The sequence below is a fragment of the Nicotiana tomentosiformis genome, chromosome 9, assembly GCF_000390325.3.
Source record: "Nicotiana tomentosiformis chromosome 9, ASM39032v3, whole genome shotgun sequence".
Taxonomy (NCBI): domain Eukaryota; kingdom Viridiplantae; phylum Streptophyta; class Magnoliopsida; order Solanales; family Solanaceae; genus Nicotiana; species Nicotiana tomentosiformis.
This window is the reverse complement of record NC_090820.1, coordinates 25,430,211-25,502,299: the sequence shown is the minus strand read 5'-3', so window position 1 is coordinate 25,502,299 and position 72,089 is coordinate 25,430,211. Positions and strand designations below refer to the sequence as shown.

The following is a 72,089-nucleotide window of genomic DNA, read 5'->3' as shown; positions in this document are numbered from 1 at the left end:
TATCTCTCTTTTGAAATCCTCAATCAAATGCTCAAAATGAAGATAAATTCATGATATAAAATCAAATATAAGTAGAGAACACTTACCCTAGTCCACACGGTGAAAATTGCTTCAAGAATCGCCTCAGTCCGAGCTCCACAACTTCAAAAATGTAAAAATGGCTGAAACCCTCGAAATAAAGTACTTTATAATATGCCGAGGCATCCCTCTTATGAGAACGCGAGAAAACCATCGTGTTCGTAATGACCAAAAAATATAATGCCACCAAAATACTCTATGCCTTCATGGCACAAGCCTCGCGAACATGATACACACAGGAGATAGAGCTATGCGAACGCGATGACGAAAGGCCTCCAGCTACAACTCCCACCTCATTTCACGATCGCGATGAAGAAATGCGACACTAGACGCCAGAACACACCAGCAATGAAAACATGAAGAAAAATTGCCCGAAATCAATCTGAAAGACGTCGAGCCCCTCGGGACCACGTACGAACATCCCAACAAGTTCCATAACATAATACGAACCTACTCGAGGCCTCAAAACACACATAATAATATCGTAACAATGAATCGCACCTCCGTGAAGGTGTTATGGAGATACAAGAATGTGGAAGAGTTGATGTGGGAAGCAGAGGAAGAAATGAAGTCTAAATACCCCCCACTTATTACAAACTGAAGATATGGCTCGATGTGGGATACCTCAGCACAGCTCTATTCAGGCCGGTAGGTCATCAGGTAAGCTCTTATCTTTGAATTTCAGAATTTATAATAGACAGCTATGTGAGGCCAAGTGTGGAATGTATAGCATGTTTTCTGGCTGCGTGCCGGGTGGTTTTAGTCTAGTGTACGGTGGAGACTCTAGCAAAAAATTTCCCAAATAATCTAAGAGTAGACATTAGAGGACGAATGTTTGTAAGGGGGGAAGAATGTTTGATCTCACGTTTTTCGTACGTTAAAGTTTCGTCTTCAGTTAATTGACATAGACTCGAGGATGAGATTAGCATATTAATGCTATTTATAACAAGCGATAATTAAGTGCCATGAATGATAAAGGGTACACGAATTAAAGAAAATGAGTTTCGTTGAAGGTTGTCGATATGAGATAAAATTCCGAGCTATAATACCCGATATTTATGGACTAGTACCATACAAGGTACCATATGACCCTGATAGTATGATGTACGAGGTATATTAAATGAGTAGGATTTTAAGTAATTTGAGACAATTCTTAATTATACGGATAATTGGTTAATTACCGGGTAACGGGACATTACCTAATTAACTAATAAGTTGGATAAATATCATAACCCATCCCCACCCCTCATGTGGAAGCAAGACACTACCCAAAGCAAATGACTCATTACTCAAGTTGGGTAGGTGGCAATAAATTAAATGGAAAGCCTTCAACATTTGAGAGAAGTAAACATATCTCTGAAATAGATCTTTTAACATTAGGAGGCTAGATATCTTTTAATAATTAGAAGGTGTATATCTTCAACATTGAGAGAATATAAAAGGCCCATCTGAAGGCAACGAAAAAGGCATCTGAAGCTAATGTTGAAGGCCATCTGAAGCTAAGGATCTTTAATAATTCAAACAGAGATTTCGTAGTATCGTAAGTAACGTGAGATTTTTGCAATTTTAAGGGACTACGGTGTAAACCTTCTCAAGAATATCACACGAATATTTTCCTACTCCAGGTATGTTTAGGCTAAGCTCTTCCTTCATTTTGGCATGATCCCGTAATACCAAAAATCTTGGAAATTATGCCGAATTGTAATAATGCAGAAATTGTTTATGCAGTGGAAAATAATGAGGGAACAATAATATGTGGATTATTATGTAAGGATTTCCTAATTGAAGGTGTTGAGATACCTTTATTACTAACACACTGATACTTTTACGATTTCGGCATAAGTTATACCAAAGTGTAAAATAATCCTGGTTAGTTAACGAGCATAAGCTTACAAACACCATACATCGTTACTTAAAAAAATGAATGATTAAATGATAAGGAAATCCATTACAAGAGTTCATGACGCTACATTTCATGCATGCAGGTTCAGACAGACAGACGGGTAGACGTCCTCAGTAAGTGTTGCCCGAATTCAGCTTTATCGGTAAGCTCCACATCTCGGAGTTGCCGGGTCTAGAAGTTTTGTCTACATCTTGTGTATATAAGTATATAGGCTATGGGAAGGTCGGGGCACTGTTCCGATCATAGTACATCCATCAGTAGAGGCTTGTAGACATATCCGGTCAGTTAGTGCAGTATGTTGGGCTTGTAGGCCCTATATGTATATTTTGTTGGCTTACTAGCTGTAGTAGTTATGATGGCCTTGCCAGCCCACATTTATTTTGATATTTAGTCAGTGGTAGTTTCTATTCAGTTTTATATTTTTCTTCACAAATTGTCTTGCAATGTAGCCCCTGGCCAAAGTATGACATTATACGTCTAGCGTCCCTTAGTCTCAAGTTGGTACGCAAGGATAGATGAGGCACTGGGTGCCGGTCTCGCCCCAGGCTCGGGGCTTGAAAGAGAGCCGTTTTGTGAGTGATATTGGGGATTGGGTTGCACGACGCAGCAGGCCATATTGGCTTTATATCTATTATTTATATTATGGATCGGTCTACATGTCGCAGCAGACCTCATTGCATTATTTATTATTATTGGATTGGGTTTCACCACAAGCAGGCCATATTGGCTTTATATTATCTCTTGGGTAGGATTTGCCCCTGTAGAATGTGACATACCAGAAGTGAGCGTAGGTAACGTACAGTGATGAGTGATTATGTATGTTTAGTAGAAGTTCGAGATAGACAGATTGAGCACTCTTAGAGTGTAAGTTCCTGTGATTATCACTGTGATGCATTGCGTTTGACTTGCATATTTGACATGTAGGCATAGAGATGTTACATTTCTCATAATAGTTGTACTTGGCATACGTTATCAGTGCAGAGCTTATATTGTTGAACTTGAAAGCATGCCTAAATTTCTGTACTATGTACAAGTTGAATATGGAACTTCTCTGAGTTATTACTGTCATTATCTTGTTATATTTGTGTTATCGTCATTTTGATTCGGACTTGTCACGACTCGGAATTCCCACCGTCGGGACCGTGATGGTGCCTAACATTTCACTTGCTAGGCAAGCCAATGTTAGAGAATCATTAAACCAATCCTTATTCCATTCAGTAAATAACAGCAAATAAGCTAAGATGAAATATAGCCATTGCGGAATAATATAAAAACTGCATTAATTTCTACCACCTGGATCTGGCGTCACAATTCACGAGCATTCTAGAATTCACTACAAGTAATAGTTTGAGAGAAATAAACTGTTTGAATGAAAGAAACAGTAAAACAGAAAAGATAGATGGGGACTTCAAGGTCTGCGAACGCCGACAGATCTACCTTGAATCTCCGGATAGCTGGTCCAACAGCTAAATCTCGATCAACCCGAGCCGGTTCAAAAATCTGCACAGAAAGTGCAAAGTGCAGTATTAGTACAATCGACCCTGTGTACTGGTAAGTGTCGAGCCTAACCTCGACGAAGTAGTGATGAGGCTAAGATAAGACACCTACAAATCAAGCTGTACAATTTAACAGTGTACATGCAAATAACATCAATGAAGAGCTAATGAAATGAACACTCATAATACGGCACGACATCATCCTTCGTGCATTAACACTCTTCCTTACCATAATGAAATGAACAGATAACAACAGGGAGATAGAATAATAAGTATACGCCTTACTTCAACATTTGGTTCCACAGTATCAACCTCAACTTCAGAATCAATACTCAATTATCACTAGAAGATCCGTAAACATAATAAGAATGACCAATTTCACAAGACTAGTCTAAACACTAAGCAATTAGGCATGGAAAGGAGACAATATGAGAAAAATTGGAAAAACATGGAAAACAGGTAAATTGGCGGCGTATAAGTACTCGTCACCTCACATATACGCCGCTCACATGAATTTCATGTTGCAAATAGTCCAAGGGTTCCTAATTCTCTCAAGTAAAGGTTAACCACGACACTTACCTCGCTCTGAATGCCACTCAATAATCAATCACACCTTTTCTTCTAGAATCCACCTCCAAACCACCCGTATCTATTCAAAAACGAATTAATAATATCAAATATTGGTAAAGGAATCAATTACATTGCATAAATTTAGATTTCCCAAATTTCCCCCAAAACATCAAATATCGACCCCGAGCCCGCTTGGTCAAAACCCGAGGTTCGGACAAAAATTTATTTATCCATTCACCCCGAGCCCGGATATAAAATTGGTTTGGTAATCCGACCTCAATTTGAGGTCTAAATTACCATTTTTTTCCAAATCCCTAGTTTCCACCGAAAACCCCCCCAATTCTACCATCAAAACTCTAGATTTTAGGTTGAAAATTCATAAAATGTAATGGGTAATTGAATGAAAGTGGTATAGAATCACTTACCAACACTTTAGGGAAGCAAAATGTCTCTTGAAAATCGCCTCTAGACCGTCTAGCTTTTGAAAATTTGAAGGATTGGCTTAAGTCCCGTAATGGGACTGTTTAATATCTGGGCGACAGTGTTCATCCCGTTCACGAGGACACTGTCGCGTTCGCGAAGTGTAGAGCTTGTCAAGTTTACACGTTCGCGAGTCCCACTTCGCGTTCGCGAAGGTTACTCCCCCTGGCATTCGTGTTCGCGAGCGCTTGCTCGCGTTCACGATGAAGGAAAGACCGACCCCTCCCCCACGCGAAGGGTAAAGCCTCCATTGCTCCACGTTCGTGGCACTGCCTTCGCGTTCGCAAAGAAGAAAACTCAGCCATCCCAGTTTCTACTTTGTGCTCACGAGAGGGCCTTCGGAAACGCGAAGAAGGAAAGCAGAAGGCACCTGAACCTGTAGAAAAACAAGATTTTCCTAATTTCAAATCATCCTGTAGCCCATCCGAAACTCACCCGAGCCGTCGGGGCTCCAAACCAAACATGCACGCATGTCCCAAAACATCATACGAACATACTCGCATGATCAAATCACCAAATTAACACCTAGAACTATGAATTGAACGGCAAATCAAATGAATTTTTCATGGAAACTTTAAAACTTCTATTTTCACAACCGAACGTCTGAATCACGTCAAATCAACTCCGTTTCTCACCAAATTTCACAGACAAGTCTTAAATGTATAGTGGACCTGTACCAGGCCCCCGAACCAAAATACGGACCCGGTATCAACAAGACCAAACATCAGTCAATTATAAAACTCATTAAACTTCCAAACTTTTTATTTTTCATCAAAATTCCATATCTCGATCTAGGGACCTCAGAAATCATTTTCGGGCATACGCCAGGTCTCAAATTACGATATGGACCTACCGGGACAATCAAAACATGGATCCGGGTCCGTTTGCAAAAATGTTGCCCGAAGTCAACTTAAATTTATATTTAAGGCAACAATTCTCTTTTTATCAGTTTTTAACATATAAGCCTTCCAGAAGAACGCTCGGACTGGCACACAAATCGAGGAAGGCTAAGATGAGGTTTTTGAGACCTCGAAATGCAGAATTAGGTTCTAAAATATAAGATGACCTATCGGGTCATCACATTCTCCACCTCTAAAACAACCGTTCGTCCTCGAACGGACATAGAAAAGTACCTGGGCTGCTGAAAAGATGTGGATATCTATTCCGCATGTCCAACTCTGACTCCCAAGTAGCTGCCTCGACAGGCTAACCTCTCCACTGCACTCGAACTGAAGGATAACTCTTTGATCTCAACTGGCGAACCTGACGGGCTAGAATAGCCACTAGCTCCTCCTCGTAAGTCAAATCCTTGTCCAATTGGACAGAGTAACACATGGGATGGATCGCCATGATACATTCGATGCATGGACATCGGGAACACCGGATGAACTAATGATAACCTCGGTGGTAACGCAAGCGTGTAAGACACCTCTCCTACTCTCTCCAGAATTTCAAAAGGTCTGATATACCTAGGGCTCAACTTGCCCTTCTTTCTGAACCTCATTACATCCTTCATGGGTGATACCCGAAGCAACACTGTCTCCCCGACCATGAATGCAACATCTCGAACTCTATGGTCGGCATAACTTTTCTGCCTAGACTGAGCTGTGCGAAGTCTATCCTGAATAATCTTGACCTTGTTCGAGGCATCCTGTACCAAGTCTACCCCCAATAACCGAGCCTCCCCCGGCTCAAACCATCCGATCAGCGATCGACACTGTCTACTGTATAGTGCCTTGGAGAGAGCCATTTAAATGCTAGACTGGTATCTGTCTTTGTAGTAGAACTCTGCAAAGGGAAAGAACTGATCCCATGATCCTCCGAAATCTATAACACATGAGAGGGGCATATCCTCCAAGATCTGGATAGTTCTTTCGTACTGCCCCTCCGTCTGAGGATGAAACAATGTGCTCAGCTCAACCCGCGTGCCCAACTCACACGGTACTGCCCTCCAAAAGTGCAAGGTGAACTGTGTACCTCGATCAGAAATGATAGACACGGGCACACTGTAAAGACGGACGATCTCGTGGATGTAAATCTCTTCCAACCGCTCCGAAGAATAGGTAGCTGCCATATGAATGAAATGCATTGAGTTAGTCAGTCTGTCCACAATGACCCAAATGGCATCGAACTTCCTATGAATCCGTGGTAGTCCAACAATAAAATCCATAGTGATACGCTCTCACTTCCACTCAGGAATATCTATCTTCTGAAGAAAACCACAAGGTCTTTGATGCTCGTACTTTACTTGCTGACAATTTAGACACCGAGCTACATAAGCAACTATATCCTTCTTCATTCTCCTCCACCAATAATGTTGCTGCAAGTCTTGATACGTCTTGGCGGTGCCAGGATGGATAGAATACCGAGAAATATGGGCCTCCTCAAGAATCAACTCACGAAGTCCATATGCATTAGGCACACAAATACGACCCTGCATCCTAAAAACTGCATCATCTCCAATAGTAACTTTCTTGGCACCACCGTGCCGCACTGTGTCTCTAAGGACAAGCAAATAAGGACAGTCATACTGCCGATCTATGATGTGCTCAAACAAAGAAGACCGAGCAATTGTACAAGCTATAACACGGTTGGGCTCAAAAACATCCAACCTCACGAACTGATCGGCGAAGGCCCGAACATCCAATGCAAGCGGTCTCTCCCCAATTGGAATATATGCAAGGCTACCCATACTAGCTGACTTTCTACTCAAAGCGTTGGCACCACATTGGCCTTCCCGGGATGAAAAAATAAGGTGATATCACTGTCTTTCAATAGCTCCAACCACCTCCTATACCTCCAATTGAGCTCCTTCTGCTTGAACAAATACTGCAAGCTCCGATGATCCGTGAATACCTCACATGGCACGCCGTAAAGATAGTGCCTCCAAATCTTCAGTATGTGAACATTGGCTGCCAATTCTAGATCATGAACAAGGTAATTCTTCTCGTGAACCTTCAGTTGTGGGAAGCATATGCAATAACCTTGCCCCCCCTGCATCAATACCGCACCATACCAATACGAGATGTGTTACAATATACTGTATAAGATCCTTAACCTGAGGGTAACACCAATTCTGGTGTCGTAGTCAATGTTGTCTTGAGCTTCTGGAAGCTCGCCTCACACTCATCTGACCACCTAAATGGGGCACCCTTCTGGGTCAACCTGGTCAACGGGGTTGCTATAGATGAGAACCCCTCCATAAACCAACGGTAATAACCCGCCAATCCCAAGAAACTACAGATCTCTGTAGCTGATGTGGGTCTAGGCTAGTTCTGAACAGCCTTAATCTTCCTATAATCCACCTGAATACCCCCTTCTAATACAATGTGACCCAAGAAAGCAACTGAAGTCAAACAAAACTCGCATTTTGAAAACTTAGCATATAACTGGCTATTTCTCAGAGTCTGAAGAATGATTCGAAGATGCTACGCATGCTCCTCTCGGTTGCGAGGGTAGATCAAGATATCATCAATAAACACAATCACAAAGGAATCCAATCAGGTCTTGATCACCCGGTTCATCACTTCCATAAATACTGATGGGGCATTTGTCAGCCCAAATAACATCACCAGAAACTCATAATGCCCGTACCGAGTCCGAAAAGATTTCTTAGGGACATCGGATGCCCTAATCCTCAACTGATGGTAGCTGGATCTCAAATCCATCTTCGAAAACACCTTGGCACCCTGAAGCTGATCAAATAAATCATCAATCCTCGTCAATGGATACATGTTCTTGATGGTGACTTTGTTCAACTGCCGATAATCTATACACATCCTCATCGATCCATCTATCTTCTTCACAAACAAAACAGTTGCACCCCGAGGCGAGACTCTATGTCTAATGAAGCCCTTATCAAGGAAATCTTACAACTGCTCCTTCAATTCTTTCAACTCTCTCGGGGCCATGCGGTATGGCAGGATGGAAATGGGCTGAGTGCCCGAAGCCAAATCAATGCAGAAATCAATATCCATGTCGAGTGACACTCCCGACAAGTCTGCAGGAAACACATCTAGAAACTCACAAACAACCGGCACTGAATCCATGGAAGGAACCTCTGCACTAGAATCACGGACATAAGCCAGATAAGTTAGAAACCCCTTCTCGACCATATGCTGAGCCTTCACATAAGAGATAACCCTGCTGGTAGAATGGCCGGGAGTCCCTCTCCACTCTAATCAAGGCATCCCCTACAAGTCTAAGGTCACCGTCTTTGCGTGACAATCTAATATAGCATGATAAGGTGATAGCCAATCCATACCCAGAATGATATCAAAATCAATCATATCAAGAAGTAGGAGATCTACATGAGTCTCAAGGTTCCCAATGGTGACCACACACGACCAATAAATACGATCTACAAGAATAGCATCTCCCACTGGTGTGGACACATACACAGGAGCACTCAAAGAATCATGAGGCACGACTAAATATGAAGCAAAATAGGATGACACATAGGCGTAAGTAGATCCCGGATCAAATAGAACTGAAGCATCTCTACTGCAAACTGAAACAGTACCTGTGATAACAACATCAGATGACTCAGCCTCAGGCCTGGCTGGGAAAGCATAACACCGAGGCTGGGCCCCATCACTCTAAACTACGTCCCTGGGACAACCACTACCTGGCTGGTCTCTACCTCTAATGACTTGACCTCCACCTCTAACAATCTGGCCTCTACCTCTGGCTGCCTGACCCTACGTGTGGCTGGCTGAGTAGATGGTGTAGCAACTGGTGCCAGAACCATAGCACGAGAACTCTGATGTTGTGAGCTTCCCGATGCCCGAGGGAAAAACCTAGCAATATGCCTCGGATCACCACAAGTATAACATGACGTCGGCTCTTGTGACTTGTGACCGTGAAACTGACCCTGTTGACCTGAGTAACCACCCTGATAACTCTGGAGTGGATGTGAACTAATATGATATGGTGGTCTACTGTAGGATAGCTGGTCAGAATAAGGCATATGAGGACCACGACCACCTGTGGCACCGTGGGATGTCTGGAGTGCGAAATGAAATGGCCTGGGAGGATGGCCTCTACCAATAGTACCCCTACCACTAGATGAGGCACTATTGAACTCACCGGAATGACGAGGTCTCTTGTCAGATCCTTGACCACCCTGAGCAAGAACCATCTCGACTCATCTGGCGACATTGGCAGCCGCCTAAAAAGAAATATCACTCCCAGTCTCCTTTGCCATCTGCAATCTAATAGGCTGAGCAAGTCCATCAATAAACCAGCTCACCCTCTCTCTCTCGGTGGGAAGCAGAAGAATAGCATGATGGGCCAAATCTACAAAACATGTCTCATACTAAGTAACAGTCATACTGCCTGTTGGAGACGCTCAAACTGACGGCGATGGTCCTCTCTCAATGTGATAGGCAGAAACTACTCTAGAAAGAGCTGAGAGGACTAGTCCCAAGTAAGAGCAGGCGACCCAGCTGGTCTGGTCAACAAAAGATCTCTCCACCATTTCTTGGCGGAACCAGACATCTGAAATACAGCAAAGTCGACCCCATTGATCTCTAATATACCTATGTTTCGTAGCACCTCATGATAGATGTCAAGATATTACTGGGGATCCTCTGAAGTAGCACCACTGAAGTGAACAGGGAAGAGCTTGGTAAACATGTCCAATCTCCACAAAGCCTCGGAAGACATAGCTGACCCATCTTCGGCCTGAGCCGCAATAACCGGCTGAACTGCTCTGACTGGCTGAGCTGCTGGAGCCTGATACTGGGAAGCTATCTTCTCCAGAGCGGGAGTAGTGGGAGTATGGGCTCCTCCTATAGCTTGAGAGATAGCTGGTGCCATGGGAAATGCACCAGTCTGGGCCACACTCTCGATGAGGCCCCCCAAATGGACCTAAGCGTCCTGAAGCACTGGGGTGGCAATGAACCCCTCTGGAACCTGAGCTAGCCTGGCAGGAACATTCTGGGCTGGAACCTCCTCGTCAAGCTTTACTTGAGGCTCCACTGCTGGCGCTGCTACTCGGGCTTTGGGCTGAGCCCTACACCTACCTCGGCCTCGACCTCTGCCACGCGCAGGAGCTGCCACTGGGGCCTCTAGCTGCTGCTCAACTGAAGAAGCGGTACATGTTCTCACCATCTGCGAGCGAATAAGTGTAGAAACATTCAATCAGTATTGAGAAAACAAAATCGCATGACAGAGAAGAACAAAAGTGAAATTTGTTTCTAAACTTCATAGCCTCTGGAAGATAAGCACAGACATCTCCATACCAATCCTCCAGATTCTACTAAGCTCGCTCGTGAATCGTGAGACCTAGGCAACCTAGTGCTTTAGTACCAACTATCACGACCCGAAATTTCCACCGTCAGGACCATGATGGCACCTAATATTTCACATTCTAGGCAAGCCAATATTAGAGAATCATTAAACCAATCCTTATTCCATTCAGTAAATAACAACAAATAAGCTAAGATGAAATATAGCGAGTGCGGAATAATATAAAAACTACATTAATTACTACCACATGGATCTGGAGTCACAATTCACGAGCATTCTCGAATTCACTACAAATAATAGTCTGAGAGAAATACAATTGTTTGAATGAAAGAAATAGTAAAACAGAAAAGATAGACGGGGACTTCAAGGTCTGTGAATGCCGACAGATCTACCTTGAGTCTCGGGATAGATGGTCCAACAGCTAAATCTCGATTAACCCGAGCCGGTACCAAAATTTGCAAAGAAAGTGCAAAGTGCAGTATCAGTAAAACCAACCCCATGCACTGGTAAGTGTCGAGCCTAACCTCGACGAAGTAGTGACGAGGCTAAGACAGGATACCTACAAATCAACCGGTACAATTTAACAGTGTATATACCAATAACAACAATGAAGATCTAGACAGGAAATATCGGGAGGGGGAAACATGCTGAGGGAAATACGAGATAAAGAACTACAACAAAATGATGACTAGAAAAACCAATATACTATGAACCAACAGGAGCAGTGAATACAGTAAAGGAAATATGCACGACATCACCCTTCGTGCTTTTACACTTAACCTCACCATAAAATCAATAGAAACAGCATGGCATCACCCTTCATGCATTAGCTCTCATATCATGGAACGGCATCACTCTTCGTGCATTAACACTCACAATATGTCACAGCATCACCCTTCATGCATTAACACTCACAATACGGCACGGCATCACCCTTCATGCATTATCACTCACAATACGGCATGACATCACCCTTCGTGCATTAATACTTTCCCTTACCATAATGAAATGAACAAATAACAACAGGGAGATAGAATAACAAGTACAAGCCTTACTTCAACATTTGGTTCCACAATATCAACCTCAACTTCGAAATCAATACTCAATTATCACCAGAAGATCCGTAAACATAATAAGAATGATCAATTTAACAACACCAGTCTGAACACGTAGAAATTAGGCATGGAAGGAGACAATATGAGAAAAATGGGAGAAACATGGAAAACAGGTAAATTGGTGGCGCATAAGTACTCGTCACCTCACATATACACCGCTCACATGAACTTCACATAGCAAATAGTCCGAGGGTTCCTAATTCCCTCAAGTCAAGGTTAACCACGACACATACCTCACTCCGAAGGCCACTCAATACTCAATCACAAAGTTTCCTCGAGAATCCACCTCCAAACCACTAGTATCTATTCAAAAACGACTTAATAATATCAAATATTGCTAAAGGAATCAATTACATTGCAAAAATTTAGATTTCCCAAACTTTTCCCCAAAAAGTCAAAAATCGACCCCGGGCCTGCTTGGTCAAAACACGATGTTCAGACAAAAATCCATTTACCCATTCACCCCTGAGCCCGGATATATAATTGGTTTTCGAATCCGACCTCAATTTGAGGTGTAAATTTCCATTTTTTTCCAAATTCCTAGTTTCTACCCAAAACCCTCAATTCTACCATCAAAACTATAGGTTTTAGGTTGAACATTCATGAAATGTAATGGGTAATTGAAAGAAAGTGGTTTAGAATTACTTACCAACACTTTAGGGAAGAAAATGTCTTCTGAAAATCGCCTCTAGACCGTCTAAATTTTAAAAATTTGAAGGAATGGCCTAAGTCCTGTAATGGGACTGTTTAATAGCTGGGCGAGAGTGTTCATCGCATTCGCGAGGACACTGTCGCATTCGCGAGGACACTGTTGCGTTCGCGAAGAGCAGAGCTTGTGAAGCTTATGCAATCACGAGTCCCACTTTGCGTTTGCGAAGCATAATCCCCCTGGACTTCGCGTTCGCGAGCCCTTGCTCGCGTTCGCGATGAAGGAAAGACCGACCCCTACGCTAGGTCCCTAACACTATGCGTTCGCGTTGAGCTGGTCGCGTTCGCGAAGGGTAAAGCCTCCATCTCTCCGCGTTCGCGACACAGCCTTTGCGTTCGCGAAGAAGAAAACTCAGCCATCCCAGTTTCTACTTTGCGTCTGTGAGAGTGCCTTCGCGAAGGCGAAGAATGAAACCAGAAGGCACCTGAAACTGCAGATAAACCAGATTTTCCTAAGTTCAAATCTTCACGTAGCCTATCCAAAACTCACCCGAGCCCTCGGGGCACCAAAACAAACATGCACGCAAGTTCCAAAACATCATACGAACTCGCTCGCGCAATTAAATTGCCAAAATAACTCCTAGAGATATGAATGGAATGCCAAATCAAATGAAATTTTCATGAAAACTTTAAAACTTTTATTTTCACAACCGGATGTTCGAATCACATCAAATCAACTCTATTTCTCATTAAATTTTACAGACAAGTCTTAAATATTATAGTGGACCTGTACCGGGCTCTGGAACTAAAATACGGACCTGATATCAATAATACCAAACATCAATCAATTCCAAAAATTATTAAACTTTCAAACTTTTAAGTTTTTATCAAAATTCCATATCTCGAGCAATGGACCTCAAAATTCGATTACGGGCATATGCCCAAGTCCCAAATTACGATACGGACCTACCAGGACCATCAAAATATGGATCTGGGTCTGTTTGCTAAAAATATTGTTCGAAGTCAACTTAAATTGATTTTTAAGGAAAAAATTCTCTTTTTATCAATTTTTAACATATAAGCTTTCAGGAAGAACACTCGGACTGCGCATGCAAATCGAGGAAGGCTAAGATGAGGTTTTTGAGACCTCGAAACGCAGAATTAGGTTCTAAAATATAAGATGACCTATCGAGTCATCACAAGACTGTATCTTTCTGAGCTCGTCACTGCTTTCAGCCCAAAGTTAGTCCTATTACTTATTGAGTATATTAGATCGGTTATACTCATACTACACTCTAAACTTCGTGTGTAGATCCAAGTACATATGGATGCGGTGATTGCTTGAGTGGTGATAGTACCTGTTCGTAGACCTCGAGGTAGCTGTGATGAAGTCCGCAAACCTTGACTCTCCTTTCTTTAATTTCATATCAGTACAATTCTATCTTCTCAGACAATTATACTAGTTTTTTTAGACTATGTTGACATTAGTAGCTCATGTGCTCGGTGACACTAGGATTTTGGGATTTTGTAGTTGAGTTGCAGTTATTTGTATCAGTTATTTATGAGACTTTCCACTATTGGACCTATTAAATCATGTTTTTAATTTAAAATGTGTAGTTATTATGTTATTTTCGGCTTACCTAGTAATGGGATAGGCGCCATCACGACATGTTGAGATTTGGGTCGTGAGATAAACTTTTATTTTCCCTTCCCTAGAGATGTTACTGATAGAACTAATAATATATATCTTCTTTCTTAGGTCCCATCATTAATAATATGCCTCTATATGGGGTATTATAACTTGTCGGATACTTTATTGGGTCCCGTCATTATATAACTTTGAATAAGATATTATTTTTGTTTTATTCATTATTTTAATTAGTATTTATTATCTTATCGTTTGACCGACATTATCATCTTACAGTCTCTTCCTTAATTTTATCTTATCCCGCTTTTACTATATTCGCTTTTTATGTCCCTTCATTTTTATTTCGTGTGTTTTTATTATGTAGAGACGTTAGGTCGAAGCTAATTCTAGAGTCATTACCGTATGTATGAAACAAAATATAAGAAGGGGTAATAAACAAGACAAAGCTTTGAACAAAATAAAAATACACACAATACAATTAGATGGATCCAATATAAGACATAGCAAATATTATTTGCACTTTATTCATTAGTGGAAATAACTGTCCTTATTCATGCAGTAAACAACTGGCTAAGAAAGTTAACTAGCTGATGCATAGTAGTAATACTAATTAAGCACTAGCAGGCTAGCTCGTTCACTATAAAATGAGGTTAAAATTAAGTATAAAACTAGTAGGACCTAAAACGACATTAATAAGACCGCCGACACCGCCAATACCGATATTTACAAGGTTCAAGGATGACGCCAAAAGCCCAACAGATAGTAAGCTCGCGTTACATATTGAGAGTGGAGTTGCAACTACTAAACGACAGTTGGACAATAGCAATGGCAAAGTATTTACACGAGGATCCATCACCAAGGAAAATACTCCCGATCCATTTGTATTTGATACCACATTTCTTGTTCCACACCGCAATTGCACTTATGCATCTGAAAAGTTAAATGATATTAATATTATTTATGCAATTAGATCAACTTTTTATTTTAGCTGACATGTTAAAAATAAAATTAATTATGTAAATAAAAAGATATTATCTCACACTTTTTAGACTTTTAAATAAAATGATCATACAGTTCAACATGTTGAAACTTCTTATGATCGGGCCATATGCATTTTATGACTGTGAGTGTGAGTGTAGGATTCATTCGCCTCAAGTTACTCTATATTTATACCATCCGTACCCATTGTTATGAAACGAATGATAGATGTAGTGTTATTTCTCATAGACTTCAAATCATTAAATCTGCCTAAATATTAAGAACGTTTACTTGTAGTTATCTCTTAGATCATCTGACAGTGTATATATACTCATATATCATAGGTTAATAATGCCACTTACGACATCTATCATAGGATTTAGTATATATATAGAGCTAACTTATTATTCGATTGGGGAGAGTTCCCTTTTGGTATATATATATATATATATATATATATATATATATATATATATATAAAATAGGTCTACGTACAAAATAAAAAACTTACTAGAAACAACTTGGGGGGTGAGTCCGTTGATGACGTCTAAATTGTCGTTAACCCCATTTATATGTATTGAAACAAGCTGGTCTAACAACAATGGGGGTTGCGATTAATGAAGCCAAAAAAATAAAAATAAAAATTTTGCTGAAGCCGTGGCAGTTATATTGATATGTGATAGTTATTGCTGTAAGAAATTATGTTGCTCAATTAAGGTGTGTGCATGACTAATTTATAGTAAATATCATCGGCTGAAATTTCAAAACCCCTAATCCACATGTTGTGAAAGTGTATTGTAATGCTATTACGTATATATTTGAAAGAACTAATTGAAATTTCAAAAGCCCTAATCCACTTGTTCATTACTTCTATAAGTTACTTACTTTGAAAGTATTTTATCAACATATATAGTATTTCATAAGTAGTTTTGGAGAAAAATAATTTATATTTGGCAAATTATTTTGAAAGTATATGTTAAACTAATTGTGTTTGGACATGTATTAAACTGATAACTTAAGAGTGAACTTTAAAGTTATTTTGTTAGTTATAATTTATTTCATTTTCATAGGTATTAATATGCATGTACATATATTATTTTAATTGGAATTATTATTTACATAGGTATGAAGTACCTAGAACTAATACATGGTTGATGGTCCAATTAATGATGCCTAGTCAAATGATAATTTAATAATTACTATATAATAATAGAGTGAGCCAAGCCCAGTAGGCTAGTTACATGCAAGACCTTGAAGGGAGAAAACTAAAGTGACAAATACTCAGTGAATAATTAAATTTAGATAACCAAGAGAAATTCACTACAATGTATAGGGCTTTTCGGCAGTGGTAGGGATTCTCTTGAACCGTTGATGGAATGAACTTAGAGAGCTAGAAAGAGTGAAATATTCTTTGAAGTTACAACTCAACCGTGATAGCAAGGTATAAATTTTATTTTATCACTATAGCTGTATTTTTTTAAATAATCTAGGAGAGATAATATTAGTTCTTTTTGTTAGTGACAAAGATCGAGTTGGGAATAAAGTGGTCATGACAAACAATTTGTAAGGCCTCGAAAATATAAGTATAATTTAGTAATGAAAACCTTACTATTTAGTAAGGTGTGTACATGAACCGGGTTGGTTCGGTTTCTATTAAAATCAAACTATTTATATCGGTTTGGATTGGTTCGGCTTTGTCTGGTTTTCAGTATTTTTTTGTTATATAAATTTTATTTCATCTTATTTTGTTAAATTTTTGATATGTAAATATATATCTAGTAACAATTAAAAAAATTAAAAAACATATGATCTTTAAAATAATTTTATGGGAGAATTTTCTCAGTAACATATAATAGTTATTTTTTTAACGTCTCACAATAAATTTTTCTTAATGTACAATTTTAAGGTTAACCATATTTAATAATTAAACATAAAAATTAATATGATACCTAAATTATTTTCTATTTAATTTTAAATTATCGAAATGCCACTTCAAATTTGAAAAACATATACGAATTAAATAGATCTTGACATATTGTGACGACCCAAATCCTAACCTGTCGTGATGGCGCCTATCGTAATGCTAGGCAAGCCGAAATTTCCAAAATTTAACAGAAGATGAATAAAAGGAGTTTTTAAATGACAATTCTCATAAACGGGGTAAAAACCCAAAACACAAATGCGAAAAACAACTCCCAAATCGGGGTGTCACTAAGGTCATGAGCATCTATACATCACCAGTCTAGAGAAGAAATGTCAATGAAAGTCTGGATCAAATACAATAAAAGAAAAGATAAGGAAGGAGAAACAAGGATTGCGAACGCCAGGCAGCTACCTCGAAGTCTCCAACGATCAGCTGTGGGAATTATCAACACGTACCGTGTCCAGAAATACCTTGATCAGTACACGAAGTGCAGGGTGTAACGTGAGTACAACTAACTCACTAAGTAACAATACTAAATAAAGAACTGAAAGATAGTGACGAGCTATACAATTATAGTTCTATTTCTGTAGTCTCAACAAGGAAAGTAGACATGCTTTCTAATCCGGTAATTTAAGTCAAATCAGTTTGTACATGCCAAGTTCAAGTAAAAACCGAATATAATATGCCTTAGATGTTTCAAAGCAGTGAAATATAGCAGCTAAGTGCAACAATAATAAAGTCAAGAGCATTCTCTCAGAGTAACAATACTAAATAAAGAACTGAAAGATAATGACGAGCTACACATTTATAGTTCAATTTCTGTAGTCTCAACAAGGAAAGTAGACATGCTTTCTAATCCGGCAATTTAAGTCAAATCAGTTTGTACATGCCAAGTTCAAGTAAAAACCGGATATAATATCTTTCAGATGTTTCAAATCAGTGACATATAGCAGCTAAGTGCAACAATAATTAAGTCAAGAGCATTCTCTCTAAGCAATAGTCACTCAATCTTTCTCAATAGCTTAGCACTCGGCACTCAACACTTGTACTTAGTAGGTACATGCGCTCACTAGGGGTGTACAGACTCCAGAGGGGCTCTTATAGCCCAAGCACTATATCCGCACGAACAACTCACGTACTGCACAGATAACTCACGTGCTATAGTATAAAATCAAGATCCACATAGACAACTCATGTGCAACAGTATAAATATCTGGATCCACACGAACAACTCACGTGCTATGGTATCAATATCTCACTATCAGGCCCTCGGCCTCACTCAGTCACCAACCTATCTAGTCTCACGGGCTCTCAGAAATCATGAAAATCATACCAAAACAGAAATGATATAATGTATCAACAAGGAATAACAGAGACTGAGGTATGATATGCAAGTAAAACTATGAATGAGTATAAGTAGCAATTAGCAGGTAATTTTCAATAACATGACCAACACATAGCCTAACATGATTTCTAACATGATTTACAGTCAAATTTCAATAACATACGGAGAGCACATAGCTAACAACAAGTTATTCAACTTTACAATTTCACGAAATGGACCAAGTCATAATTTCCACGTGCACGCCCACACGCCCGTCACCTAGTCTGGATTTCCCTCATAATTCCTTATATGTTCCTGTTTATTTGTCCATACCCGTGAGCGATTCTGTTGTACCGGTCATGTATTGTGATTTTTGGTGGTTATGAGACCCGAGCAGATCTTCTGTTGCTCGACCTCACTGACTTTGAGGTCATCCTAGGCATGGACTGATTGTATCTGTACCATGCCATCCTTTACTTCAATGGTAAGATTATTACCTTGGCGCGACCAGAGTTTCCTAGATTGGAGTGGAAGGGTTCTTCCATCGGTGCACCCATTCAGGTTATTTCATTCTTGAAAGATCGACACATGGTCGAAAAGCGTTGTTCGTCAGACCGAGTGTGTCGCCTTGAGGTGTACCCATTTTGTTCGTGAAGAAAAAGGATGGGACTATACAGATGTTCATTGATTACCGCTAGTTGAACAAAGTTACCATTAAGAACAAGTACCCGTTGCCACGTATTGATGATTTGTTTTACTAGTTGTTGGGTGCCAGGGTGTTCTCTAAGATTGACTTGAGATTTGGGTATCATCAGCTGAGGATTCATACGTCGAATGTTCTGAAGATGGCCTTCTGGACTAGATATGGCCAATATGAGTTTTTGGTGATGTCCTTCGGCTTGAGTAATGCCTCGGTGATGTTTATGGATTTGATGAACCGGGTTTTCAGGTCGTATCTTGATTTATTTGTCAATGTATTCATTGACGACAAATTGATCTACTCGCGCAGTATGGAGGAGCACGAGCAGCATTTGAGATTAGTGCTTCAGACCTTGCAGGAACATAAGATATATGCTAAGTTCTCCAAGTGCGGGTTCTAGTTAGATTTTGTGGAATTCTTGGCACGTGTTATATTAGGAGAGGGTATTAAGGTAGATCCAAGGAAGATTGAGACAGTCCAGAATTGACCTCGTCCGACCACAGCGACCGAGATCAGGTGTTTCTTGGGGTTATCAGGTTATTATAGCCAGTTTTGTAGAGGGCTTCTCATATATTGCAGCACCTTTGACTAGATTGACTTATAAGGGTGCTCTGTTTCGATAGTCTGATGATTGCGAGGCGAGCTTTCATAAGCTCAAGAGAACTTTTACTACATCACCGATCTTAGTATTTCCTTCCAATTCAGGGGTGTATACTGTGTATTGCGATGCTTCACGCATTGCCCTTGGTTGTGTATTGATGTAGAAGGGGTGAGTTATTGCAAATGCTTCACGTCAGCTGAAGTCCCATGAGAAGAACTGATGCATGTTGTGTACATGATTTGGAGTTGATCGCGATACTTCATGCTTTTAAGATCTGGAGGCATTATCATTATGGGGTGTCCTGTGAGGTTTACACCGATCATCGCAGCTTGCAGCATTTGTTCAAGCAGAGGAATCTCAATTTAAGGCAGCTCAGGTGGCTTGAGTTACCGAGGGACTATGATATTACCATCCTTTATAATCATGTCAAGGCGAATGTGCTTAAAGATGCCTTGAGCAGAAAGGCTTAAAGTATGGGTAGTTTGGCATTCATTGCAGCAGAGGAGATACCATTGGCTTTGGACATCCAATGCTTGGCTAACAAGCTTGTGATATTGGATATTTCAGAGCCTAGTCGACTTTGTGAGTGTGTCGTGGCTCAGTCTTCATTATTTGAGCGGATCAAGGACCGGCAGTACGATGATCCACACTTGTTGGTTATCAGAGAAACAGTATAATAGGGTGGTGCCAAGGAGGTTCCTATCGGCGAGGATGGTGTTCTGGGGCTCTAGGGTCGCCTATGTGTTCCTAATATTGATGGATTGAGGGAGAGAATTCTAGAGGAGGCACACAGTTCTCAGTATTCTATTCATCCAAGTGCAACAAATGTGTATTATCGACTTGAGGCAGCATTATTGGTGGCGGTGGATGAAGAAAGACATAGTTGAGTATGTGGCGATATGCATAAATTGCCAGCATGTCAAGTGTGAGCACCATAGGCCAGGTGGCCTACTTCAGCAGATGGTTATGCTTGGGTGGAAATGGGAGAACATTACTATGAACTTCGTAGTTGGGTTCCCGTGGACTTTGAGGAATTTTGATGCAGTTTGGGTCATTGTCGATAGGTTAACCAAGTCGGCACACCTTATTCTTGTTGTGACTATGTATTCTTCAAGGAGATTAGGCCAGATTTACATTCAGGAGATTGTTCGGTTACACGGTCTACCTGTTTCTTACCATTGGCTGAGTTTTCGTACAATTACAGTTATCATTCGAGCATTGAGATGGCTCTTTTTGAAGATTTATACGGTCAGCGATGTCGTTCGCCATCGGATACTTCAAGCCCATCGAGGCTAAGTTATATGGTAATGATTTAGTAAAGGATTCCTTAGAAAAGGTAAAGTTGATTTAGTAGCAGAATCACACATCACACTCAAGATAGAAGAGTTACGTGGATCATAAGGCGCGTGATTTTTAATTAATGGTGGGCCAGAAGGTTCTCTTGAAGGTCTCGCCGATGAAGGGAATCTTGAGGTTCGGGAAGAAGGGCAAGTTGAGCCCAAGGTTTATAGGTCAATTTGAGGTGTTGGGTGAGTTGGGGAGGTTGTTTGTGAGCTTTCTTTGCCTCTAGTCTATCAGGAGTTCATCCGGTCTTCTATGTTTCTATGCTCCGGATGTATTATGCCGACAGGTTGCATGTACTAGATTACGACATGATTCAGCTAGATGAGAGTTTGGGTTATGAGGATGAGACAATTGTCATTGTTCACAGGTAGGTTCACTAGATAAAGTAAGAAGATTGTTGCGGTAAAGGTTTAGTGGTGGGGATAACTAGTCGAGGAGGCGACTTGGAAGACCGAGGAGGACATGCGGAGAATATATCCACACCTATTCGGCACTCCAGGTATGATTCTAGATCCGTTCGAGGACGAACGTTTGTCTAAGAGGTGGAGAATGTAACGACCCGACTAGTTATTTTGCTTTCTAGAACCCCATTCCCCTAATTATGACTCCCCGTATGTTCTTTTATTATTTTATGACTTGAGGGGACGTTTAGTTCGTGGTTTAGAAGGGTTCGTATTAAAATCAAAACACTTGGCTTCTTAATAGTGGCTTAGATAGGCTAAGTTTGACTTAAGTCAACATTTTGAGTAAACGACCCCGGAACTTGGATTTGACGCTCGCAATAGGTTTGTATGGTGATTTTAGACTTGTTCGTGTGTTCGGATCAGGTTTCAGATGACCCGGGAACGTTTCGGTGCTTATTATTGAAAGTTGGTGCGTTGAAGGTTTTCAAGTTCTTTAAATTTGGTTTGAAGTAGGTTTTTGTGGTATCGAGGTTTGTTTTGGATTTTGAGCCTAGGTATAGTTGCGTATGGTGATTTATGACTTGCACGCAAAATTTGGTGTCATTCTGAGTAGTTTAAGTATGATTCGGCGCATTCAGGGTAATTTGGAAAAACTTTAAGTTCATAAGTTGATTCGATTTGGTTTAGGTGTGATTCTTAGTTTTGATGTTGGTTTACGCCTTCTGAGTGTTCGGGCAAGTCCGTCTTATGTTTGTGAACTTGTTGTTATGTTTGGGCGAGGCCACGGGGGCCTCGGGTGCTATTCGCTGGATGTGCGGAACATGCTTGGACATGGAATCATTGTTGATGCAGCCGCAGTTCTACTGCATTCACACCTGCGAGAAACTAGACGCATGTGCAAGCCAACGAGCGCAGGAGCGGCTGGGATTTTTTCACCTAACATCGTAAGGTATGTATTCATACTTAGCGTGAGTTTAATATGCGGATTTTGGGTAGATTACTGTTGGCTTGCCTAACGGCGACGTTAGGCGCCATCATGGACTATAGTGGAAATTGGGTCGTGACAAAGAAGGCTTTTGATATGCGAAATGGTGTCGTTCTCTAGTTGGTTGGTTTGAGCCGGGAAAGGCAAAGTTATTAGGCACGGATTTGTTTCGAGATGCCTTGGAGAAAGTCATGTTGATCTAGGATCGGTCGTACAACCCAATTTAGGTAGTAGAGTTATGCGGATCTGAAGGTTCGTGATGTTGCATTCCTGGTTGGAGAGCGATTGTTGCTCCAGGAATGCAAAAAGGTCAAGTTGCGCCCTACGTATATCAAACTTTTTGAGATCCTTGAGAAAATTGGGGAGGTGGCCTACAAGCTTGCATTTCCACCTAGTCTATCTGTAGTTCATCTAGTGTTCCATGTTTCTGTGCTCTGGAAGTATTATGTCGATCCATCTCATATTATAGATTTCTGCACAGTCCAATTAGACGAGGATTTGACTTATATTGAGAAACATGTGGCTATCTTGGACTGACAACTCATGAAGTTGAGATCAAAGAATATTTCTTCAGTGACGGTTCAATGGAGGGGTCATCCGGTCGAGGAGGCGACCTAGGAGATCGAGCATGACATGCGAAGTCGTTATCCTCATGTATTCAACACTTAAAGTATGTCCTTATACACGTTCAAGGATGAATGTTAGTTTTAAGAGGGGGAAAATGTAATTACCCGATCATTCATTTTGTGTAATTCCTCCCCGTTATCCCTTTTTATGCTTCACATATGTGTGTTTATGATTTTATGACTTGCATGGTCGGCTAGTTTCATTCCGGGAAGCTTTCGGGTTTATTCAGACCCTTGATTTTTTGACTTAGAAGTTTAAATTATAGAATGTGGACCAAACTTTGACTTTTGTGAAAACGACCCCGGAACTGTGTTTTGATGGATCTGATATCTTTAAATAGTAACTTCAGACTCGAGCGTATGCCCGACATTGATTTTGGAAGTCCGTACATTGATTAACGGTTATTTGCTGAGATTTGGCAATCTAAAGTTGAAAAGTTTGACCGTTGGTTGAATTTTAGCTATCGAGCCCGGAATTTAATTTTGGGACTTAGACTAAGTCCGTTATTGTATTTAGAATTTTTTTGCAAAATTTGGTATTAGTTGAAGTTGATTTGATAGAATTCAGACATTTGGTTACAATTCTAACGATTCTTGAACTTTACTTTGAAATTCATGCATTTTAGTGTTCGATGCATAGTTTTAGATGTTATTTTTCTATTTTGATAGCACGAGCGAGTTTGTATGACATTTTTTTTACTTGTGTGGATGTTTGGTTAGGAGCCTCGAGGGCTCGGATGAGTTTCGAACATGTATCAGAGTGTTTTGGATTTAAAACCAGAAATCTGGTGTGTAGCAGCCTTTGGTGTCGCAATGGTGATGCCAGGCTGACAATTGCAAAGTGGTTTGGTCTTTGGGTAGTTGGCATTTGCGAATAAAATGTAACATTTGCGAGGGCAGCAGGGTTCACAATTGAGAACCCATCTTCGCATTTGCGAAGAGCTTCCTGGGCCTTCAGTGCCACAATTGTGAACCCATATTGCAATTGCGATAACTGCAGCTGAACATAAGGGCTGAAAGTTGGGATTTTATCTCTCATTCTTTCATTTTGGAAACCTAGACTCGATAGGAGGGGATTTGTAGAGGTATTTTCACCAACAACTTTGGCTAAGTGTTTCTAATCTATTTTTAATCATATTCCATCAATATATCTTAGATTTTAATATCAAAATCATGTAAATCAAAGTAAGAATTTATAAAACTGTCATGTTTTTGAAAAATAAGAAACTGAGTTTTGAAACTAATCACATATATGAACTCGTGGGGTCATGGGTAGTCGAAATCCATCATTGGACCCGAGTTTTATTAATCACATATATGACTGGGCGGGCCCCTAGTTGAATTTTATTGTCTTTTTTGGAAAATGTAAAGATCATAGATTTATTTATTGTAATTGATTTCCCTTGCATTATTTGATTATATTAAGTCAATTGTAATTAGATTTGAGCCGTGTGGAGGAGAATTTGAAGGAAAAAGCTCTTTTCTGGGTGTTGAATTGGTCTAATTGAGCTAAGTATCTTTCCTAACTTTGTGGGGGGGGGGGGATACATCTTAGGATTGGTATTGATTGATTCATTTGTGCTGTGTGAAAGCCGTGTACCCAAGGTGACGAGTGGGTACATGGGTTATACGAGGTATTTGACCGATTCAGGCTACTTAGACTCTTTCCATTCTTTAATTGAATTGTAGTATCATGTTCTAAATTCTCATAGTCAATCTATTCCTACTTATGTTAGTCTATCCTTACATGCCTTGTATAATTTCATTAACACATGTTCTACATCATACTTGATAAATTGCTCTCATGTTTTAGTTCAACTTGCTTCCTCTATTATTGTTACATGTTATCTATTTCATTGTTGATTATCATTATTTGAAGTTATTGTTCATGTTATCTCTTCCATTATTGTTTGTCATTACTTGAAGTTATTGTTCATGTTATCTCTTTCCTTGTCGATTTCTATTATTATAAGTCATAGTTATACGTTATCTCTTCCCTTGTGAGTTATCCTTATTTAATAACGTGGTTATACCTTATCCCTCATTGTTGAGTTATTGGTGTTGAAATTGTGAAAATCGTTATCACTTTTAGGCAAAACTGTTATTGTTGAAACATCTTCCTTATTGAGCATCTTTACATTTATTATTGTAGTTGATAATCTTGTGGTGGAGTTGTGGTCTATTGTTGTGAAAACACCGATATTATAATTTATTGGCAAGTTATGATATATGGGCACTTGTGGTGAGAGTTTTTGTTGTGACATGTTATTGACGCACATGCAGCAGTATGAGGTGGGACTTATGTCCGTGTTACTTGCAGGGAAATTACGTGAACCCACACGGTCTCATAAGGTGGGCTCAAGTGCCTGTAGCTATTTTGGGAAAACTGTTTTCAAAACCTATTTCAAATGTTATACTCACACGACGGCTTAAGAAAATATTGTGATTGAAAGTGTGCCGTGTCGTTACATCCTCCCCCTCTTAAAACAAATATCAGCTCTCGAAAGAGTTTAGAGACATACCTGAAGTGGTGAAAATATCAGGATAGCGGCTACACATATTATGCTTGGTCTCCCAAGTCACCTCCTCAACTGGTTGACCCCTCCACTAAACCTTTACTGAAGCAATGCTATTCGTCCTCAACTTTGGGACGTGCCTTTCCAAGATGGCCACCGGCTCCTCAAAATAAGACAAATCCTTATCCAATTGGACTGAGCTAAAATCTAACACATGGGACGGATCACCATGATACTTCCGGAGAATAAAAACATGGAATCTCGGATGAACTGCAGCTAGACTATGTGGCAATACAAGCTTGTAGGCCACCTCAGCAATCCTCTCAAGAATTTCAAAAGGTTCGATATGCTTAGGGCTCACCTTTTCCTTCTTCCCGAACCTCATAACACCCTTCATGGGAGAATCCCGGAGCATGACCCGCTCTACAACCATGAATGCAACGTCGCAAACCTTCCGATCCGCATAACTATTCTATCTAGATTGGAATGTACGGAGTCAATCCTGAATCAACTTAACTTTTTCCAAAGCATCCTCGACCAGGTTAGTACCCAATAGCCTGGCCTCGTCTGACTTAAACCAGACCGGAGACCTACACCTCCTCCCACACAATGCCTCATATGGAGCCATCTGAAGAGTCAAATTGTAACTATTATTGTAGGAAAAATCCACAAGCGGCAAGAACCGATCCTAAGAACCCCCGAACTCCATAACACATGCACAAAGCATATCCTCCAATTTATGAATAATGCGCTTGGATTGTCCATCCGTCTAAGGGTGGAGCGATGTACTCAACTCAATCTGTGTGCCTAACTCATGTTATAAGGCCTTCTAGAATCACGATGTCATCTACGTACCCCAATCAGAGATGATGGATACCATCATGCCATGAAGTCGGACAATCTCGCGAATATAGACATGAGCCAGGTGCTCTGAAGAATTAGTAGTCACCATCGGAATGAAATGAGCCGACTTGGTCAATTTATCCACAATCACCCATACTGCGTCAAGCTTCTTCTGACACAATGAAGCAACCCACCTGGTCTCTGGTGCTCGTACTTCAATTGCTTATAATTTAGGCACCAAGCTATAATACCACTATGTCCTTCCTCATCCTCCTCAACCAATAGTGTTGCCTCAAGTCCTGATACATCTTAGCGGCATCCGGATGAATAGAGTACCGCGAACTATGGGCCTCCTAACAAATAAACTCATGCAGCCCACCCAAATTGGCACACATAGCCAGTCTTGCATATGTAACGCACAGTCATCCCCAATAGTAACCTCTTTGGCATCGCCGTGATGAACTGTGTCCTTGAGGACTAGCAAATGGGGATCGTTATACTGACGCTCTTTGATATGATCATATAGAGAAGACAGAGAAACCATGCAAGCCAGAACTTGACTCGGCTCTAAAACATCCAGTCTAACAAAATGGTTAGCCAAGGCCTAAACAACGAATGGTAATGACCTCTCTTTTGCCAACAGATTTGCTAAACTGCCCAAGCTCTCCGCCTTTGGACTCAACGCATCGTCTACCACATTGGCCTTCCCGGGATAATATAGAATGGTGATATCAAAGTCCTTAAGAAACTATAATCATCTTCGCTGCTACAAGTTGAGATCCTTCTGTTTGAAAAGATGGTGCAGACACTGGTGGTCGGTATATACCTCATAAGGGACACCGTACAAATAGTGCCACCAAATCTTTAAGGCATGAAAAATAACTTCTAATTCCATGTCGTGGATAGGATAATTCTTCTCATGCACCTTCAGCTGTTTAGACACGTAGGCAATCACCATACTATCTTGAATCAACATCGCATCGAGGCCAACATGTGACACATCACAGTACACAGTGTAAGACCTCAAACCTGTAAGCAATACCAACACTGGTCTGTAGTCAAAGTCGTCTTGAGTTCTTGAATCCTCTCTTCACACTCCTTAGTCCATCTGAACAGAGCACCCTTCTGTGTGAATCTGGTCATAGGTGCAATAATAGATGAGAAACCCTCTACGAAACTATGGTAATACACTGCCAATCCAATAGAACTCCGGATCGCAATGGCTGAAGACGGTCTTGTCCAACTCTGCACTGCTTCAATCTTCTTCGAATCTTCCTTGATCCCCTCACTCGACACCGCATGATCCCCAAATGCCACCGAATCAAGCCAGAATTAACACTTTGAAAATTTTGCATACAACTTATTTTCCCTCAACGTCTGGAGTACAATCCTCAAATGCTTCTCATGATCCTCCCAGCTCCGGGAGTACACCAAGATGTCGTCAATACACAATGACGAATGAGTCAAGATTGGACTGGAATACATTGTTCATCAAGTGCGTGAGTGTTGCTACGGTATTGGTCAGCCCAAATGACATCACAAGGAACTCGTAACGACCTTACCTATTCCTCAAGGTAGTCTTCGAAATACCTAGATCCCTAATCTTTAGCTAGTGATAACCTGGCCGCGAATCAATCATTGAGAATACTCTAAAACCTTGTAGATGATCAAATAGGTCATCAATGTGTGGCAATGGATACCGGTTCTTCACTGTTACGTTTTCAATTGCTGATAATGAATACACATGTGCAAAGAACCGTCCTTCTTCTTTACAAACAAGATCGGAGCACCCCAAGGTGACACACTAGGTTGGATGACACCGTTATCAATTAACTCTTGCAACTGATCTTTTAACTCCTTCAACTCTATGTGGGGCATACGATATGGTGGAATAGAAATAGACTGAGTGCCCGGCAATAAGTCAATAAAAAACTCCATATCCCTATCAGGTGGCATGCCCGAAAGATCAGCCAGAAATATATCTGGATAGTCTCTCACCATCGTAATTGACTCAACAGTATGAGTATCAACACTGACATATCTCACAAAGGCTAGATATGCATCACACTCCTTCCCAAACATCCGCTTTGGCTTAATGAAAGAAACCACCATACTAGGAACATAATCCAAAGTAGCCCTCCACTCCAACCGCGGCAAACCTGGCATAGCCAATGTCACCGTCTTGGCGTGACAATCAAGAGTAGCATGATAGGGAAACAACCAATTTATGCCCAAAATAACATCAAAATCTACTATACATAGGAAAAAAGGATCAACACTGGTCTCAAAACCACCAAGAACAACTAAACACGACTGATACACATGGTCAACAACAATGGAATCTCCAACAGGCGTGGACACATAGACACGAGAAATCAAAGAATTATGGGATATACCGAAATACGGAGCAAAGCAAGATGATACATATGAATAAGTGGAGCCTAGATCAAATAAGATTGATGCATCTCCATGACAAATCGGAATAATACCTATGATTTTTGAGTTTAATGCAACCGACTCAGTCCTACTCGAAAAAGTATAACATCTGGCCTGACCTCCCCTTCTAGGGCAACCCCTACCCGCCTGACCTATACCCTTAGCTGGCTGAGCAGGTGGAATGGGTTTTGGTGCGGTAACAATAACCTAACAAGTGTGGGGAACCTATGGAATAAGTGGATCCTGAGTAGTCTGTGGAGGTGCACCCCTCCTGAGTCTGCGGAAGTCCATTTCCATATGAAAGGTATCATCATACTCAAAACAAGCTCTCAGAGGATGTCGATGCTGAAACTGGCTCGGGCCTGGTCGGTTGGACTGACCACTGAAAGCACCCTGTGCAGGAGGTACACTAGATAGTAGCGGTGCATAATAGCCAACGTGAGACCTGGGAGTAGCCGGAATACCATTGGAAGCTGGAAGTGTTGAATGAACTGGACAACTCACATAGCCTCTACCATGACGGGCTGCGATTGGGGCACGTGAACCACTATATGTGCTAGAATCTCGAGGCCTCTTGTCCTCCCTGTCCTCTCTCTCCCAGCCCTGCATATATTCCAATCTCCATGCGATCTGTTACACCTACTGTTATGGAGTATCAATCTCCAACTCTCGAGCCATGCTGAATCTACTACCATAGTTGAGGCCCACGATAAATTGGTGGGCTCGCTATCTGACTGTGGAAACTAAGGTAGGTGCATGTCTGGACAACTCACTTAACTTGACAGCATAATCTGATATGGTCATAGCACACTGGTGCAACTACTAAATCTCTGCACGCCCTGCATCCTGAAGGCTCTGGGAACAAACTCCCTCAAGAACATCTCTGAAAATGGATCCCATGTGAGTGAAGGTGCATCGGCGGGGCTACCCTCCTCGTAAGTCCGCCACCACTAGTACTCTGGTCCCAACAGCTAGAAAGTAGTGAATTCCACCCAGCTAGTCGCCATTATACCCATGGTACAGAGAAAATGGTGGCACTTCTCTAGAAAGCCGTGTGCGTCTTCTGTAGCTAGGCCACTGAAAGTAGGAGGATGGTACTTTTTGGAGCTATCAAGCATGAGCTCCTCCTCCTCATATGTTGTTGCCCTAACACCAGGCTGAATTGGGACAACCAGCTACATTGTTATAACCATTAGGATCTGGTCAACATGGACCCGCTGCTCTGTTGTATGGGCTGCGGGAGTTTGTGCTTCTCCCCCAGCATGAGATGTGGGCAGTGCAAGTGGGATCAACCCCGTCTTAGCTAGAGTACCAAACCTACTCAAGAACTATATGAGAGTTTCCTGAAGTGTAGGGGTAGCAACTATCGCATTAGGTGCCAGCCCCCCGTGGCGGTGCTCTGGGCTCCACCACGTGCCCCTCCTCGACCTCTACCCTAGACCAGGCCTCCAGCAGCTCTAGCAGGGGGTGCGGGTGTCTGGTCATCAGATCTAGCGATGCGTATCCTCACCATCTGTAAGTGAATAGAAAAACAACGATTCAGAATTTGAAGTCAACAAATTCATATGATAAGGTATCAATGAAGTGAAGTTTCCTAACAGTCTTGTAGCCTCTCGAAGATAAGTGCAGATGTCTCTGCACCGATCCGCGAGACCTTACTAAACCTGCTTGTGAATCGTAAAACCGATGAACCTCCAACTCTGATACCAACTTATCACAACCCCAGATTCCCTCCATAGGGTGTCGTGATGGCACATAGTCTCTAAGATTGGGTACGCCTAACATAAATATAGAATTTAACTGAGAGAATGATAAAAACATTCAAACAACTCAACAACTATCATAAATGAACTATGCAATTCAACAAAACAAAACTCCCAAAAACCAGTAATAGGAAGTCATACGCTCTACAGGAGTATACTGAACATCCCTATACAACAATATCTTTAAAGAATGGAAAATGAAATAGAACTTGATAAAGGGTGACTCTGAGGCCTGTGGATGCCGGCAGGTATACCTTGAAGTCTCCAAATCCGAGCTCGACTCATTAGTGCCTAGGCTGGTACCTGGATATGCACAAAATGATATGCCGAAGCGTAGCATGTGTACACCACAATGGTACTCAGTAAGTACCAAGCCTAACCTCAATATAGGAATGACGAGGTCAGGTCAAGGTCCTACTGGAATAAATAAGAAAACTGAACATATATAAGACAATGTGATAATGATAAACAGTGGAAATGAAACAAATGAAGAAATATACAAAAATAGCTATACTGAACTAAGGCAAATAAGGCATCATGGAAGAAAACAAGGAATAGTATGTCAAGGAAACAAAGCAACCAAAACACAAATGATGTAATAGAAAAGAATCAACAAGAATCACTACTGAGGTATCGCCTAGTCGTCTCATTTCACGAATCAAATCACAATCTTTCTTTATATCTCCGGGGGAGCCTTGGATTTAGTTTAAAAATTATTTTTTCCGCAAAATAGCTTCCTGCGTTTTAGTCGACCTTATCACATCGCATGGCTTCAAGTAGTTCTCCTACCAGCAATATGCGCATCAATCCCACCTCATCTTATCGCATGTGTTTCAACCCCCAATCCTTATACCACCGCATGCGTATCAATATCACAACGTATCACAAATCGCACCTCAAGTGTTCATTATCACAACTTGCCAAAAAGTCAAAAATAATAGTATATCCACAATAAATAGCCAATGGCTACCATAAAATGTGCAAACGTCTCAACAATAACAACCGAAAGTGAATGACTCACAAGAATAGTATTTCAACAAATTTACCAATTTGCCTCAATGTTAATCACGACCTTTATAACTCAATACCAAATCCAACAATAAGATATTCCATGAAATAAAAACTTCAAATAAGGAACTCACAACTTAATTAATGAATAAGGAATATAGAGATCAATAATTTGAACTAAACATGCAAAGACAATTAACGAGTAAGGGGTAAGACAAGTATTAACGATGTCAAGTAAAGCATGTGAAGATACACTAATGGTGATGAGTATAACATATTATGGCAACTCAATTAAAAACATGAAATGAATCTACATAGCTAAACCTGGTCAATTAGCATATTTAGCCCGTGTACGTACTGGTCACCTTGCGTACACGGCTTCCACATATCACAATAACACAAAACAACACCAATTCTAAGGTATATTTCCTCACACAACGTTAGGCAAGACACTTACCTCAAAACATGCTAACTCAATCCACTAGTAAGCTTTTCCCACAATTATCCAACTCTGAACGGCTCGAATCTATCCAAAACAACTTCATACCATAAATACAAACTATATGAAGCCATTCCAAACGATAAAGTTGCAATCTTAAAAGAGAAACACAATGCCAACTCATAAAGTCAACCCTAGAATCACGTCTCGAAACTCGACAAAAATTACAAAATATGAACACGCATTCGATAATGAGTTGCGCCTTCGCAGGTGCGGACGTACCCTCGCACCTGCGCTCCTAGATCTTTCTCTCACTCTCGCACCTGCGATGCACCTCCGTATCTGCGACTTCGTAGGTGCGGACAATCTTTCGCACCTGCGATCATTGCCCAACTTTGCCCAAACCACACCTGCGACCACTGGCTCGCACCTACAACCTCACACCTGCGGCCCTAATTGGGCAGGTGCGATAACACCAGATATCAGATGCCTCATTTTTTCTTCCATGTCCAAACTCGATTTGTTAACCATGCGGAATCCACCCGAGGCCCTCGGAACCTCAACCAATAATACCAACACTTCCGGAAACACATTACGAACTTAGTCGAGCCTTCAAATCTTACCAAACATCGTCAAATTCATGAATCACACCACATTCCAAGATTAATGAACTTTGAAACTTCAACTTCTACAATCGATGCCGAAACCTATCAAATCACGTCCGATTGACCTTAAATTTTGCACACAAGTCACATTTGACATTACAGACCTACTCCAACATCCGGAATCAGAATCCAACCCAGATATCAAAAAGTCCACTTCCGGTCAAACTTCTCAAAAACCTTCAATTTCCTAACTTTCACCAAACGACTCCAAAATGTCCTACGGATTTCCAAATCCACTTCTGGGCGCGCTACCAATACCAGAATCACCATACGGAGCTATTCTCAGACTTAGAATTCCAAACGAACATCGATAACATTGAAATGCACTTCAACCCAAATTTATGGAATTCTTCCAAATTAATAACTTCCACAATAGGTGTTGAAACACTCCTGGGGTATCCAAAACCCGATCCGATCATACGCCCAAGTACGAAATCATCATACGAACCTGCTGGAACATTCAAATCCCGATTCCGAGGCCGTTTACTCTAAATTCCAATCTTAGTCAATTCTTCCTACTTAAAGCTTTTGAAATGTGAATGTTTCTTTCCAATTTAACTTTGAACATCCGAAAATTCAATCCCGACCACACGTACAAGTCATAATACCTGAAGTGAAGTTGTTCATGGCCTCAAACCGCCAAATGATGCGCTAGATCTCAAAACGACCGGTCGGGTTGTTATATTCTCTCATACTTAAACATACGTTCATCCTCGAACGTGCTAAGAACTGCGCTGCACTTGTCTGAAATAATTGCTTAATATCTCATGCACTTACCCATGCTACCACAACTCAATTGAGCACATTAGCTCAATCAAATATGAAGATATTCTCTTTTATTTAGGTAGATAAGCCTTAGAGCTCAGTTCCAACATCCGTGATTCTAGGCCCGGCCTGCTTCTAACATACGAACACCGTATCAATCACCACACGATGTACCAGAACATGACTGCATACCTTTGCCATAATCATACCATGCACCGCAACATTCACATGACCATAATAACATCCTCTGATAACAATAGCCGAAACTCCACGAACATGATGCTTACCATGCTCCTCATGGCATATATAAGTCTAGTTCCAACTCTTGAAATACTGCCGCAGTGGAAAAGATGCGTAGAAATTTACAACCAACTGCCGAGTCAACCATTCATTGAGTTTCTCCCCTTGACAAGAACCATTACCTCATTCTGGACTGAATACCGATACTTACTCTTTAACTATGCCTCATACTGATCTGATCACACTGACTCTGGGTCCAATAATCCCGTCTTTCCCAGTATAAGTTGTTCAGGCAATAAGCCACCTCAGACGCTGCCAAAAGTCTCATGTGATGCCACAATATGCCAACAACTACAAACTTGAATGTGATACATAAGGAAATCGATCTCTGGAAAGAACTACTCAACCCGCGTAACTAACTAGACAATCGAAAAAGTGTTACGAACCTTCCTCAGAAAATGGAACACAAAACACACGAAAATAGATATAGGGGACTGTACTCACATCACACTGTTGCGGCACGCAACCCGATCCGAAAATAAAATCTATATAAGGAGATACTTATCCAGCTAGAATGCTCATTATTACCAAATACTCGAATATCGGCCCTGAGCATGCTAAGAGCATAATACCATCCCTGAGGAGACATATATTGCCATACGCTACAAAAGTCAAGCACAACTAAGGTGCGCTATATGATCTAAATATCGAGAGCCATCTTGGTCACATAACATCATCGCCATGCGGAACCTCAACACATATGAAATTAACAAGCCGTTTCACAACTCACACAGCACAATATAGTATTACATGAAATATCCGATGATGAAATAACATCCAACGTCTGAATACTCCTCCATAAGGAGCGCTATGCTGAAATGAACACATCCGGCCTGACATAGAGCCCACCTTCATATCGAAATCCATCCATGGACCTCAAGCCGATTCGGATCACACCGTACTAGTCTAATAATATTTCAAGGGCTAATAGTAACCCTTTACCCCCATAACACACAAGAAAAACCATCATATCCGGAACAACTTCCACAATCCTCAACCAAATGAACCGAGCGCCCTCCAGGCATAAATTCCTAATTAGCGATATTAATAAAATCTTCATACTTAGTTCCCATTCTTCAATCAATCAAGTGACTACATGTCACACTTATACAATCTTCCCGTGGGATATGCTCCCATGACCTTCCGCACCAGGTAACAAGTCTGCACACCCATAAAAAAAATATTCGAAGTCACTACTCAAAGCTTGTTACACATAAGACCGATCTCAGGTGACGCTAAAGACAATACCAGCTTACTCTAACCATCTAAATCCTTTCCCGCTCATCTGAGCTCCCGACATTCTTGTCGACACCAAACCGCAACCTTGATCCTCAACTGTCATGACCCAAACCGATGGGCCGCGACGGGAACATGGTACCTTACTCAACCGAGTACCAATGTAATGTATCTTTCTTATTACTTCATCATATATACATGACATACTGGCCTAATAGACCAACATGATCATTTATAAACTCAAAACATAGGCCGAAATGGCCGTACAATCTTTCACGTACACGACATATGTCTACAAGACTCTATGAGTACATAATTGTCATAAGGTCGGGACAGAGCCCCGCCATACCAAACCATACACATCTAAATCATACTGACCAAACAAGCAACTCCGGAGCAAATGGAGTGCACCAATATCTTCTGCTAAGCTGATCGCCCACTTAGAGGACTCTCGACCTGTCTATCGAGACCTACGGGCATGAAATGCAGCGTCCCCAGGCAAAAACGGACGTCAGTACAAAATAATGTACCGAGTATGTAAGGCACTTATACTGAAAGGTGAAACTGAACTTATAATATAATAACTGAAAGCAACTGGAAGTCAATGAAAATCTGAAGATATGCATATCTGCTGATACTGACTCAACTCTCTCAATATAGTAAGTAAAATAGTTGTTCGGCCTTATAAGGCTCGGTATATATATAACTGCTCTGCCGTAGTGGGCTAGCTCATAAGCGCTCGGCCATACTAGGCTTGGTATATAACTTACCATCTGATCAGAGGTTCCCAATAGGGGCCTGCCCATTGATTATAGCTCGATGGTAATGAAAATACTGTAATATTGTAAATATAGATTCTCTGCTCTCATGAGTGGAAAAAAGGAAATACTCAATTGGATATAAAGTCCCGATAAGGAGAATACTGAAACTTAAAAGACTAGGAAAATATACGTAAATTTTGGGATATGAATTTTTCTTTATGCCTCGTTATCAAACTCGTCTAATTATGAGATCATGCAAAATGAAGGAAGAGCTTAGCCTTAACATACGTGGAGTAGGAAAAACTCCGTATGATATTCTTGGAAAAGGTTGCACCGTACTCCTTTAGGATCACAAAATCTCGTTGCTATTATGCAGTATAATTTGGTATTAATTTCTTCACAATTTTAAGAACTGTCCTTCCTATTTTAACATAAAGTCCCATATGAACTCCAAAATCTCCTCCAAAAATTAATTTTTTATATCAATTGAACACAATTATTAAGATGACTAACATAGTCATTCTTTCCACGTTTTTTAGGGCTAAGTGCATAGTATACTTTCATTTTTGAGATGGGGAATGAACATTGCTGAAAATTTCTTATGGAAATCGTACATTTCATATCATCTCTCTTTGTTAAAGATGTCTTTTATTATAATGGATGTGGAACCCACTTTACAAGGCTTATTTTGCCGACAAGTTTCTCCAAATATGACACCTTGTTATGTAATTCAATAGTCATTACTTTAGACATGGGTTGCTGCCATGTTGGGGTGGATTTAAGCTTATCCAAAGTTTATCCACCCATTTCCTTAATTACATGATTAATCTTCCACCAAAAATACACAATTAACCAAATAGCGACATAATTAAGAATTATATCAAATTACTTAAAATAGTACTCACTTTTGTCATACTTTATGCATCTTACTATCACGGTCATGTGGTACCTTGTATGGCACTAGTCCGTAAATACCGGGTATTTTAGCTCGGGCCGTATTTTATCCCAAAATGTCAAACTTCGACGAAATTTATTTGTTTCGATTGTCTTATCCTCTCGCCTTCACGAATTTACTTATCCCTTGTTTGAAATAACATAATACTTATAATCTCAAAATAATCTCATTCCCGAGCTTACGTCGATTAACTTACAACGAAACTTTAACGTACAAAACAAATGCGGTATGTAACATCTCATTTTCGAGCTTTTATCAATTTATTTATGGCGAACTTCCACATACAAAAATATGGGGTGTAACATCATCCCCCGCTTTGGAACATTTGTCCTCGAGTGTTGACTGATGCACTTATCATTTTCATGACTTATGCCTTCCGATTACTTAGTACTCCTCTTGCCATCTAGGCAATTGTTCTGTGAATGAATCCCAAAGGCCAAGTCATTCCCCCTTTTAGGCCTCTTTCTAATACCACGACTTGTAGTCGGAATCTTTTCAATCTCGTAACTGTTGCTACCTTCTATCATGCAGCTTGTATGACTTTGACTTTGTAAGTGCGCCTATGCGACTGTTCTCTTCTCTTTCCTCCAGCTTTTAGCCAATCTCTAGGCTTCACTTTGTGAACATATACAAAATTAGGTCAAGCTGTCCCTCTGGGCGTCATTAGCTTTAAGCCATACTATACCATAATTCTTACTTCGATTTATCGCTGCGGAGGTTTGCTACCAAATTCCAGCTTACTCTTGTTTCTTATCCCATATGTATAAATCTAAGTCCTTTAATGCGTCCCCATTACTGTTCATCTTAAGAATGACGACCTAATATCAACTTATACTTTGTGACTTTTGTCCATCCATTATGATTTGCTTCAATATTGATCTACAATATACCACTAATAATTTGATACTTTTTACGTAAAACCTTGCCCCTAGGGCTTATGTTGCATCGAGGAATATTTGAAGTGATTTTTGTAATCGTATTTCACAGTTCTCGATGTGATTCGCCTTATGAGGGTATTCTGATCTCGTTCCATTCGCGAAATCTTTTCTCTTTCTCCCTTTTTTCTTTCTTCAAATCATTATTCAGTCGAAGGCCCAACCATTATCTTTTATTTGTCACAATTGCACCTTCATTTCTCTACCAGGGCAACATTCCATCTCTTCTAAATTCTACTTGTCTTAGACTCATTTGAGTTCATTCATGCTATACTGAGCCTTCTATAACTTAGATAACACATCGGCTCTCATGTTTTCATGGGCTTAATCCCGAGAACTGACCCATTCTCGTCACCTTCTTACTCGCCCTTTCTCATCCTTACTCCTGTCATAAAACATTGTCTCTTTACTATAATTTAGCGTGCGACCTCTACGTATCTATTTATACTATTCACAACCTTCATTCAACTTGCTTGCATCATTGATTCCCTTATGTTATTCTGGAACATTAAGCGAGACATTACATCATCTCCAACTCTTCTTTACTCTCTTGACTAGATCTCTTGGTTCTTAGAAACCATAGGCTGGAAGGCAAGCCACTGACGATGCTGCTATCGTTCTTGGATATAAAATCCCAGTGCTTCTAACCTTCTATCTAAAGCATGGACTATTCACGATCTTCTACCTTTGAGTATCTTGTACGTTGTTCACCTTTACCTTACTTACCTTAAAATCTTGCATCGAATCTTCTATCTCTTTCCTGACCTCCCTTCCACATAAGTATAATTCACGTCCATAAATTGAAGCTCTATTATAATACTTGCACCTTTGGTGCATACACAATCCGGTGAGAACTTCATACCGACTTCTTATAAGGTTGGTACTTTTTCTAACTAGCTTCCTTATAGAGCCATTATCGAAAATGGTTGTTGCATTATCTCTGTTGCACCTCTGATATTAAGAGTGATTCTACCATGTTCTCAAGCTTAATTTCTATAATTTTCTAGGTCCAATAATCAAACTCTTGATTTACTTCGTTGTTGTAACTCTTTAGTTTCCTCTTCCTTCTGATCAACCTTTATGTAGACTTAATCTATCTTCCGATCTGAGGCTCATGGTAGTAGTTATTACTTTAGCCCTTCATGGACTCTATGGAATATCCATGATACAATCTTATAACAATTCAATCTTTTTTCTATATTCCGGGCTCAATTCTTTCTTTTAACCTATACCGGAATCATCTACGGCTGTATGATTGTCAACATTTATGCCACATAGATAATACTCCTAAATCTTTGGTACATTCATTATGTAATTATCTCTGGATCATTGATCGAATAATTCCTTTCATTCCTTCTCAACTTTCTTTAAATGCAAGCAATTACTTTTCCTGGTCGTTCTGCCTCCTTGTTGCGTGCATACTTAGCTTATTTTAGTTCCCACACATATTGGAATTCCATACAACCCATATGATCTTGAATATCACCTTTTGATTTTGATATATATGTTTTTTTCCTTCTTCCCGTTCATTAGCCACGATAGGTGCCACCTGCGGATGGAGTGTATACAATGTTGTTGTGAGATTGTTGTTACATGACCATTTCCTCTTTAGGTGACTATGCTTGGTTAAATCCTTCTTCCTTATTTCCTTCGCTAGTCTTTCACTGTAGTACTTAGGGAGGTCCCTCTGATTCTTGCAAGGCTGCAAGCTTATTACATCGTATACTCGACAGAATTTTTGATGTTCGTACTCACATATAAAATTCCTCAATTACTTACCTCCATAATTATATGCTTGTACGGTTGCTCCCGATCTGAAGTTTTAACTGTCTTCCCTTAACACATATACAATATCTTTAACTACCCCAACTCCTATCCGAATATTTCTCAAGGTCACGATGTCATATCTGCGAGACTAAATTTCCCATGTTGGAGTTCACTCCGTTTATCTTGCACGATCTATTGATTTGTCTGTATCCTCTTGTCTAGCCATAACTAGGCTCTTCCTGAATCAACTACTAACTACTCATTGGCTCATTCTCATATCAATATTCTGCGTAATATTTCATGGGTCATTTCCTTTATCTTAACTTACGTCCCGCACTGGCTCCTTATCAATCAATAACATCTCAGGCAGGAACCCTTACCTCATCTCCTTGACGTCATGTTTGCATAATGTTCTGGAATCGTAGCGTATCTGCAGGACTTGAATAAGTGCAATCTTATCCCTTTCTCATTCTTATCACATTCTTCCTTTACCATTTCCATAGTTACTAGAACTACTTAATTCTGACCTAATGCCACATAACTTCATATTCCCCCCTTTAGGGGAGTACTTAAGATTTAGCGATACGACGATCTACCCATAGATGTTTTACCTCTTTATCTTTGGCTTCTTTTCACATCATTGATGACCCTTACTTGCCTTGCGGTAATCCTTCTGTACCAAGGATAACAAAATTCCTTACTCACGAGGGAGACACCTAGTGTGACTAGCACACACAGTCTCTTGCGCTTAACTTTGCTCACATTGCTTGCTTTTGGGAAGCATCTTCCTGAATGACCTTTTAAGGGTTATTCTTCTGCCATCCATTCTATTATTGCCAGAACGCAATCCCTGAATCTCCCATGATGCCGACTATTATCAAATCACTCAGTCCCTAATTTATGTTTAGTTTATCTTGTTCACCAGTCCATACTGATTTCTATTACTCTGGGTCTAACTTTTCCTTCCGGTAGTTGCGTTGGAGTCAAGAACTTATTTTTCGAAGTGAGGATATGACTTTATGGCCTATACTCTTTTGTTTTCTCAAGGCCTATCACCTCTTGTTTTTCCCTTTACTTGTCTATAAACTCTGTAGTACTATCATTTTTTGATCTAACGGTGTCATCCATGTACCACATTTTACTCATACTGCTCCATTACCTCTCATCTTATTTTCCTGCTAACATTCCTGCCCATCACTTTATTCTAAAAACTCGAATAAAATATTCTTTTGCTTTTAGCCCATCTTGCTCCATCCATTGGCTCCTCAAATTTCCTAACATTCTCTTTCTATCAGGGATGGGAGCCACACTAAGGTAATATTTATCCCTTTCAGGCTTCCAGTGCTTATCTTTATAGTACTCATATCTAGCTGTACTATTTTATGGTGCACCATCGAGGTGTCTCACAAGGAGATCCATTACCACTTTTGCTCTATCCTTCGGAAACATCAACTAACTCTACCAATCCATCCACTATTTTGGGTCACTCTATCCCCAGCCGGATCCTAATAACTCGTCCTTCTCTTAAACTATGTTTGTTACCACCCATAGGGCAAAACTGATATTGATGTGGCCGATTATACATACATCTGTCACTGCTGAAGGTAATTCAAAATACTTATATCTCCCTTCCTGAATCGTAAATAATGATAATCTTTATTAACTGGATACCTCTACCTTTTTCATCTTGCTTCTTTTACTTCTTGAAACATGTATTTATCTTCTAGATCTCTCATTGCCTTTCACCATAAAGGTGGATAGATATTCTTGCCTTAAGGATCCTTTTCAAGAAGCTTACACGTAAGGTACACATATGTTCTGTTGTAGACCTCACATTTATCCATCATAGGAATAATGCAAACTCGAGTTTCTCTTAACTCAATTCTTCCATAGCTATATCTCTACCAATCATCTTTCTGGATGTAGGTATCGTCGTATTATGAATAAGAAAGAGTTTAGGATATTGAGTTCTTACAATGGAGCTCTAGCACACGATCTAGAGTAAGAAGAAACAGTGACAGTCTTAAATGCCCTGTAGCCTCCTGCTTATAAGTGTGGTGCACAACACACCCATAAAAAAGACCCTAGTAGACACGGCTTGTACACTCCCTAGGACAGAATACACTGATACCACTTTTTTCATGACCCAAACTGATGGGCTGCGACGGGCACCTGGTACCTTACTCAACCGAGTACCAATATAACGTAAATTTCTTATTACTTCATCATATACACGTGACATACGAGCCTAATAGGCCATCATGTTCATTTATAAACTCAAAACATAGGCCGACAAGGCCGTACAATCTTTGACGTACACGACATATGTCTACAAGTCTCTAAGAGTACATAATTGTCATAAAGGTCGGGACATAGCCCCGCCATACCAAACCATACATATATAAATCATACTGACCAAACAAGCAACTGCGGAGCAAATAGAGTGCACCAATATCTTCTGCTGAGCTATTCGCCCACTTGAAGGACTATCGAACTGTCTATCGAGACCTGCGGGCATGAAACGTAGCATCCCTAGGCAAAAAGGGACGTCAGTACGAAATAATGTACCAAGTATGTAAGGCACTTATACAGAAAGCTGAAACTGAACTGATAATATAATAATTGAAAGCAACTAGAAGTCAATGAAAATCTGAAGATATACTTAACTGCTGATACTAACTCAACTCTCTCAACATAGTAAGTAAATTAGTTGTCCGGTCTTATAAGGTTCGGTATATATATAACTGTTCTACCATAGTAGGCTCGCTCATAGGCGCTCGGCCATACTAGACTCGGTATATAACTTACCATCTGATCAGAGGTTGCCCAATAGGGGCCTGCCCATCGATTATAGCTCGATAGTAATGAAAATACTGTAATACTGTAAATATAGATTCTTTTCTCTCATGACTGGAAAAAAGGAAATAGTCAATTGGACATTAAGTCCTGATAAGGAGAATACTGTAACTTACAAGACTAGGAAAATATACGTAAATTTCGAGTTATGAATTTTTCTTTATGCCTCGTTATCAAACTCGTGTAATTACGAGATCATGCAAAATAAAGGAAGAGCCTAGCCTCAACATACCTAGAGTAGGGAAAAATCTGTATGATATTCTTGGTAAAGGTTGCACCGTACTCCCTTAGAATCGCAATATCCCGTTGCTATTACGCAGTATAATTTGGTATGAATTCTTCACAATTTTAAGGGCCGTTCCTATTTTAACATAAAGTCCCATATGAACTCCAAAATCTCCTCCAAAAATGGATTTTTGATATTAATTGAACACAATTTTAAAGATGACTAACATAGTATACTTTCATTTTTGAAATGGGGAATGAACCTTGCTGAAAATTTTTTATGGAAATCTCACATTTCGTATCATCTCTATTTGTTAGAGATGTCTTTTATTATAATGGATGTGGGACCCATTTTATAAGGCTTACTTGGCCAGCAATTTCCTCCAAATATGACACTTTGTTTTGTAATTCAATAGTCATTACTTTAGACATGGGTTGCTTCCACGTTGGGGTGGATTTAAGCTTATCCAAAGTTTGTCCACCCATTTTCTTAATTACATGGTTAATCTTCCACCAAAAATCCACATAACTAAGAATTATCTAAAATTACTTAAAATACTACTCACTTTTGTCATACTTTATACATCTTACTATCATGGTTATGTAGTACCTTGTATGGCACTAGTCCATAAATACCGGGTATTTTAGCTCGGGCGGTTTTTTATCCCAAAATGTCAAACTTCGACGAAATTCATTTTCTTCGATTCGCTTACCCTCCCTCCTTCATGAATTTACTTATCCCTTGTTTGAAATAACATAATACTTATAATCTCATTCCCGAGCTTACGTCGATTAACTTACGACAAAACTTTAACGTACAAAAAAATGCGAGATGTAACATCTCATTTTCGAGTTTTCATCAATTTATTTATGGGGAACTTCCACATACGAAAATATGAGGTGCAACATCAACTTCTGAATCCCATGACGATCACTGCACTTAATCATGCCAATGCGCAAGAGTGCAAGAATCTCACAATAACTCCTGAACCACTAATAGGGTAGACACTTCATCATATAGAAACCTTTTACTTAACTCATTTCAAGGGAACCACTGCAACACGTGACGAAATTATCATATCTGCAGAAAATACCAACCTCAAGTAGTGGTCTAAACCACCATAATTCTTCTGGGATCCATCTGCACATAACAAGCCATAATACTCGAAATTCTCCAAATAAGATCAGTTACGGCGACCATCAAACCTCGCACATACCTTCACCAATCACATGAGTAACCCGACACACTGAAGAAGCTGATCATTGCCCTCATTATGCCAATTCAACCATTGCTAACCACACCCAAATTCTCCTAACTTACTCTGGATCTTCTTTCGAAATAACAACAGTTCCTTTATCAATATAACGAACTCAATCCGCACTCATCCCGAGTGACCCAATTTCACAAGACCACATTGTCTCCAAAACCCACGAACCATTTCATACCCTCCTTGTGCGCATAATCGCGCCTTCAACTGATATACTTATTCTGATAATTCTAACATAAATCCAAAGTTACATGCTCTCTTTCCTCTCAAGATACTCCATAGACCAAAGATAGCATGGAACACTCCAAGCTCCTTTATCATAATCCGCTGCATAAGCTCGATATTCAACAGTACTATGGACTCAAAATCCTTAGGCACAATGCCTTAACGTTTGAATCCACTAGGACCGTTATTAAGATTCACCCACTCTGACTTGGTCCCAAACATAATCAACTCCAAGGCTCTACTAGCACAGGAACGCCCTCTCAAAAAGCACCCGGCTGAATCACTTTCCTTGTTAATCACCTTTACATGAAGCATAAATCCTGAATCTTCCCAAAACCTGAACATGACTCAATAAGGCCAACTATAGTAGACATTGCTCAATCCTTTGCTCAAATTACTGATGTTGTTCTCTTTCCTTATTAGTAATAACCCACTAATGTGCCAATAACCGGAAATCTCACAAGTAGACAACCATGCGATCCCATCGTTGGCGGTGGGGCTCTCCCACTTAGCCTGAAGCTACCATTGCATAATTCCGGAATCCACCAAGACTCCTTATCCCCTATTGACATGATCTTGCACAATCAACCCGCCAATTTCCCTAAAAATCTTCCTGTTAACCATTTCATGAACACACTGAATCATAAGCCACGTCTTCATATTCAACCTCTCACCGAATAGCCAGTAGCATTCTTCGTAGAAGCTTCGTCAGCTACGCGACCGCTGACCTGCTCACAGGAGACAACCCACTTGTGGAAATTACATGCCGACGTCTTCCAACGTCGCTGCACTGGGTACACTTACTACATAATCAATAACCCATCCTGAGCCCGTGCTCATTCACCAGCTGTACAAGTCCATTCACTCCTCATGGACATCAACTGAAAGGTGCGACAGTACATTCCTATCAAAAATCATGTTGTAACCTTCTTCATATCAAGAAACTCCTTTCTGTTGTTTCCAATCTCCCGCCGTATAATAGCCAATATTTTAAATTTATGTCCGTAGACCCAATCACCATCCACCACAATTCCCAAATCACTCTAAACATTCCTCAAGGTCTGTAGCTATCCTATCACAGAACCCACATGTTACTCTGCCACTCTCCCACTTAGGTTAAACCCTCTCATTTAAGCAAGTACTCAACTTCTGTTTCTCACACTTGGCCTTCTAGGAAATTAACCACAACAAGACACCTCTCACATGTCCTTCCTCATCATTCGCTGCCCATTTGTTGCCTTAAATCAAAATCTACCTTTGTAGCACTTGAACCGATAGACCTCTACCAACTTTAAACCTTTCCAAAGATTATATTCATTGAGCCCTCAACACATGTACCACAGATAAAGTCCTGAACCACTGCACACTGCGATCTCTGACAGCCGCTTCCCCGACATTGTTTTACACTACCCTGCCCTGAAGGTGAATTGATGAAGACCGTAACACCGGCAAACATAACATATTTAATCAAGGGCGAAGACATCACACTATTGATGAAAAATTCTACCACCCTCGAAAATACTAAATCTCGTTATTCCATCAACTAAAATATAAACATTCCTGGTCTGATTGCCTTTCCTTTGCTGGAAATAAAATACTGGATCTCTGAATCATGCACTGAGTAAACCTCCTTCCAAGCCATTCAATGTTTCGAAAGCAAACATGGTGCGAAAGCAACGCACGAATCGTCATACCAATTGGTGCATAGCCCCAAAACCATCAGAAATACAGCTACTGAACTGAGATGACAGAACATCCTTCCACAAGGCGATGACGTTAGACCTAATAGAATACCTAGGGGGAAACATCCTGCTCTACATCATTAGTGCTATTAAAATTCCTTGATTCCAACTTATAGTAAGCGCTTCGCGTAAGATTAAATAGGAAGGAAGTGAAGGCATAAGCTTCAAAGGAATCAAATCGCACGACTAGGAATCAAGAAGGGAAATGCTCCTAACAGCCCTGTAGCATCTCGAAGATAAGAACAGATATCTCTGTACCGATCCGCAAGACTCTACTAGACTCTCTCATGACTTGTGAGACCTAAGTAAACCTAGTGCTCTAATACCATGTTGTCACCACCCAAAATCCATAAAGGTCGTGATGGTGCCGGACACCACTTTCAGGCAAGCCAACAATAAGTACTTAATTGGGTTCTCATTTTGTTACTTTTGAAAACATATTTTTCCTTCAATTTAAATCATAAAAGATGAAGTTTACAAGATAAATAATAATATATTTAAAATTTCCAATACAACACAACCCATAATCCTCCCAAAACCCGTTGTCACAAGTGCATGAGCATTAACAAGGAATGTAAAATAAAATACAACAGCTGTCCGGAATATAAATTGGACAGGAAAAATGTAAGTACTCTGAGGGAGACTTTTTTAGCTGCGGATCGTCGTATAGAATGCAGCTCAGCTAAGTCCCTGCCATAATCGCGCCTCTGCGCCTACAAGACCGCTAAACATATGTGTACATGCACAAAAATATGCAGCAAGTGTAGCACGAGTACGCAAATAAATGCGTACCGAGTAAGTATCCCGCCTAACCCTGAAGAGGTAGTGACGAGGCGTCGTCTTTGACACTTACTATAGGCTATAAATAAATGGAATAATATCATTAAATTAGATATGGATTAATTAATACGGTTGCAAGTCCATTAGTCTGAAGTAAGTAAACAGTTCTTTCATAATTAAGGAATCTCCAAATTGTATCTCTCATTATTTAACGATTATATCTCCGGCCAGTGAGGCCATATCAAATTATCAGTTTATCTCAAACCAGGGAGGCAATATCGTTATTTATAAATTTCAAGGCAAGCAATACAAGCATGCGCAAGTCATGACGAGGTCGTACGAACCGATCCAATAATTATTTAAACTGTGCACTGCCATAGGGTCGAATAGAGCGAACCATAGATGCATCTATTTAATCTACCGAGGAATTCGGGCCGATCCACAAAAGATAACACATTCAAATAGTCAATCAAGAATTCATCAATGGGCAATTAGCCAAGGAAAAAGGCAATTTCTCTTTTAAAAGTCAAGAAAACGATGTCTAGCCTTTTAGAAACTTACTAGCAAAGTTCGATATGATTTAAGCATTTTAAATTGACAACAAGATTGCAAATATTACAAGTAAAGCATGTTTTTGGGTCCTAAGCTACCCGAACTCAAGCATAATAGTAGTTACGCACGGACTCCCGTCATCTCGTGCGTACATAGCCCCCACAAATAGGAGCACGCATTCATTTATTTCACCTATAGGGTAAATTCCCTCTTACACGGTTAGAAAGGGGACTTACTTTGCTCCAAAGTTCCATAACCGGCTTCCGTAACTTGAATCGATGCACATCTCTATAAAATTAGGCAATAATTATGCAAACCCATTAATATATACTCAAATACTCAATATAATCCAATTTATAACAATTTCTAACCCCGATCGAAAAGTCGATAAACATCACCCTCGGGCCCACTTGCCCGGATTCAAAACATATTCGAAGATAACTTTACCCATAACCTCACAAACTCAAATATATAGTTTATTCTCAATTCCATGCCCAATTTTGTGGTCAAAATCTAAAAATACCAAATTCTAGGTCTTCTACCAAAGCCCCATTTTTATACTAGTTTCCATGTTCCAACCCATGTATAATTCACGTATTTAACTCACAATGGGAAGAAACCACTTACCTAGAATTTCTTGATGAAATCCTACCCTTGAAGCTCTCCAAAATCGTCCAAACCAAATGCAAATGGGAGAAAAATGGGCCAAGTCCCGTTTATAAAAGCGCTTATGCTCAGCGACATTTCCGCACCTGCGGCTTCGCAGGTGTGGCCAAAACCTCACACCTGCGCATTCCTTCTGCCTAGCACTCTTCGCACCTGCGATTTTCCTTCCGCATATGCGCTTTCGCAGGTGCGGACATACCCTCTCCCCTGTGCTCCCAGACCCTTCCCCCACTCTTGCACCTGCGACGCACCTCCGCATCTATGACCTCGCAGGTGCGGACAACCTTTCGCACCTCCGATTGTTGCCCAGCTTCGCCCAAACAGCACTTGCGACCACTAGCTCGCACCTGTGACCTCGCACATGCGGCCCTTATTGCGCAGGTGCGATCACACCAGATATCATCTGCCTCATTGTTTCTTCCAAGTCCAAACTCGATCCGTTAACCATGTGAAATCCACCCGAGGCCCTCGGAACTTCATCCAATTATACCAACACGTCCCAAAACACATTTAGAACTTAGTCGAGCCTTCAAATCACACCAAACAACGTCAAATTCATGAAATGCACTTCAGCCCAAATTTATGGAATTCTTCCAAATTGCTAAATTCCACAATAGGTGCTGAAATGCTCCGGGGTATCCAAAACCCAATCCAAACATATGACCAAGTCCGAAATCATCCTACGATTCCTAGGTTGTTTACTTTAAAATCTAATCTTAGTCAATTCTTCCAACTTAAAGCTTTCGAAATGAGAATTTTGCTTTCTATTTTTACTCAGAACTTCCCGAAATTCAATCCCGACCATGCGTACAAGTCATAATACCTGAAGTGAAGCTGCTCATGGCCTCAAACCGCCAAGAAGGCTAACTCTAAAGGAATCAATTCCACAAGAAAAATACAAAATTACGAATCAAACTCTAAAATCGGCTTCAAACCGACCCCCGGGTCCATGTCTCCAAATCTAATAAAAATCACAAAATCGGAAAGGCCATTCAACTACGAATCTAACCATACTAAATTCATCAAAATCCGACACCAAATCGACACTCAAATCCCCAAAATCAACTCTCCAAATCCCTAGCCTCAAATCCCCAAATTACACCTAAAAACACACCAACTAGGTGGAAAAATCAATGGGGGAAACATAATTATTGAAACAATTTAACCACAAGTGACTTACCTCAAGAATCCCTTCCAAATCTCTCTCAAAAAGTCGCCCAATGCCGAGTTCAAAATGTTAAAATGAAGCCAAAATAATGAATCCTAGCATTTATATGTTTGCCCAGTCAAATCGCAACTGCGGTTCAAGAATCCGCTTTTTCCGTCCCGCTTTTGCGGTGAAAACTTTGCTACTGCGGAAGTCAGTAATCCTAACTACATCCGCTTCTACGCAATCGCATATGCGGAAAACCCATCACACCTGCGACCTCAACTGACTCCCTTCATCTCGGTAATTGCGCTCCACCTGTCGCACTAGTAGCATCGTACCTACGGCCAAGACCCTCGCAGGTGCGACCATACCATCATAAACCAAACATCAGTTGCTTCTAAAACTATATTCCAAGTCTGTTAACTACCCGAAATCAACCCGAGGCCCCCGGGACCTCAACCAAACATACTAACAAGTCCCAAAATATGATACTAACTTAGTCGAGCCTTCAAATCACCTCAAACAACATCAAAAATACAAATCGCACCGCAATTTAATATTTCCAAAATCTATAAACGACGCCGAAACCTATCAAATCATATCTGTTGGACATCAAAATTTTCCCACAAGTCACAAATGACACCACGAACCTATTCCAACTTCAGGAATCCCAACCTGACTCTGATATCAAAAAGTTCGCTCCGGGTTAAACTTCCCAAAAATTCAATTTTCGCCATTTCAAGCCTAATTCTACTACGCACCTCCAAATCACAATCTGCACATGTTCCTAAGTCCAAAATCACCTAACAGAGGCATCAAAAGTCCATTCCGGGGTCATTTACACATAATTCAACATCCGGTCAACTTTTCCAAATAGGCATTCCATTATGAGACTAAGTGTCTCATTACACTCCAAAATTTCTCCGGACCCGAACCAACTAACTCGGTAAGTCACATAACAATTGTAAAGCACAAAGGGAGCAGTAAGTAGGGGAACGGGGCTACAACTCTTGAAATGACTGGTGGGCCGTTACATCCCCCCTAAACAAACGTTTGTCCTCGAACAGGTCTAGAAGCATACATGGAGTCAAAACTAGGTGTGGATTTTTACTCTGCATCTCTCGCTTGATCTCCCAAGTAGCCTTCTCCATGGGATAACCTCTCCACTGCACCTTCATTGAAGCTATATCCTTTGACCTCAACTGTCGAACCTAGCAATCACAAATGGCCACCGGCTCCACATCATAAGTCATATCACCATCCAACTAAACTGTGCTGAAATCCAAAATATGAGACAGATCGCCGACATACTTTCGGAGCATAGAAACATGAAATACTAGATACACACTCGACAAAATAGGTGGCAAGGAGAGCTTGTAAGCTACCTCTTCAATCCTCTGAAGTACCTCAAATGGCCCAATAAACCAAGGGCTCAACTTGCCCTTCTTCCCGAACCTCATAACACCCTTCATGGGTGAAACCTTTAGCAGAACCTTCTCTCCAACCAAGTTAGACACATCACGGGCCTTTGGATCATCATAGCTCTTCTACTAGATCAATTTAACCTTGTCCAATGCATCCTGAACCAAGTCAATACCTAATGGTGTAGCCTCACCCGGCTCAAACCAACCCACAGGAGATCAACACCGTCTCACAAACAAATCCTTATACGGAGCCATATGAATTCTCAACTGATAGTTGTTGTTGTTGTAAAAAAGCTCTGCGAGTGGTAGAAACTGACCCCATGAACCCAATCAATGACACTAACGCATAGCATGTCCTCCAATATCTGAATTGTGCGCTCGAACTGTCCGTTCGTCTAAGGGTGAAATGATATACTCTACTCAACTTGGGTTCCCAACTCTCGCTGCACGACTCTCCAAAACTGTGATGTAAACTACATGCCTCGATCTGAAATGATGGTCATTATGAGTTCCTAGTGATGTCATTTGGGTTGACAAATGCCCTAACAACATTTCTGGATTTGATAAACCGGGTATTCAAGCCCTATTTTGATTCATTTGTGATCGTATTCATTGATGATATCTTGATCTATTCCTGTGGTTGAGAGGAGTATGAGCAACATCTTTGTATTGTACTTTAGATCCTGAGAGATAGTTACTTATATGCCATGTTTTCAAAGTGTGGATTTTGGTTGGACTCAGTCGCCTTCTTGGGGCATGTTGTATCTGCATACGGCATAAGAGTAGGTCCTAAGAACATTGAGTCAGTTCAGAACTGGCCTATACCTACTTCAGCTACAGAGATTCGGAGCTTCCTGGGTTTGTGATACACTCAAATTACACCTAAATAAATGGTGTAAGGCGGTCGATGTCAAATATAATAACCCAACTAGGTTGGGGTCGAATCCCACAGGGAGTAGGTGTGAAAAGGTTATTTGAATAGTGTGAAACTTGACTTAAGTCGTAATCCTACCCCGTTAGTTTATAAAGCGAGTGTTGTAATTGTGAATTATCAAGAAAACTATTTTGTTACAAGAATGTAATTAATTTGATTAAGGAAACCAAGGTTGTGTTCCCATCAATGGAATGTAATGCTATCGGTGTTAATATGATATATTGCTAATAGAAGGTCCTTTGATATGCAAATGGTTCCTAAATGACTACCCAATATTTTCCGATAGTTAGGTAGTATTTTCTCTTTATGATTTTCCAAATATAAAAGAGTTACAATTAAGAACAACCAATATATGCCAAATAGAACTCACTTATTCCTAAGCGATTCTATTAAATAGGGTTTAAAGCCTTAAGTTTTTGCTATTCAATTCTACAAAACCCTAACCCATTTTTCTTAGTAAAGATAGAGTGAAATGGCATTAGTCAATGTTTGCAACCATCACCAATAAATGAAGCATGAGAAATGAATAGATATCAACCATTATATATAAATTCAATGGTAAACACCCATTAACATTACACCCATTTAGGGTCCACAACCTTAGTATTTAAAACTAGCTACTCATACTAGAATCCAAGAACAAAGTATTAAATAAAGTTATAAAGCTTATAAAGATAACAAGATTATCTCTTCAACAGCTTTCAAAATAATGGTGCATTCAATGCTCTAAGTGTAGCCCCTTTTTTGACAAGATGTCGCACAAAAACCCTTGTTATTATATTTATAATGGTCAAAAAGTGACAAAAATAACCCTGCAGATCAAGTCTGCGACCACAGAATGGGTCGCAGAACACTATCGCGACTTCGTGACCCGCACATCTCTAATTCCTTCGTAGAGTTGATTTATCAGTTCTACAGCTTTCCATCGCACTTCTGTTTTGGGGTCTGCACATTGATTTTGTGACAACATTTGGTACAGCAAAATCATTTTTACAGAAACTCTTTTTGCATTTCTGCTATCATTATGCGGTCCTCACAAGCATTATGCGACCGTATAATAGACAGCAGAATCTACTCTCAGAACTGGGATGGACTATTTCACTCTGCGGTTGGTCTACGGCACGCATATCACTTTTGCGGTCGCAAACTTGCCGCATTTCTGCCCTTCTATGGGTTTTTGTCATCTTTTCCATGTTATTGGTTCTTCAAGCCTGGTTTTCTGCAAAACACAAACACTACATAAGATATGACTCAATATGCTTTAAAAGACGAGCTAAAGTCTATGTAATTACGGCATATCAACACCCCAACTTAGACTTTTGCTTTCCCTCAAGCAACTAAAACAAAGTCAGCCTACCAAATACTTATCTACTTCTGACTGATCAAAAAGCAGCAGTGATTATGGATGATGCTGACTTTTAGATAGCAAGCATGTAACTACTTTTATTCACCCTTCTTCGAAGACAAAGATCATTAAATAGTTCTATTAATCAGTTTGTAAGCTTCCAGCCTCAAGAGCAATGACAGAGTGCTACCCACAGCTAGAAGTCAATTCTGTCAAAAATTAGTTAGCAATCAAAAATAGAACTTAAGATCATTTCAACAACCAATCATCGACCTGATATTTGCATTGAGAAACCAACCGGGCAAATTCTAGACATTACAAGTTGATCACATGCATTGTTTACAAAAGTTCTCACCCACTCACAATGCCTGAACAGTTCAAATCGGCATAATTTTAGCCCTTAAGATAATACAAGGCAACTCAAAGATTCATCACATGAAATTTGATATTCAAAGTACTAAAAAGTCAAAGAGCGAGCCTCGATTTAACCAGAATGACTAACCGTTTTTTAACAAAATTTGAAGGGTGCAATTTATTCAACAGAAACTTATCACATGCTTGAAGGTAGAACAAAATCAACAAACAAGTCAAAACGTTTTGTGCTACCGCCATGGTTCTACTATTACAAGGGGAATTCTGTCACGACCCAAAATCAAACTAGTCATGATGGAACCTAACCCAACCCGCTAGGTAAGACAATTACCAACTATCCAATTCAAATGAAATTAATAAGGCAATTAATTAAATGAAAATATCTAAAACCAATACATTTCCCCAAGAACTCGTAGTACAAATCATGAACTTCTAAGAATAGAGTTTACAAAGCTGGTATGAAGTAAATACATCATCTGTTTGAAAAGTACATAAACAGAGTTTTATGAATTTAAGGCTACCATGAACAAGGGGCAGCTACAACCACAATGCAGGTATATCTTCAGATCCAGCTCCTAACGAACACAACAACATGAACACCCAACATCTGCACGCAAGGTGCAGAAGTGTAGTATGAGTACAACCGACCCTATGTACTCAAGAAGTAATATACCTACTCTTAGGTTGAAAGTAATGACGAGCTTGTTCCAAGGTCGGTTCCCAACTTCAATAACCAACAATAGTTCATAACAACTTCAACAAATAATACCAGAAGTAACTCAACAATCAAATGCTCAGCAAAAACATGATTTTTAAAAAATGTTATGCCTTTCAAGTACATCAATGAAAACCCAAATCGTATACAGGAGTTGCCAAAAATATGAATAAATTTGAAAACAATAATTTTCCCAAAATCCTTTCAACAATAAATAAGATGTTTCAAATTCCTTTCCAGATAACCAGTGTAAAACAAATGAATCACTGTGCCCATCTGCCAACATGTGTGAGAAATCATGAATGATGTAATATCGTGCATCATGAGAAAAAATACATATCTATGCCTGTATGTCATGTGTGCATGTCAATGCAATGTATCTCAGAGATGAACTCATATGCATACTCTCAGAGTATCAATTCACTCAGTCATCCCCATCACTCAGTCATCCCCATCACTCAGTCCTCACAGTCACTCAATCCTCCCAATTGGCACTCGCATTTGGCACTCGCACTCAGTAGGTACCTGCCCTCACTAGGGGTGTGTACAAACTCCGGAGGGGCTCCTTCAGCCCAAACGCTACAATCTGCACGGACAACTCACGTGCTGCATGGATAACTCACAATGCTATAGTATCAATATTTGGATCTGCACGAACAACTCACGTGCTATAGTATCAATATCTGGATCCGCACGGACAAATCACGTACTGCACGTACAACTAACGTGCTATAGTATCAACATCTGGATCCGCACGGACAACTCATGTGCTATAATAAGCCAATCTGGCCTGCTTCGGCATGCAACCCGATTCCATAATTATCCTCACAATCTGGCCCTCGGCCTCACTCAGTCATCAATCTCTCCAGTCTCTCCGGCTCAAAATGTCATGAAAATAGCCCGAAAATGATGATATGATATATCAATAAATAACAACAGAGAATGAGATATGATATGTAATGATATGAATATGACTGAGTATGAATTTTCAATTTAAAACAAATAATTCACAGCAATATGATCTTTGTGGGTCCAAATAATATTGGCACATAGCCTCAACACGATTTTTAATATGATTCTCAGCTCAATTTCTTTAGCACATAAAATTATATAGAAAATGCCAAGATTATTTGACTACAAAATTCAACGGAAACAATTATGTCACAATTTCTATGGTGCACTCCCACACGCCCGTCACTTAGCATGTGCGTCACCTCCCAGCAATTCACATAATACATATATTCAGGGTTCATACCCTCAGCTCCAAGATTAGAAGAGTTACTTACCTTGAACAAGACGAATCCAATGTCGAGCAAGCTAAACAATGCTCAAGAAATTCCATTCAGTGCGCTTCAACTTCCGAACAGCTCGAATCTAGCCATAATTAATTGGATACAGTCAACAAAATTATAAGAAATAATTCCATATCAAAATACTAATATTTTTCACAAAATCAGAAATTATACCCAAAAAATACCCGTGGGGCCCACGTCTCGGAACCCGACAAAGGTTACAAAATCCGATAGCCCATTTAACCACGAGTCTAGCCATACTAATTTTAACAAAATCTGGCCTCAACTCGACCCTCAAATCTTCAAGCTTCGATAATGCTACAATGCTCCAATTGATTAAAATGTCCAAATAATACCCACAATTCTAAACCTGCCATTAGATATCCCAACTACATCAAAATAAATAAGAAAAGATTCATAAATATCCATTTAGGCTTCATAATTCGGCAACAAGCCTTCAACCATCCCAAATTATCCAATAGGCTAATCTATTAGCCTATTCAATTCCATTATTATCCTTTAATACTCATTTGGAGTCATTAATAATACTATGTTAATTACCCAACATCATTAAGTCACTATTCATTGTCTTCTCCAACAAAATCCTATGTTCAAGAACACTCATTTCAAGAATTAGTGTTGTATCTTAGTCAAAATGGTGACTCCCTATTCAATTCGTTCATCAATTAAGTTATCAAGTCTATTCGAATCATTAGAAACTCAAAACAATTCCTTTTATATTAATTCATCACTATTCATCTTCTTATTTGCCCAAAATATCATTTCCAAGACCCTCCCTTAGGGTTCATACAATATCCCATTACAACTTCAAATAAAACTCATAAACATGTTACACATACTCTAATATGACATATATATATATATATATATATATATATATATATATATATATATATATATATATATATATATGAAGCTTAAGTGAAGGGATTACCTTTTGGTGGAAGAATCTAACTTTTTCCTTTTTTGGTGTTGTTGAAGATTTAACCCATTTCATATGGATTTGATCCATATTAATGTTAGTATTATCACTAAATGATGTTATATAATCATCCTTGTACCAAAATAACTTACCTTGAAGTGTATCCATGGTGGAAGAGCTCCTCCTTCTCTCTAGAAATCCATTCCAAGATGAAGACTAACTCATTCTCCCACTAAACCCATATTTTTCAGGTCTTAAAATGAACCTTGAAGCTACTGGATTTGGCTACGCAATGGTGCATAGGCTACGCTGCTATGCTATGTAGGCTACGCAAGACTGGAGTAGCTATTTTGTCCCCTTTTAGTAAAAAGGTCATAACGTCTTGTAGGAATCTCCAAATGACAAACGGTTTGAAGCATTAGAAACTAGACACATAGATGTTTCGTTTGATAGGTTTTACACCATATAAATCTTAATATCTTGAGAGTTATGCTTGTTTGAAGTTAGGTCTCATGCGAACTTACTTGAAACTTTAACACATCATATAATTTTCAACTTGACTTAGCCTTAGGGCTCTTTTTGGACCATAAACCGTTATTAATGCACCTCATAGATATATTATCATTATCAATTAATATCATTCAAATTATCAGTCTTGTTCATACCCGAATTAATATAATTAGCACCCATCAATCTCCTTAATGGTCTTAAAACTCTTTGAAACTTTTTGGGGTGTTACAAATTCATTGTTATATACAAATCTACACTATTAAGATTAAGAGTTTATATACAAGTTGCTAAAAGTTGAATAACCCACCCCAACCGAAGAGCATGCATTGTCCCCAATGCATTCAGAAAGTAATAGCAAAGTTTAGGGGCTTCCTGGGCCGCACTAGGTGCTTGTGGGGCTGGGAGCTGACACTGTGGAGGCATTGGGTGGATCCTATGACTGGACAGTGTATGGAACATCCGAGGCAGCCATGGGACCGGAAGCTGACACTGTGGAGGCAGTGGGCGGAACCTCTTACTGAATAGTGGTGTCCGAGACCAAAGTAGGAAGCTCCGCCATTTGCGAAGCTGGATCATGGACTTGGGAGCTGCTAGCCTCACCCAATGATGGATGTGTGGTCGTAGTAGTAGTGGTGCACAACACATCTATAAACAAGACCCTACTAGACACGGCTTGTAGACTCCCTAGGACAGAACTGCTCTGATACCAAGTTTGTCACGCCCCGAACCTAGGAGCGATACAAGCACCTGGTGCCTCACCTAACCTGGCGTACCAAATTGCGACTAAGGGACTCTGAACACATAATGTCATACTTTGGCCATGGGGCCACCTTGCAAGACAATTTGCGAAGCAAAATATAAAACTGAATGGAAACTAGCGCTAACTAAACATCAATATAAAGCTAGGCTGAAAAGGCCGTCATAGCTACTACAGCTGACAAACCACCAAATTATACATACCAGGCCTACAAACCCAACATACTGCACTAACCAACAGGATATGTCTACAAGCCTCTACTGATAGATGTACTATGATCGGAACAGGGCCCCGACCTACCCATAACATATATACAGATATACATAAGATGTACACAACACTCTAGACCTGGCAACTCCGAAAGGCGTGGAGCTTACCGATCAGGCTGAACTCGGGAAACACCTACTGAGGAGATCTACTCGTCTGTCTATCTGAACCTGCATGCATGAAATGCAGCGTCCCCGGAAAAGGGACGTCAGTACGAAATAATGTACCGAGTATGTAAGGCAATAACATAACTGAAAATCGAAACTGAACTGATAATATAATAACTGGAAGTAACTGGGAGTCAAAGATGATCTGGAGATATACTTACCTGCTGATACTGACTCAACTCCTTCAATATAGTAAGTAAAATAATTGTACGGCCTTATAAGGCTCGGTATATATAACTGCTCTGCCATAGTAGGCTCGCTCATAGGCGCTCGGCCATACTAGGCTATGTATCTCGACCATGCTGGGCTCGCTCATAGGCGCTCGGCCACAGTAGGCTCGGTATATAACTTTCCATCTGATCAGAGGTTGCCCAATAGGGGCCTGCCCATCGATTATAGCTCGATGGTAATGAAAATACTGTAATACTGTATATATAGGCTTGCTGCTCTCTTGAATGGAAGAAGACAATACTACAATTGAATATAGAGTCTCGATAAGGAATAATATTGTAACTTATGAGACTAGAATAGTGTGAATAAATTCATGAATATGAACTTCTCTTTTTGTCTCATTACTAACACATGTAGCTACGAGATCATGCCAAAATGAAGGAAGGCTTAGCCTTAACATACCTTATCACAATCTTTCCAATCACCAAGTTGAACTCACCTCTTTGCACCTTAATCTACAAGAATGATAATAATACTATCGTTAAGTTACGAAAGGTACAACTATCGCACAACGAACGACAAACTTATTTTGTATTAAAACGGGCAGCATCTCCCCTATAATCCTTACTTCCTCCAAATTCAAGATAACACCAACAATACAAGAACAGAACAATAACAACATATATACATCATTTTCCAGCCCTATATACACCATCAAATACTACAAAATAGCCCAACACACCCCAATCTCTTCGTACACAAAACGACCACCGTAGTAGTGTCAAATGACCCGAAAATATTATGACGAATGACCAGCCAACCACCCTAAATTTATATGGTGTTTATAAACCCCCATCCTCCTCAAAAACTCCACAAAATAGTAGTAAAACACGCAGCCCAACAGCAAAACAAAACAGTCCACAAAACAGTCCGCTACAAGTGAGTAACTCGAACTCACGGCTTCCGATCACCGTCCCGTGAGTTCTTACAAGTATAGAACGACTTACCATGAATTTACAGAAGAAAAATTGGATGAAAGAGAGAAGTAAACTCACCTTATTTGTTGGATAACTCAGCTCTGATCTTGGTTCTTCAAACTCTAGGTTTTACCTCCAATTGGAACTTGAAAGGGAGAGAAAATCAATTAGGGTTTGTGGAAAATTTTTGGGAGGATTCTTTGCAGAGCTTATGTCTGGTTATTATGCTCTATTTTATGTCTAATATATGAAGAAAATAGCCCCTTAAAAGGCCTCTTTGGACGACCCGAAATGGCCCATTTTTTTGGGCTCTCATTTAAGCAAGTAGGTGACACACCTACTTGTCACCTAGCAGCTTGCGCAGTATCGCACAAATGCCCATATCTTTCTACTCCAATATCGTATTGACAAACGGTTTAATGCGTTGGAAAATAGACTCATAGATATTTAATTTGATGGGTGGAACACCCCATAAATCTAAGTATATTGGGAGAAAATCGCAGTTACATTTGACCCAAAGTTTCAGTAAAACTTATGAATGTAACTTGTGATGACTTTCATCGACTTTTGTTCCACAACTCTCTTGACTTCAAAACATAACACACGGATGTCATACGACTAATATAAATCATAACATAATCTCCTTATCATGTTAAGCACCCTAGTCTCACCCCAAAGGTATATGTTATAACATTCCCAACTTGTCGACTTTCGACGAAACATTATTTTCTTCAATTGCTTTAGCTTCTGAACTGTCCAACCCTCTTTGTACTTGTTGTTCATGATCTTCAATATTTGTAACCTCAGAGGTAATATGATTAACTTACTTTATATACTTTTAAATATTATCTCATTTTTGGTCCTACATTAGTTTGCTTACGACGCATTTTTACGTACGAAAATATAGGGTGTAACATCACTCCCCCTTGGGAACATTCGTCCTCGAATGTTTACTCTTAGAGACTTTGGAAAATTTTGCCAAAGTATCCTTCGTACACTAGGTTAAAACCAACCTGCACGTAGCCAGAAACATACTATGCATGCCACATATGGCCAATCTTTATAAATAGCAGCAATTTGCCTCACCGACCGTAAATCATAAATATTGAAAGTGAAAAATAAAAGCTTACCTGATGACCTGCTAGCCTACATAGAGCTATGTTGTAGCGTCCCATCTCGAACCATATCTTCAGTTTGAAATAGGTGGGGGTATTTAGACTTCATTTCTTCCTCCGATTCCCACGTCATCTCTTCTACATTCTTGCTCCTCCATAAAACCTTTACGGAAGCTACCTCCTTATTTCGTAGATTGCGGATTTGTCGGTCTAGGATGGCAACTGGAATTTCCTCGTATGACAAGTCCTCTGTAATCTGTACATCATCCGTGGGCACCACTCGGGTAGGATCGCCAATGCACTTCCGTAGCATAGTTACGTGAGAAATCGGATGGACAGACTCCAATTCTGAGGGCAACTCTAACTCATAAGCTACTTGGCCCACTCTTCGAATGATCCTATAAGGCCCAATATACCGTGGGCTAAGCTTGCCTTTCTTGCCAAACCTCATCACGCCCTTCATAGGTGATACCTTTAAGAATACCCAGTCATTAATCCTGAACTCTAAGTCTCGTCGCCGCACGTCAGAATATGACTTCTGACGACTCTGAGCTATCAACAGTCGCTCCCGGATAAGCTTTACTTTCTCTATGGCCTGTTGAACCAGGTCTGGCCCATATAACCCAGATTCCCCAACATCAAACCACCCTATAGGAGATCTGCACTTACGCCCATACAAAGCCTCGTACGGAGCCATCTGAATACTGGAGTGGTAACTGTTATTATATGCAAACTCGACAAGAGGTAGATGTTCATCCCAACTTCTTTTAAAATCCAACACACATACTCGTAACATATCCTCGAGCGTCTGAATTGTGCGCTCGGCTTGTCCATCAGTCTGTGGATGAAAAGCTGTGCTGAGATTCACCTGAGTCCCTAGACCTCTCTGAAATGACCTCCAAAAATGTGCTGTAAACTGAGCCCCACGGTCAGATATAATAGAAACTGGTACTCCGTGTAGCCGCACTATCTCCTTAATATATAACTTTGCATAATCTTCTGCTGTATATATAGATCTGACCGGTAGGAAGTGAGCTGATTTCGTGAGCCTATCGACTATCACCCATATGGAATCGAACTTACGATTAGAACGAGGTAAACCCGTGATAAAGTCCATGTTTATCGCCTCCCATTTCCATGTCGGGATCTCTATAGTCTGCATTAGCCCTCCAGGCTTCTGGTGCTCTATCTTCACTTGCTGGCAACTAGTACATTGGGCGACAAACTCAGCAATGTTCTTCTTCATATCATTCCACCAGTACACATCCTTAATGTCATGATACATCTTCGTCGACCCAGGATGGATGGAATACCATGAATAATGTGCCTCTGACATAATCCTGTCTCGTAGCCCTGCTACATCTGGAACACACAAACGACCCCTATATCTGAGAACCCCATCTCCCTTTAGCTCTAACAGTGGCTTCTTCTGCTGCGGAACTCGCTCTCTCAGCTCGACCAACTCTGGGTCCTCGTACTGCCTTTCCTTGACTTCCGCTATGAGGGATGATTTTGTAGTGTTTTGGAGTACAACTCCACCATCCTCAGAATCTACTAACCGAACCCCCAACGAAGACAATTGATGAATCTCTCTAGCTAATTGTCTTTTCTTGGGCTCTACATGTGCTAAGCTACCCATAGATCGGCGACTTAAGGCATCTGCTACAACATTAGCTTTCCCTGGATGGTAGAGAATGTTAACATCGTAATCTTTCAATAACTCAAGCCATCGCCTCTGTCGCAAATTCAACTCTTTCTGCTTGAAGATATATTGTAGGCTTTTATGATCAGTAAATACATCAACATGAACACCATATAAATAATGCCGCCATATCTTAAGTGCATGGACAACTGCAGCTAACTCGAGGTCGTGGGTCGGATAATTCCTCTCGTGCTTCCTCAACTGCCTTGAAGCATACGCAATTACCTTCCCATGTTGCATCAGGACATATCCTAACCCGACACCTGATGCATCACAATACACGGCATAACCCTCTAGACCCTCTGGAAGTGTTAGAACTGGAGCTGAGGTCAACCTGTTCTTAAGCTCTTGGAAACTCCGCTCACAAGCCTCTGTCCATTGAAACTTAGTTTCTTTCTGTGTCAACTTCGTCAATGGTGCCGAAAGGGAAGAAAAACCCTCTACGAACCTCCGATAGTATCCTGCTAAGCCTAGAAAGCTACGAACCTCTGTCGGAGTGGTAGGTCTAGGCCAATATTTCACGGCCTCAATCTTCTGAGTGTCCACCTTTATCCCTTCATCTGATACAATATGCCCCAAGAATGCTACAGACTTCAACCAGAACTCACATTTAGAAAACTTAGCATACAACTTACGATCACGGAGGGTTTGGAGTACCGCTCGTAGGTGGTCCGCATGCTCATCCTCTGAACGGGAATAAACCAGAATATCATCAATAAATACTATCACGAACAGATCTAAAAATGGCCGGAATAGGCTATTCATCAAGTCCATAAATACAGCGGGTGCATTAGTCAACCCGAAGGACATGACAAGGAACTCGAAGTGGCCATATCGGGTCCTGAAGGCTGTCTTCGGAATATCTTTTTCCCGAACTCTGACCTGGTGGTACCCCGACCTCAAATCTATCTTTGAAAAGCATCTAGCCCCCTGCAACTGATCAAACAAGTCATCGATCCTTGGAAGTGGATACTTATTCTTAATAGTTACCTTGTTCAACTGCCTATAATCGATACACATCCTCAGCGAGCCGTCTTTCTTCCGCACAAATAGTACTGGTGCACCCCAAGGTGAGGTACTGGGCCTGATGTAACCTTTCTCCAGCAAATCTTTTAACTGCTCCTTCAACTCCTTCAATTTGCCAGGTGCCATTCTATACGGAGGGACGGATATTGGTTGAGTTCCTGGAAGCAAATCGATGCTAAAATCAATCTCTCGCTCTGGAGGAATACCTGGAAGCTCATCTGGAAACACATCTGCATACTCTTTGACTACGGGAATAGACTGAAGTGTAGGTATCTCAGCATCTGCATCTCTAACTCGCACAATATGATAAATGCACCCTTTTGCGATCATTTTCCTCACCTTCAGATAGGAAATAAACCTACCTCTGGGTGTTGGTGTATTACCTACCCATTCAAGGATTGGCTCACCCGGAAAATAAAATCTGGCTGCCTTTGCTCGGCAATCAACTGTGGCATAGCAAGCTGCCAACCAGTCCATGCCCATGATAGCATCAAAATCCATCATCTCTAGCTCAACTAGGTCAGCTGAGGTCTGACGACTACAAATTGTCACCGTACAACCTCGGTAAACCCGTCTAGCAATAATCGATTCTCCGACCGGTGTAGATACCGCAAAAGGATCACTTAGTATTTCAGGCACTATACCAAACTTCCTCGCGACAAATGGGGTAATATACGATAAAGTAGATCCTGGGTCTATCAAAGCATAAGCATCGTGAGAGCAAATGGTTAATATACCTGTCACAACGTCTGGTGAAGACTCCTGGTCCTGTCGACCCGCTAAAGCATAGATACGGTTCTGATTACCACTTGAACTGGAACCTCTACCTCTGCCTCGACCTCTACCAGCCGAAGACTGAGACTCGCGCCTTGAAGGATGCACGGACATAGATGATCCTGTTGCTGAACTCGCTGGTTGTGCCATTCCCCCAGAATCTCTATTTGGGCAATCTCGCATCATATGCCTCGGACGCCCACATGTATAACAAGCATCAGAACCTGCTCGGCATTGGCCCAAGTGTCCTCTACCACAGATGTCACACCGTGGAGGAAATGACCATGTCTGCGCAGATCCTCGCTGTCACTACAAACCCGATGCCCGTGAGCTCTCACCTGGTCCTGACTGAGTATAGCGGTCATACTTGTAACCCTGTAACCGAGGTGGCGGAGGCCTAGGTGGCCGTCCGAAGTACTGGGTCCTATAACTACCCTGAGAATGCTCCTGAGACCTGGGAAATCTCATCCTCTTATGTTGCCCTTGCTCAGCCCTCTCTGTACCCTGCTGCCGACGCCTACCCCTTTCTATATTCTGGGCGAATGCCTGAATCCGGGAGATATCCATACTATCCTGCAATGCAGCGGTGGCACATGCCTCGGTTAACTCTGGGGCTAACCCTGCTATAAACCTGTGAATCCTGTCCCGCATAGTAGCAACTATGGATGGTGCATATCTGGCCAATGAGTCAAAACGGAGACTATACTCTCGAACACTCATATTACCCTGCTTGAGGGCTAGAAACTGATCGACTCGAGCCTGTCGGATCTCCCGTGGTAAGTACTGGTCAAGGAAGGCATCTGAAAAATTCCCCCAAATAGCTGGAGGTGCATCACGTCCCCTGGACCTCTCCCATCCCTCATACCAAAGGATGGCTATATCTCGGAGTCGAAAAGCTGCTAGCTCAACTGCCTCTTTCTCCGTGGCATGCATAACACGAAAGATCCTGTGAAGCTGATCTATGAAATCCTGTGGGTCCTCCCTCTGATCTGTCCCTGTGAACTCTGGGGGACTCAAAGCAATAAACTCTCGGACCCTTGAACTCCCAGACCCCTCAGAAGTTCCTGCACTAGCTGATGCCCTAGCCTGTTGCTGGGTAGCTACCAACTGTGTCAACAAATGCACCGCACTCCTTAAGTCCCGATCTGATGGAAGTGGAGGGGGAACTGGATGTGCGGTTTCCCTAGGAATCTCCGTAGTTGGTGGAGGAGCCGGTAATGGCTGAGTAGGGGTCTCACCTTGAGCCTCAGACTGGGCCCCATCTACTGGGGGTACCCTGCTGGTCCCCTCACCTTCTGCTGTATCTCTCCTCTGGCTAGCCGTAGTCTTCCTAGTCACCGTCATCTGTGCATGCAAATACCAACACATAAGTTTAATTCAAATTTCCTATAACTCAGTTCTATAGCACGATTTAGATTTCAAAGAAGGGTAACCAACTCCTAAATGCCCTGTAGTTCCCTGCTTATATAATGTGGTGCACAACACATCTATAAACAAGACCCTACTAGACACGGCTTGTAGACTTCCTAGGACAGAACTGCTCTGATACCAAGTTTGTCACGCCCCGAACCTAGGAGCGAGACAAGCACCCGGTGCCTCACCTAACCTGGCGTACCAAATTGCGACGAAGGGACTCTGAACACATGATGTCATATTTTGGCCATGGGGCCACCTTGTAAGATAATTTGCGAAGCAAAATATAAAACTGAATTGAAACTAGTGCTAACTAAACATCAATATAAAGCTAGGCTAAAAAGGCCGTCATAGCTACTACAGCTGACAAACCACCAAATTATACATACCAGGCCTACAAACCCAACATACTGCACTAACCAATAGGATATGTCTACAAGCCTCTACTGATAGATGTACTATGATCGGAACAGGGCCCTGACCTACCCATAACATATATACAGATATACATAAGATGTACACAACACTCTAGACCTGGCAACTCTGAAAGGCGTGGAGCTTACCGATCAGGCTGAACTCGGGAAACACCTACTGAGGAGATCTACTCGTCTGTCTATCTGAACCTGCATGCATGAAATGTAGCGTCCCCGGAAAAGGAACGTCAGTATGAAATAATGAACCGAGTATGTAAGGCAATAACATAACTGAAAATCGAAACTGAACTGATAATATAATAACTGTAAGTAACTGGGAGTCAAAGATGATCTGGATATATACTTACCTGCTGATACTGACTCAACTCCTTCAATATAGTAAGTAAAATAATTGTACGGCCTTATAAGGCTCGGTATATATAACTGCTCTGCCATAGTAGGCTCTCTCATAGGCGCTCGGCCATACTAGGCTATGTATCTCGACCATGCTGGGCTCGCTCATAGGCGCTCGGCCACAGTAGGCTCGGTATATAACTTTCCATCTGATCAGAGATTGCCCAATAGGGGCCTGCCCATCGATTATAGCTCGATGGTAATGAAAATACTGTAATACTGTATATATAGGCTTGCTGCTCTCTTGAATGGAAGAAGACAATACTAAAATTGAATATAGAGTCTCGATAAGGAATAATATTGTAACTTATGAGACTAGAATAGTGTGAATAAATTCATGAATATGAACTTCTCTTTTTGTCTCATTACTAACACATGTAGCTACGAGATCATGCCAAAATGAAGGAAGGCTTAGCCTTAACATACCTTATCACAATCTTTCCAATCACCAAGTTGAACTCACCTCTTTGCACCTTAATCTACAAGAATGATAATAATACTATCGTTAAGTTACGAAAGGTACAACTATCGCACAACGAACGACAAACCTATTTTGTAATAAAACGGGCAGTATCTCCCCTATAATTCTTACTTCCTCCAAATTCAAGATAACACCAACAATACAAGAACAGAACAATAACAACATATATACATCATTTTCCAGCCCTATATACACCATCAAATACTACAAAATAGCCCAACACACCCTAATCTCTTCGTACACAAAACGACCACCGTAGTAGTGTCAAACGACCCGAAAATGTTATGACGAACGACCAGCCAACCACCCTACATTTATATGGTGTTTATAAACCCCCTTCCTCCTCCAAAACTCCACAAAATAGTAGTAAAACACGCAGCCCAACAGCAACACAAAACAGTCCACAAAACAGTCCGCTACAAGTGAATAACTCGAACTCACGGCTTCCGATCACCGTCCCGTGAGTTCTTACAAGTATAGAACGACTTACCATGAATTTACAGAAGAAAAATTGGATGAAAGAGAGAAGTAAACTCACCTTATTTGTTGGATAACTCAGCTCTTATCTTGGTTCTTCAAACTCTAGGTTTTACCTCCAATTGGAACTTGAAAGGGAGAGAAAATCAATTAGGGTTTGTGGGAAATTTTTGGGAGGATTCTTTGCAGAGCTTATGTCTGGTTATTATGCTCTATTTTAAGTCTAATATATGAAGAAAATAGGCCCTTAAAAGGCCTCTTTGGACGACCCGAAATGGCCCATTTTTTTGGGCTCTCATTTAAGCAAGTAGGTGACACACCTACTTGTCACCTAGCAGCTTGCGCAGTATCGCACAAATGCCCATATCTTTCTACTCCAATATCGTATTGACAAACGATTTAATGCGTTGGAAAATAGACTCATAGATCTTTAATTTTATAGGTGGAACACCCCATAAATCTAAGTATATTGGGAAAAAATCGCAGTTACATTTGACCCAAAGTTTCAGTAAAACTTATGAATGTAACTTGTGATGACTTTCATCGACTTTTGTTCCACAACTCTCTTGACTTCAAAACATAACACACGGATGTCATACGACTAATATAAATCATAACATAATCTCCTTATCATGTTAAGCACCCTAGTCTCACCCCAAAGGTATATGTTATAACATTCCCAACTTGTCGACTTTCGACGAAACATTATTTTCTTCAATTGCTTTAGCTTCTGAACCGTCCAACCCTCTTTGTACTTGTTGTTCATGATCTTCAATATTTGTAACCTCAGAGGTAACATGATTAACTTACTTTTATATACTTTTAAATATTATCTCATTTTTGGTCCTACATTAGTTTGCTTACGACGCATTTTTACGTACGAAAATATAGGGTGTAACAGTACCTATGAACATCACCCTCCTCAAGTAGCCCCTCCTCATCAGTTTCCTCGTCAAACCCTCCAGATTCCTCTTCTGAATGATCATCAATGTGCACAACGGAGCCCGGAGCTTATGAGGTCTCAGTACCATAGGCTACCTCAACTGATATGAGATTTGTGAAATCCAAATCCAGGCTTGGTACATGTGAGGTGCCAGTGCCCAGCCCCCCTTCCATCGGAAGAAGGGAGGTCAAATCAAACTCCAGTGTCTGCATCTTCTGCAGTTCTGACTTGAACTCAGCTACATCCTTTTTCAGTTGAGGTATGTCCCCAGCTCCATCTCTCTCAACCCTCTCAAGGTGTACTAAAAAATGCTTGATTCGTTCCTCATATGATAGATGTTATTTTTGAAGATCACTCACTGAGGTTTGAAGCAGGGCCAATGCTTGCCGGATGAGAGATGGAAGTTCTTTTGCCAATTTGTCTACTTTGGAATTTGTATGTCGTGTAAGTAGACCAAGATTTGAGTGTGCATGCAATGATATAAGTTGTGTCACAGTGGCTGGTCTAGGAGTGGATGTGGAGGTAGCCGAAGCAGACAAAGTGTCTGGCACTGATGAGGCAGCAGGTGCTGCTGAGGCTGGAAGGGGAGTGAGTGATTACTCTGGTTGATCTTCGGCCACTTTATCCGCAACATCATTGATCCGAGTGATGTCAATATCCTGAACAACGTTTTCTATGCGGTCATGTATGGGGAAAGGAGGAACTGTCCTAGCTTTACTCAAAGCATGGATTAAGCATGGAAAAGGGAGCGAAGTTTCTTTCTGGTTTGCCCGGACTCCAATCTCATGGAAAATAAGCTCTCCCACATCAATCTTGATACCCGACATGATGCAAGCAACGAGGATCGCCTTCTCAGTAATTATGTCGATTTCATTTCTCGAGGGTATTATACGAGAACAGACAAAACATAGCCAATACTGGCCTTCTTGGGTAACATCCCTCTTGTAAATCCTTTGGCGTGGTGCAATCCAGGATGGAGTTCCCTTGGCTATGATAGAGGCTACCCAAGCATGCTCGTATTGCTTGTTTTCAATCTTTGCGTCAAATTCTTCGGTGCTTGGATCCCATTCCTCGAAATATACATCATTGATTGATGAGGCATCACGGAGTATTTCATTTCAACTCTTCAGACTACGACAGAGCCTAAGAATCTATGGTTTCTCTATTGTTTTGCGTTCCTAGATGCAACATATACAACATAAAATTCCCTAACGAGCGTCTCGTTGTACTCCCCCGGAACATGAGTAAAGGACTCTCAACCCCTCTTTTTGATGTTTTCCAGCACATAGGGGGAGTGTTCTTTTAAATTGTTCAAGCCTATATACTTTCCTTCGAGGATTTTTCTTTTTGCCAGGCCATCTCTGTACAGAGTCAAAGAGCAAGAAATCTCAAACCTGAGATCTTCACCACTTTTTCAGCGTGTTTCGGCATGGAGGTCAACTGGTGGCACAAGGTCATGTCAATTAATCAAGGAGCAAGTACAAGATATGGCATGGGTAAAATTTTCAAAAAGAAAGGAAAAACAAAAAAGGTTTTGTGACCAGTTATGCGATCGCAAAATAATTTTGCGAGCCGCAAAACATTTTGCATATTACAACCCTCAGATCGGTCGTATTTTGTTCGACCGCAGATCAGTCACATTTTGTTCTTCAAATTTAGCCTTTTTTCTTCCTCTATCTCGACCAATGTGCGGTCCGCAAACCGTTTCTGCGGCCGTAAACTCAACCGCATATGGACCTTTTAGAGATCTTCCTATCATGCATAATGCGATGACTCTGCGGACTGCAAAATAGTTATGCAACCCGCAAAGATTATCGTCTCAACTTAAAAATACACTCACATGCCTTGTTGCACATTCTGTAGCAATTGTTTTTTAAAGTCATGAAAAAAAGCATTATACACCAATACCTACTGCTTATTTGCACAAAGTACCAATCCCTCTACTCAAATCAATCCCCCTAATGCTAACCCCAAAATTGGATTTACCCACAACCTATGGTTTCCCCCAGCGTTGCATTCCACTATAAGCATTCAAATTTGATTTCTCACATCAATGAGTTGGGAATAAATAGGAAGGTATATGGGTGAAAGCAGACAATCATGAATATACCAGATTGACTAAGCAAGAGAATGGTTGTAGATGAGCATACCAGATATCATAAGGTTGAGAATTGCGGTGTGAAACGCGAGCAAGGTAAGCCTCTCCTTTTCAATTCCATTTTTTTTCTCAGTGTTTTTAGTATTTTATTTCTTTTCTTTTGGGTTATGCTCCATGCCCGTGCGTGTAGGAGTATAAATGAAAGACGAAAATGAGCGAGGGACTTATGGCTTAATACCTGAGAATTTCGCGGTGAAGCAGTGCATCGCATAACATATTATGCGGCCACATATGTGTTATGCGATGGGTTAGTGACTGAGTGCTGCGCACAGATTTGCGACCATTTATTCGGTTGCATAATCATTATGCGGGCCGCAGAAAGTGCATTTTCACCGCATTTATTACAGTCTAGTTTAAATTTTTTCTGCTTGTTTCTGCGACCATTATGCGGTCCTATATGTTGCCGCATAATACAGGTGAAGCTTGGCTTGCTTTCCTTCATTTTCCTCTGCCTTTGCATCATGTCTCCTTGTATTTTATGTCACCTGCATTCTAACACACATGTCAAACTGCTCAACACTTACAAATAAACTTACCGAAATTAAAATCTAACCAAAAAGTGTTACTACACATGCGTTGCCTCTCACGAAGCGCTTGATTTAACGTCGCGACACGACGATGTTTCCCCCATTTAGGCTAATCAGTGGTGGGGGTTGGTGTAGGACCATCTCTGAGTGTGAATTGTTCTACCAAGTGCCTTTCTCCAATGGTTCTGAGGTAATGCTTGATCCTTTGGTCATTTACTTTGATGATTCGAGTCCCATCCTCGGATTTCAAATCAATAGCGCCATAGGAAGATACATTCACAACTTTGAACGGGCCAGAAAATTTGGATTTTAGTTTTCCTAGAAAGAACATCAGTCTTGAGTTTAAGAGTAAGACCAAATCACCGGATTTGAATTTCTGCTTCAAAATCTTCTTGTCATGTACAAACTTCATTCTTTCCTTATATATGGCTGCATTCTCATAGGCATGAAAGCGGAATTCTTCCATCTCGTTGAGTTGTGTCATCCTTAGATTAGTAGTTTCGGCCCAGTCAAGATTTAAATTTTTCAATGCCCATATAGCTTTGTGTTCAATTTGCATTGGCAAGTGACACGCCTTAGCAAATACCAACCGGTATGGTGAGGTGCCAATGGGAGTCTTAAATTCTATGTGATATGCCCACAATGCATCATATAGCTTATTTGACCAATCGGCCCTCTTTGCATTAAAAGTTTTTGCTAGAATATTTTTGATCTCCCGGTTGGAAACTTCAACTTGACCGCTCGATTGAGGATGATAGGGGGTGGCCACCTTGTGCTTAACTCCATATTTTTCGAGCAGCCCGGGAAAAAACTTTGTTGTAAAAGTGAGAACCACCATCACTAAGGATGGCCCTTGGGGTTCCAAACCAAGTAAATATGTTCTTCTTCAAGAAGTCGGTTACACTCCTGGCCTCATTTTTCGACAAGACAATTGCCTCGACCCATTTATAGACATAATCTAGTGCCACCAAGATATATGTCATGTCGTAAGAGCTTACGAAGGGACCCATATAATCTATCCCCCACACATCAAATATCTCGACCTTCATCACAATGTTCATAGGCCTATCACGCCTTCTAGAAATTGACCCTTGTATTTGACATTGATCATATGCCTTGACCATTTGGTTTGCATCTTGGTAGATCGATGGCCAATAATAGCCACATTCAAGCATTTTTGCTGCAGTACGATTTCCACTGTGGTGGCCCCCACTGTGGAGTCATGACATGCTTTGAGAATTTGAATTACCTCATCTTCTAGAACTCAATGCCGAATGATATTTTCGGCGCAAATCCGGAACAAAAATGGTTCCTCCCAATAGTATTGCCTACACTCCCACAAGAACTTTTTCTTTTGATAAGCTTCCAAATCGTCGGGGATAGGGTCACTGACCAAGAAGTTAGCGATGTCGGCATACCAAGGAGTGAAGGTGCTAGATAGTGACAATATGTGTTCATCTGGGAAGGCATCATTAAATTCAAGATCTTATTTTGGTATCCCTGCCTCTTCAAGCCTAGACAAGTGATACGCAACTTGGTTCTGTGTTCCTTTTCGATCTTTGACTTCAAAGTCAAACTTTTGTAACAAAAGAACCCACCTAATTAATCTTGGTTTAGCATCCTTATTTTCCATAAGGTAGTGGATAGAAGCATGATCGGTGTAGACTATCACATTGGAGCCCATGAATTAGGCCCGAAATATTTCAAAAGCATAGACAATAGCAAGCAGCTCTTGCTCCGTCACAGTGTAATTCATTTGTGCGCCATTGAGTGTCTTGCTTGCGTAGTAGACACGATGAAGAAATTTATTATGCCGTTGACCAAGTACTGCTCCAATAGCTAC

General features: G+C 40.6%; 2 protein-coding genes across 2 annotated transcripts; one reads left to right on the top strand and one right to left on the bottom strand.

Annotated features, from left to right (window-relative positions):
• The first annotated feature begins 20,190 nt into the window (after positions 1-20,190).
• On the top strand, positions 20,191-22,987 carry LOC138898496 (uncharacterized). The gene is made up of 3 exons (XM_070184565.1): positions 20,191-20,388; positions 20,633-20,965; positions 22,748-22,987. Exons 1-3 carry the CDS (start codon positions 20,191-20,193, stop codon positions 22,985-22,987), a joined length of 771 nt encoding a protein of 256 aa, XP_070040666.1.
• A 5,161-nt stretch (positions 22,988-28,148) lies between these two features.
• Positions 28,149-63,025, bottom strand: LOC138898495 (uncharacterized). The gene is made up of 7 exons (XM_070184564.1): positions 61,920-63,025; positions 61,490-61,598; positions 60,475-60,679; positions 30,313-30,384; positions 29,864-30,028; positions 29,252-29,474; positions 28,149-28,876 (listed from the first exon to the last, which is right to left on the bottom strand). The coding sequence occupies exons 1-7, from the start codon at positions 62,974-62,976 to the stop codon at positions 28,149-28,151; spliced, it is 2,559 nt and encodes an 852-aa protein (XP_070040665.1). The 5' UTR covers positions 62,977-63,025.
• Positions 63,026-72,089: the final 9,064 nt, after the last annotated feature.

Bases quoted from the DNA above. Each gene is read 5' to 3' on its own strand.
- LOC138898496 (XM_070184565.1), top strand. From the start codon at position 20,191: ATGGGTAGTTTGGCATTCATTGCAGCAGAGGAGATACCATTGGCTTTG. The intron at 20,389-20,632 runs GTATAATAGGGT...ATAAATTGCCAG, and splicing joins TGTTGGTTATCAGAGAAACA to CATGTCAAGTGTGAGCACCA. The intron at 20,966-22,747 runs GTCAGCGATGTC...TTGTTGCTCCAG, and splicing joins TCTTTTTGAAGATTTATACG to GAATGCAAAAAGGTCAAGTT.
- LOC138898495 (XM_070184564.1), bottom strand. From the start codon at position 62,976: ATGATCGCAAAAGGGTGCATTTATCATATTGTGCGAGTTAGAGATGCA. The intron at 30,385-60,474 runs ATAGCTCAGAGT...ATTCACTTACAG, and splicing joins TTATCCGGGAGCGACTGTTG to ATGGTGAGGATACGCATCGC. The intron at 29,475-29,863 runs GTGGAATTCACT...GAATATATGCAG, and splicing joins GTATAATGGCGACTAGCTGG to GGCTGGGAGAGAGAGGACAG.